This window comes from Mastacembelus armatus, unplaced genomic scaffold (genome assembly GCF_900324485.2).
Source record: "Mastacembelus armatus unplaced genomic scaffold, fMasArm1.2, whole genome shotgun sequence".
NCBI classification, from domain to species: Eukaryota; Metazoa; Chordata; class Actinopteri; order Synbranchiformes; family Mastacembelidae; genus Mastacembelus; species Mastacembelus armatus.
In genome coordinates this window covers 1,165,853-1,225,961 of record NW_022872938.1, presented here as the reverse complement: position 1 = coordinate 1,225,961, position 60,109 = coordinate 1,165,853, and the positions used below count along the sequence as shown (strand labels likewise).

The following is a 60,109-nucleotide window of genomic DNA, read 5'->3' as shown; positions in this document are numbered from 1 at the left end:
TACTCTCTCTTTGACTTGCAAAGTACTTGTTTTAAGACTTAAACATGTTTCGGATCAACAGAGTCTTGCAATGCGTCTGCACATCATCAGTCCATCAGGTGATTCACCAGTACGTAATTTCCGTCAAAGTGATACACTCTCGTGCCCAAAGTCTTAAAGTGCATCAGTACAATTTACGTCACACTACAACACATTTACATTTTCAAATTGAACTTCAAATTAATTAATAGAAGAAATTGAGCTCATTACAAAGAATTAATTATGAAACAAATACAGAACAGCATAACAGCAATTACAATTAGGAAACACCACAGCATCGTCCCACTGAACTGTGTTTCTTTTACAATCTACTTTTTCATATAAATGATGCCTAATGATAACAAGCTCATGTGCTCCAAGCATCCAGGAAAACCTGGGATTCCAGTTTTCTGCACAGTCTCAACTTTTATGCCACCGCAGTGAAGGAAATTTTAATGTCTACATTAGTAAGTCTTAACCAGTCTTTCAAGTCTCCCTGCTCCCGACCTTGAGACTCCATAAATAGACTCCTTGATGTCTGGGCTGTAACGGTTGATTGGTCAAGGAATAGAAATTGTCATTGGATGTCAAATTTGCACTCCAGGGAAAAGAGTAATGCCCTGGTCTCAGATTTCAATGAATATTTGAGTGTATGGTTGATGTTTAATAACACACATGACATAACAACCATAATCTAAGCACTGAAACAGTATTTTCAATCAAACACATAGATGACAATGGTTATATGGACAGTTAATCAGGAATAGACAATAAGAAATGTACATTTTATGGGAGATGTAGTGCTCACTTAAGTTTAAAAGTCTTTGTTTGAAACAAGAAAAGTCTTCCTGTCTTGTTGTGAGATCACAGAGTTCAAATGAAAGTCTCGTATCTGCTTTAAAAACCAAGTCAGTCATTAGTTATGATGATTCAGGTGGGCTACACCAAGCTACTGTTTCCACCTCTCTCTGGGGCTTTGACATTCATAGGGTTCATATGGATATCTTCATCTTCATCTTCATCTTCATCAGCATCTTTTCACTGTGGGCCCCAGTTTTCTTTCAGCCACTTTTAAGGCCCAGTGGGAGGATTTCAAAGTGTATGTGTTACACTATCATGTCTAACTATAATGAATGTGTACTTAAAAACTGCAGTAAAAACAAAGCCCTGGGGTCAGGCTTTGCTGTAAACTGGGATTATTGTGTGTGGATCTTTGTTACTTTAACATGTTGGACATTTGAGCTTGACTTCATGAGGACGATCAGACAACCTTCTTTTCTAAAACATGCCTGTGCAACTACACTGCAAACACAGATTAGTTTTGTAAGGAATGTATTTAATTGATTATATTTTTAACACTATTTGGAAAGTTTGGGGTATATGAACATTCAGGAGATCTAAGCTCAATCAATTTAGTTGAGGTTCATTCTATTTATTTAGCACAAAATCACAGTCAGAATGATCTCAAGGCACTTCACACAGTGAGAGAGAACAGCAGACAGACAACGGGGTAATGTGCAGTGTTAACTGAGCTAACTCAAAACACATTTCCTATGTCAGATTAGGAGTTTAAAGCTCACATTGCTCAACCACTTAAAGTCATGTTTGTTATTGTACCCCAATCTTTTCACTGTAAACACTTTAAGAAACATTTATTCATAAATTAAAAGACATTTTCAATTTGTTGATGAAGCATCAAACAGCAACAATATCACACACTCCTGCAGCTTCAAAGATTCTCACTGACGGTGCAGCTCAGGTCTTTAGCTCAGCAGTAAAGTCTGATAAATATTCTAATTAGCAGTATTTGTAGTAAGACAGACAAGTTAGACAAGTTTAACCCTATCAAACTGATCAGTGCAGGACAAACTGGTCTCTGTGCAGCTGCTGTGAGATGAGTGAGCAGGAACAGTCTCTTGTTCTGATGAAATTTGGCTGTAGCTCATCTGTCTTATGATCGTTGTTAAAGCCATCGGATGTTGGCTCTTTAAGAGTGTTTTCTTATTGACTTATTGATCCAAGAACTCGGAGCCTTTCTCACCAATATCTCAGCAGCAGGTTCTTTCTTATCATTGCGATTGCACTCAGGGTTCACTGTTATTCGCAACCTAGATAATAGACTAAAATTATGTTATATAGAAAGGTGTATGTGTATACATGCTTCAAAAATCTGCTAGGACCTGTTTATGAAAACTTGTAAAGATGCCCACCTCTACTAAAAAGTGTTTATATGTTTTCACTGTTCACATATAAACAGTAAGTTCATTTAACACTGGTGCTGTTGCTGTGTAGACATGTACAAATATCTGATCCTCCTGCACAAAAGTCTGTTTTTGACTCTAGCTTAAATTATATTTACTGAAAGTTTTATTATGTGCAGTCTCACAGTGAAAACTGGAAGTAAGAGATAAATAAGAGTGCAGCTTCAAGTGGGATGTAACCTCAGCTTCTGTGAGGATGTGTGTGTACCCACAAAGACCTTTTTTACGGTGGCCGACAAGGGCAAACGCGCTGCAAGAGAGAAATGCTGCAAAAGAGAAATGCTGCAAAAGAGAAACGCCGCAAGAAAGAAATGCTGCAAAATAGAAACGCTGCAACAGAGAAACGCTGCAACAGAGAAATGCTGCAAGAGAGAAACACTGCAAGAGTGAAACACTGCAAGAAAGAAACACTGCAAAAGAGAAAACACAACGGAAGTGTGCCAGGCCGATAGGGGGACCCCGAACTGAGGGGTGCTATGAACAAAGAACTTTTACAGAGGCGAGAGAGACACATGTAGTGATATAAGTCAAGTCTTATTTTGGAGGCTGCGTAATGATGCAGCTTATAGTTTTGAATTGCAACAGACTGAGCGTCCTCTGATGATTATTCTCATGTGCTAATATGTGCTAACAATGTTCTATTACATTTGTTTACTTGATCAAAAGTGTCATACAACATTGGGAGACATGGGGGGGGGGTTGCAGGGTGGGAGATCTGAAGGTACTGTAATGACTATAGGTTGTTGTCTTGTTCAGGGTGTTCTTTGGGGAGTCGGTAGGGTGAGCTAGAGGGAGATGGGTCAGTGAGGAGAGAAGTGTGTGTGGAGGGAAGAGAGGGAGGGTGAGAGAGAGCTGTTTGGTGAGCGGAGTTAGCATGGCTACGGCTGAAACAGTAGCCTGTTACCTGTTACCTGTTCTGACTAAAAAATTAATAAAGCAAAGTGACAAAAGAACGTCTGCTGGCTGTGAATTTAGCGGGGCATTACAGTATGTTTTCCATTTATTATTTTTTAAACACTTGGCCGTCATGTTTTACAGTATTATAAAAGTACAGTGTTGTAAAAGATGACAACCAAGTGTTTAAAAAGTAATAAATGGAAAACGTACCTTCAAATCTCCCACCCTGCACCCCCCCCCCCCCCCCCCATGTCTCCCAACGTTGTATGACACTTTTGATCAATTAAACAAATGTAATAGAACGTTTCTTTCTTGCAGCGTTTCTCTCTTGCAGCACGTTTGCCCTTGTCGGCCACCGTACCTTTTACACATAAAACAACAAAGTAAGAACAGTAAGGGTAGCTGAGAGGAAAGCTGAAACAGCTTTCAGCCAACAACCCTGAGTCAGTGTGGAAGGGCCTGAAGAACATCACTGGTTACAGGAAACAAGCCCTCATTATGAGGAGAACCAAAATGTAGGTAAGAGAAACTTCTCTCACGTGCCACATTAAGACACTGACACCAGCTGTTCTTCCCCCTCCAACCATCCCTCACCACAGAAGATCTGTGGCATGGATGTGCAAGATGTTTTCCAGAGAAAGAACATCAGGAAAGCACCAGGACCAGATGGTTGACCCCCTCCTCTCTGAAAGTCTGTGCTGACCAGCTAGCACCCACCTTCACACATATCATCAACACTTCACTGGAGCTGCTGCAAATGATCCACAATCATCCCAATTCCTCAGAGACCCTCCACCACTGGACTAAATGACTACAGACCTGTCGCCCTGACATCTGTGGCCATGAAATCCTTTTGGGCAGAACCACATCCAGCACCCGATCAATCCTGATCTTCTGCCTCACCCGCAATGATTTGCACCTCAGGGGACCCCTCTGTTAAAATCTTGAAGCTGGAAATGGTGATGAGTCTGTGTACAGATAGGAGCTTAAACAGCTGGCCCTGTTATGAGGTCGCACTGGAGATGACAGTGGACTTTAGGAGGAGCCCCCCTACCCTCCCTGACCCATGTGACCCCTCTGATTCACCAATGGGCTGCAGAGTGTGTCCTCCCTGGTTCCTTAATTTCCTGGGAACAGATGAAAGGGCAGCCTGGTTGAATGAAGACAGGTTATGTCTGAGCCCTCCACCCCTGTTAAGGGAGGGTTTTTCCACTTGGACATAGATAGCTTCTCTGACCCCCCCTCTCAAACCCACAGTGTGAATAACACATGAAATTCTCAAGTACTTTATGTATTGCAGACAAAGTTTCTAACAGTCCTTTAATATCTTATTAAAATTTGAATTCTGGTCATTGAAAAATAAATATGAGGCTTTATCTGGCTTTAAAAAATATTTATTAATTGCACTGTAATAAGATTATAAACATAAATATGTTCAGTTGCATTTATTGGTCCAACATTTGATCTGTTGTGTGTAAACATCACTTACAATCATACAATTTAAAGATGAAAATTAAACCAGTGACAGGATAAATTCACTGGATCCACGGGGAATATGCTATTTTAATAGGTGTTTAAAAAGTCTTTTATTTATATCGAGGTCAACTGAAAATAGAATCTCCAAATATTAAAATAGCTGGTGCTAAAATTCACTTGAAAACTGTTTTGATGAAAATATATTTCTCAGCCTGTAGCAGCCTGGACACTATTGTGTTAAATGCCTCAAAGGCAGGACTAGAACATATTGATTGTTCTCAAGTACCATGCTGACAATTTCATAGTACTCTGACCTTTATGTTGAGAGTCAAACATCCCAGCAACCACTAATCCAGCATCAGTTTGTCAGTATTGCGGCAATTAGTGTGAGGTAGTGTCCAAAGACAGGTATTGTAGATTATTAGCTTCTCCTCTGATTCTATTTGACATTTCATCCCTAACCCACTTCTCTTCACAAAAGGTCCAGAGTGACTGACATAATATTTCCATGCACAGAGAAAGTTCAAATATTGCCCTGGTTGTTAATGAAACTTTTACTTTGGTCATACGAAGTGTTTCAAAGATAGTACCAAAAATCCCTGATTTAGCTTTAGGGTTAGGGTTAGGGAAAAATGTCGCCCTGGTCTTGTGATTTCATTGTATCTCTGTCTCATACCATGAAGACCTGTTTGTATGCTTTGGTGTATAAAAGCTAAACCTGATAATCTGGTTCATAATGTTTTTTTTCTGTCTATGTAAACCCAGTCAGAGACCAATTGCACCATAACAATGTGATGTGATGATTGTGGGGTCATTATTGTTTTAACTGTGCACTCTGTCCTCCAGTGCCTTCAGCTCAGCCTCCACCTCAACTGGCAGATCAGCTCCAACTTGCTGAGTGAAGTAGGCTCTTAACTCTTTGGTCTCCTTCTGCCAAAACGGCTTGGGCACATCAAACAGGGCACCCATTTCCAATGTGCTGCTCAGACCTTTAGTGTTGATGGCACCGTCCTCTGGCAGCCAGCCGATAATGCTGTTTTTGGCACCCTCATCTGATTTCTCCTGGCCACAGCGCTTGAAGATCCACTCCAGCACACGAGCATTGTCACCAAAGCCCGGCCAGAGGAAGGCGCCGGTGTTGGCGTCCTTCCTGAACCAGTTGACGTGGAAAATCTTGGGCAGATGGGTTGGGGCCTGTCGTCTTTCCATGCTCAGCCAGTGAGAGAGGTAGTCGCCAAAGTTGTAGCCGAAGAAAGGCCGCATAGCAAAGGGATCGTGCATGATCACCTTGCCTAAAAGAAAATTCAGATATTGCTCAGAACAGATATGTCTGTTTCATTGATTGAAATTATATTTTTATATCTAACTCAAGAGACTTTGTAATATGGGAGGTACAAGGTACAACATGAGATTTAAGATTTATATTTTTAAATTTACAAAAATCAAGAGCATACACGAGTCAAAGATGTGCTTGTGTGTACCTTTATGCTCAGCAGCTGCTGTGGCCTCAGACCTCATTGCAGCTCCAACAAACACTCCGTGCTGCCAGCTGAAAGACTCATAGACCAAAGGAACTCCTGATAACATCGACATGTTGTCATGAAGAATGCATAGCTCCCAGAGTGATGTATGTATGTACAGTGGTGTGAAAAAGTATAGGCCCCTTTGCCTGATTGTTTGTCACACTTTAATGTTTCAGATCATCAAACAAATTTAAATATTAGTCAAAGATAACACAAGTAAACACATCATGCAGTTTTTAAATGAAGGTTTTTATTATTAAGGGAAAACAAAATCCAAGAACATAAAGGCTTGTCTCAGGTTTGCCAGAAAACATCTTGATGATCCCCAATATTTTTGGGAAAATACTCAGAAAAAGAACATCATACCAACAGTAAAATATGGTGGTGGTAGTGTGATGGTCTGGGGCTGTTTTTTGATGCTTTAGGACTTGGAAGACTTGCTATGATAAATGGAACCATGAATTCTGCTGTCTACCAAAAAATCCTGAAGCAGAATCTCCGGCCATCTGTTCGTGACTCAAGCTGAAGCGAATTCGAATTCTGCAGCAGGACAATGATCCAAAACACACCAGCAAAGTCCACCTCTGAATGGCTGAAGAAAAACAAAATGAAGACTTTGGAGAGGCCTAGTTAAAGTCCTGACCTGAAACCGATTGAGATGCTGTGGCATGACCTTAAAAAGGTGGTTCATGCTTGAAAACCCTGGAATGTGGCTGAATTACAACAATTCTGCAAAGACAAGTGGGCTAAAATTCCTCCACAGCGCTGTAACAGACTCATTGCAAGTTATGGCAAACGCTTGATTGCAGTTGTTGCTGCTAAGGGTGGTCCAACCAGTTATTAGGTTTAGGGGGCAAATACTTTTCACACAGGGCCATGTAGTTTTGGATTTTGTTTTCCCTTAATAGTAAAAACCTTCATTTAAAAACTGTACGATGTGTTTACTTGTGTTATCGTTGACTAATATTTACATTTGGTTGATCTGAAACAAAGTGTGACAAACATGCAAAAAAATAAGAAATTAGGAAGGGGGCCAACACTTTTTCACACCACTGTATGTATATAGAATATCATAAAAATACTATTAAGCTTTAAGAAAAAGCTACAGCAGCTGAAAGGGATCCAAATAGGTTTGTGTTTGTCTATGTGACTTCACTGATCATTTACTTGTTTAATCATTCACTTGCAAAGCACTAAACTTTAAAGTACATCCTGATGACCTACCACCTAAATACCATCTTTCTCTCTCTCTGATGATTCTTATTGGTATTAGTGTTGTTGCTAATAAAGGCTAAATGCCAAAAAATGTCAATGTTAAAAATGAAATGAAAATGGAAGGTTCACCAAATATTGTCTATTCCACTTTGGGTGAAAAACGCATGATGTGTATAAGTAAAAGTAGCACCAACCTTCAGGCCTCCTACCACCAAAGATGATGGCGTCTATGGGGACACCTTCCTCGCTCTCCCACTGAGGGTCAATAATGGGACACTGAGCAGCTGGAGCACAGAAGCGGGAGTTGGGGTGGGCACAAGGAGTCACGCTTCCTGATTACAGAGAGGAAACAACAGGTGGATCTATGCTCAATATGTTATTTGACAGCAGTACTTTGTACTTTTAATTTCATTAAAAACATCATCTAAACATCATGACCCATGCTGCTCCTGTTCCCAACACAGCAAACTACACACTACAGCTGTTCTGTTTCCTCCTCATATGCTAGTTTGATGTAATTGAAAGGGATACACTCCTGGTGTGCCTTGGCAAACTCTTTTGTTAAGAACCAGCCTTGCTTTGTTGGCAGGGAAACTAAGATGACTCAAACCCCAGATATCTATAAACCTGCATCACAAACACTACATTGTGGGTAATGTTACCTTGCTTCCAAGTTTTGCCATGCCAGTCTGTGAGTGTGATGCCAGTTTTAGGGGGGTCAAGTCCTTCCCACCATACCCCTTCATCACTAGTCGCACCAACGTTGGTAAACATGGTGTTTTTGGCAATGGTGGCCATAGCATAAGGGTTGGTCTTGTCTGAGGTGCCTGGGGCCACACCAAAAAAACCATTCTCTGGGTTGATGGCCCTTAATTTACCTACAGAGACAGATGTCATTGAGGTGACATTAAAGATTTACTATGAAGTGACAGAATGAGTCTGTGTGTGAGTTCATCTCCTTCTCACCTTGGCTGTCAAACTTCATCCATGCAATGTCATCACCTACACACTCTACCTTCCAGCCTGGCAGAGCTGGCTTCATCATGGCCAAGTTGGTTTTGCCACATGCACTGGGGAAAGCTGCAGCTACATAACGCTTTACTCCTTGAGGGCTGGTGATTCCCAGAATCTGAGGAAAGATTGGTGAAAAATGTTTAAAGAACAAACTGTTCATTTTTTGCTCAACCTTTTTAGATAGGAAGCATTCAAAGAGTGCATTGGCATCTCTGTGAGCACTGATCATGACATTCCATCCTCACCAGCATGTGCTCTGCCAGCCAGCCTTCATCTTTGGCAATGCGAGAGGCAATGCGAAGGGCAAAGCACTTCTTCCCCAGAAGAGAGTTTCCTCCATAGCCACTGCCAAAGGACAGTATCTGCCTGGTGTCCGGCAGGTGAGTTATCAGAACCTTGTCTGGGTTACAAGGCCATGAGTTGACTAAAGGGGCTGGGTGGAAAGTATGGAGAATTAATATAATCAGTATGAAATTTCCCACAATCATGAATATACCATGTTTTAGGTTCTTGAAAGCGTACCTCTGAGTGGCAAAGGTCGTCCCACAGAGTGCTGACAGCGAACAAACTCCTCTCCTTCAGCCAGCTTCTTAAGTACTGGTGTCCCCATCCGTGTCATGATCCCCATGCTGGCCACAACGTATGGTGAGTCTGTCACCTTCAAGAAGAACAAAATGTTAAATCTAAGACTTTCAGTGAGTAATAAGCATAATCTGCTATAGTAATTTATTAGTATATGTGATAAAGATAAAAAGCATTTAAGATGAACTTTATTCATCCCCAAAGGGAAATTCAGGTAGTCTTGTAGTTAATTAGGCAGTCAGTAGTGAGAGTAGTCAGACTGGATAAGAAGGGGGTTTAGACTTCGTTTCAGAGGGGTTCAGTAGCAGGCAGTTTTTGTGAGTCCAGTCACTGAAGGATTTCATCAGTCCTCTGTTCGCCTCTCCTGTCCATTCCTGATACATGGAGCAATATATAGTATCATCAGAATACTTCTGAATGTGGCAACACTCAGAATAGTACATGAAGTCTGCTGTGTACAATGTGAACAGGAATGGACCCAGAACAGTCCCCTGTGGAGCCCCTGTGCTGCTCAAAACTGTACCAGAGATGCCGTTTCCCAGACTGATCAACTGTGTCCTTTGTCAGGTGATCTGTGATCCAGGAAGCAAAGGAGGGGTCCACCCCCATCCCTTTATAATAATTGGTTGGATGCTACTGAATGTACTTGAAAAATCAAAGAACATAATCATTACATAACTTGCAGGTTCTTGATGAGACAAAACACTGAAGTATGTGCAGGACAGCATCATCCACACCAATGTGTTTTCTGTAAGCAAACTGCAGAGTATCTATTGTGTTATTAACCTCGAGAATCATCCTCTCCAGGACCTTCATAATATGGGATGTGAGAGTCACAGGCAGCACAGTCCTTAAGCAGCCTTGGACATAACACCATCAGGGTAAGTCGCAGCACAGTCTTTGTAACTGCAGCCTCACCTGTTTTTGTGACAGATGGTGGAGCATGTCCAGGTGAAGGAGAGGTCATAGCTGCAGGGATGGAGATGCACACAGGAGGAAGACAAGGAGGAGGAGGAGATGAAAGAGGAGACATCGATGAAGAATAAGGGGGGACAGGCTGGGGCATTTGCAGCAGTGTCAAACCTGTTGAAGAACTTGTTGAGTTCACTGGCCAACCAATGGTGGTAAGGCAGTAGAGGTGTAGGCCTCCTTCATGTTTGCACACAGCAGACCAAATGTTTTACATTCTCTAGTAGGACAGTTGACAAACAAAATCCAGTCAGGTGTGAGGTGAGAGTCACATGGTTAAAATCACCTGATATTACCATATTATCCCAATAGAGCACTTCGCTCTCAGAGTTCAGGTCTACTTGTGGTTCCCAGAGTTTCCAAAAGCAGAATGGGAGGCAGAGCCTTTAGCTATCAAGCTCCTCTCCTGTGGAACCAGCTCCCAGCCTGGCTTCAGGAGGCAGACACTCTCTGTACTTTTAAGGCTAGACTTAAAACCTTCCACTTTGACAAAGCGTATAGTTAGGGCTGGCTTCAGGTAACCCTGAACCATCCCTTAGTTATGCTGCTATAGGCCTAGACTGCCCAAGGACCATTGGTGCACCAAGCTCCCCTACCCCTTCCCTCCCTTCCCTTCCCCTCTCTTCCTCTCCTCCCCCAGCACATGTATATTCCACCACTGAATGTCACTAACCTTGTGTTCTCTCTTTCCCCTAGTTTGTGCTCTCTCCCTCTCTCTGTACCTTCTGCAGGTGTCCCCGGTCCTGGAGCTGTATATCGCTGATGTGCAGTTACTGGTCCCACCAACCTGCAGTGTCTGTTTGTTGTTTATTGCTGCTGTTCTTTTCTCTCTGCTCTATCCACTCACCCCAACCAGTCAAGGCAGATGGCTGCCCAAACTGAGCCCAGTTCTGCTGGAGGTTTTTTCTTCTGTTCCGTTTTCTTCCTGGAAACAGTCTCATGATGACTTCACATGGAACATTAGCATCAGCTCTTGATGTAAACTAGTATAGTGATGATATGACTGAACTGAACATAATGAGACCAGCTGCTAAAAGGTCAATGTCCTGACAACATGTCCTTTCCTTGAGAGTAATGTGACCATCTGTTGTTCACAAAAAAAGCCAGTCCTCCACCTTCTGTCTTGCCACTTGCCTCAGCATTTCTGTCTGCATGTACCAGGGTGAAGTCAGGCACATCCACACAGGAGTCTTCAATGTTTGATCCAATCACGTCTCAGTAAAACACATCAGGCTACACTCACAATATGCTCTCTGGGTCTTAACCAGTGTCTCCAGTTCATTGTTCAGTAGAGCTGACATTTCCCATTTGATGGATGAAGGGAAAGGTTTGTATGTCCATCTCCTGCCTTTAGTTTAGCACCAGCTCAGCATCCACAGAGACACATCTGTAGCTCAGCTGGAATAGAGTGGTATACTCCAGTTTTGCTCTGTTGTAGTAAAAGGTCATTTGTGTAGGTTCTTCTCCCCACAATAACATCCATAAGTCATTAAGTGAATGGAAGAGTAGTTGTCAAAGCTATATCAAAAAAGAGGGAGAATTTCAGGAGCTACAAGACTTTGCTGCCATCTGCTCAGGCCCACATTGTAGTATAACTAGAAAGTGTAACTAGATACAGGACACCAGGATTATTGTTTATTATTGCATTTTTTTAACAGGAGCATAGTCAGTACCTGGACACCGTATTTAGTCAGAGCAGAGCCCACAGGACCCATACTGAAAGGAATCACATACATAGTTCGACCTACAGAGAGGACAGAGAAGCATAAACAAATGATTAATGCAGTTGCCACTGAAGGCTCTATTTCAGTAGTGACAAATCCTTTTTCTGAAAAATGCTAAGTTCAGTTCAGTTCAGTTTTATTTGTATAACACCACATCACAATAATAATCATCTCAGGGCACTTTACAAAAACAAAAAAACCCAATGAATCCTTTAAGAGCAGCACTTGGCGACAGTGGAGAGGAAAAACTCCCTTTAATGGAAGAAAAAACCTCCAGCAGAACCAGGCTCAGTTTGGGCGGCCATCCTCTTTGACAAAGCATATAGTTAGTGCTGGCTTCAGGCAACCCTGAACCATCCCTTAGTTAGTTATGCTGCTATAGGCCTAGACTGCCCGAGGACCATCGGTGCACTGAGCTCCCCTACCCTAACCCCCCCCCCCCCCCCTTCTCATGTATATTCCACCATTGAATGTTACTAACCTTGTGCTCTCTCTCTCCCCTAGTTTGTGCTCTCTCCCTCCCTCTCTCTCTCTCTCTCTCTCTCTCTCTGTACCTTCTGCAGGTGTCCCTGGTCCTGGAGCTGTTTATCGCTGATGTGCAGTTACTGGCCCCACCAACTTGCAGTGTCTATTTGTTGTTTATTGTTGCTGTTCTTTTCTCTCTGCTCTATCCACTCACCCCAACCGGTCGAGGCAGATGGCCGCCCAAACTGAGCCCGGTTCTGCTGGAGGTTTTTTTCTTCCGTTAAAGGGAGTTTTTTCCTCTCCACTGTCGCCAAGTGCTTGCTCATAAGGGAATTGTTGGGTTTTTAGTTTTAGTTTTTGTAAAGTGCCTTGAGATGATTTGTATTGTGATTTGGCGCTATACAAATAAAATTGAATTGAATCTGCCTCAACCAGTTGGGGTGAGTGGATAGAGGAGAGAGAAAACAACAGCAACAATAAACAACAAATAGACACTGCAGGTTGGTGGGGCCAGTAACTGCACATCAGCAATATACAGCTCCAGGATCAAGGGAACCTCTTATTCAAACTCATCTGTTAACACTCCGTTAGGGCCTGTTCTTTGCATGTGGATTACCAGATTGGTTGGATAATTTTGTTTTTCCAAACTCTTTGAAAAGATGTGGTCATAGCAACATATCTGTATTCTTAAACATACTCAGGAGCAGCTTTATTCTCAGGTTTATTCAATGTAGACAAGATAGAAAAACAGGACATCTGTTCCACTATGAACACTGTACTCTTACACAACCAACCCATTGACACTGGAACAGGTTTAAAAAGAAACAAACTATTGCAAGAGGAACAGCAGTGTTTGGCCTATCCTGACCTGTTCTTCATCCAATGCTACCACTTCATGTTGCAGTGCCCTGGCAGTCACTGCATCAGGAGCATAAAGATTTTGACCTGCACTTAGGTAAAAAAAAAAAATCCAACATGCAGTCCTTCTTTCTGCCACCAGGTGCTGAAGAACCTAGAGCCTGTGCTGTCCCAACAAATAATTCTGTCAAAGATCTATGAAACACCATAAGTTAGTAAAACAGAAAACACCATGTAGAATTTGCTAGAATGAAAACATCTTTATAAACATTTCTGATCTGATCTATCACACAGCTGCTGTCACAACCACATGTTGCCTTTCATGTAGCAGCAACAATATTGTCAGCTGGGCTTCATTAAAACACAATGAAGAGGATATGTGTGAAACCAACTCTCCCAAATGACTATTTAGAGTCTACTGGTTTAATCAGCCGGCTGACTGTACGGCTGAACGTACGGCTGAACGTACGGCTGAATGTACAGCTGACTATTGGCGGTACAGGGATACACCCTGGTCAGGTCACCAGTCCATCACACAACAACACAAGATGCAATGCCCTGACCACAGGGCTTTTCCTTTATTTCAGGTTTTAAGCAGATTCCTTGCTGTGGGATAAATGATAAACAATGAAAGTGGCAACTTACCATGGCAGTTACACTTTGAAATGCTACTAATGTATGCAGGCATGCATTTTGCTGAGCAAATCAAATAAACATGTTTAATGTATAATGAGGCAGTCACCTTGTTGTTTTGTTGAGAATTCCCAGAACTGCACAATGACGACTTACGTAAGGACATCTTTGTAACTTTTACAGTGGTTGTTTTATTTCATTGTATGTTATTGTATGTTCATTGTATGTTATTTCATTATGCATGTTTAGTTACTTAGTTATTTTGGTTTTTGGTCATTTATTAAACGCCCATTTAATGGTTTTCGAGTGGTCTGTAAGACCTATTTCAACGACTATAGTCCCTTGCTAACTTCAAATGGATTTGGATCAGAGATGTGTTGTGTGTAAATGAAGTGCAGTGACACACACCAGTACTAGGTCTACTCTATGTGCTTGAAACACCTCTGATCTAGTTCAAAAATATCTTCCCCACAGATGTGACTGTTTCAGTACACCATGCATCATGCACGCTCCCTGACTGCCAACAAAAGAAAAAGTTACAGGTTTTGCACAGTTTCCTGGTTGCACAGCGCTGTTTGGCATAAAAAGAGAATATGACATCACCCCAACAGTGAAGATTTTTGTGGAGGAAACATCATTATTGGGGCTGCTTTGTGGGCATAGACTGCTTGTCCTTGTGGCGGGACAATAAATTTGCAAGTTCATCAAGGTATCCTACAGGGTAATGACAGGTTGGCTTTCTGCCAGCTGAAGTTTAGAAGAAGCTAGATGATGAAGTGTTACAAAAACATCTTCGTCAAGACCTCAGCCCAACAGAGGTGCTTTGGAGTGACCTCAGGAGAGCTGATCACACTGGATGTCTTAAGAATATGACTGAGCTGAAGTAGAAGAAGAAAAGTCTAAAATTTCTCCTGAACATTGTGCACAGCTACAAGAAGCACTTGTCTGTGGTTACTGCTGAGAAAGGGGCTTCAACTAATTATTAAAAGACTTTCTGCACCATCACCTTGTATGTTTAATCTGTGTGTTGAATAAAGACATGGAAGATCACGACTGTTTGTATATTATCAGCTTTGAAAATGCTTGTTGTTGATATTTGTGATTTTGGTGAAGATCAGATTAATTTTCATTACGAATTTCTGCAGAAAACTTTATATGAAGTAATAGGCATTACAGTGCACACAAGCCATGTGCACTAGAAATGAAGAGACACTTTGAATTTCTCATAGCTCTACAGCAGAAGCTCTCAGTTTGCTTGGTGAAAAACTGTGCTCGTTCTTTTGGCCATTTAAGGCAATGACAAACTAGCTGATCATCATTTTGACTTAGTGACCGCAAGACCAGGTACTTATCCCAGGTGACTGAATCTTGTTCAGTTTTTTCAAACCACATAGAGATTGTGTCTGCCCCTCGAACATATAAATCAAATAAATCAGAAGTTAACAGAAGAGGAGTTATTCATAAAAACCTAATAAAAATTAAGACCACTCCTCTTATTGAACAGAAAAACAGAACAGTCAGATGTGGATTATTAAATATTTGGTCTCTTTCATCTAAATCTCTGTTAGTAAATGATTTGATAACTGATCACCAAATTGACCTACTTTATCTTACTGAAACCTGGTTACAGCAGGATGAATATGTCAGTCTGAATGAATCAACCCCCCTCAGTCATAAAAATTATCATGTTCCTCGAAGCACAGGTCGAGGTGGAGGAGTAGCTGCAATCTTCCACTCAAACTTATTATTAAACTTTCATCCTCAGAACAGTTATAACTCATTTGAGAGCCTCACTCTTAGTCTCTCGCATCCAAACTGGAAAACACAAAAACCAGTTCTACTTGTCATTGTGTACTGTCCACCTGGCCCTGTTCCCTGACTTCCTGTCTGATTTAGTGCTTAGATCAGATAAAGTCATTATAGTGGGAGAGTTTAACATTCATGTAGATGTTGAAAATAACAGCCTCAGCATTGCATTTAATTCTATATTAGATTCAATTGGTTTCATTCAAAATGTTAATAAATCCACCCACTGTTTCAATCACATTCTTGATCTTGTTCTGACCTATGGTGTCGAAATTGAACATCTAATAGTTTTTCCCCCAAATCCTGTTTTGTCAGATCATTCTTTAATAACTTTCGAATTTAAAATGATGGATCATGCAGCGTTTGGAAGAAAATTCCACTACAGCAGATGTTTATCCGACAACGCTGTTAATAAATTTAAGAAAATGATTCCATCTTTATTTACATCTATGCCAAGTATAAACACAGTGGAGGGCAGCTGCTTCAATCCCACTCCCTACCAAATTGATCGTATTGTTGACAGCACTGTAACCTCACTGCGTGAAACGCTTGATTCTGTGGCCCCTCTGAAAAAGAAGTTAGTGAATCAGAGAAGACTAGCCCCATGGTATGATTTACATATTCGTACCTTAAAGCAGGCATCGCGTAGGCTGGAAAGGAAGTGGCGTTCCACAAACTTAGAGGAAATTTTTCTAGCCTGGAAAAACAGTCTACTAACATAAAAAAGCTCTCCGTAAAGCCAGAACTGCATACTATTCATCACTAATAGAGAAAAATAAGAACAATCCCAGGTTTCTTTTCAGCACTGTAGCCAGGATGACAAAAAAGTCACAGCCCTGTTGAGCCCAGTGTTCCCTTAGCTCTCAGCAGTGATGAATTTATGAGTTTCTTTACAAATAAAATCACAACTATTAGAGATAAAATTCAGCAGATGCTTCCTGTACCTGCAATAAATGAATCTTCTACTACAGTAGCTCTTGAATCATCTGTAAGACCTCAGTTATGTTTAGACTGCTTCTCTCCCATAGATCTCTCTGAATTTACATCAGTAGTTCATCGAAATCATCAACGTGTCTCTTAGACCCCATTCCAACTAGACTGCTTAAAGACACCCTGCCATTAATGAACTCATCTTTATTAGACTTGGTAAATTTATCTCTAGTATCAGGCTACGTACCACAGGCCTTCAAGACTGCAGTAATCAAACCTTTACTCAAAAAGCCTAGTCTTGATCCAGGAGTCTTGGCTAATTATAGACCAATATCCAACCTGCCATTTATTTCTAAAATCCTAGAAAAAGCTGTTGCTAAGCAGCTATCAGACCACTTACACAGGAATGAACTATTTGAAGATTTTCAATCAGGATTTAGAGCACATCATAGTACAGAAACAGCACTGGTAAAAGTTACCAACGATCTTGTCTTAGCCTCAGATAATGGACTTGTTTCTATACTTGTCCTCCAAGACCTTAGTGCAGCATTCGACACTACTGACCACAACATCTTATTACAGAGACTGTGGAGCATATGACTGCTATCAGAGGAACAGCATTAAAATGGTTCCAATCCTATTTATCGGAGAGATGCCAGTTCGTTCATGTCCATGATGAACCTTCCACACGCACTCCGTGCTAGGACCGATTCTGTTCACCCTGTACATGCTTCCTTTAGACTATGTCATTAGGAAGCACTCGATTAATTACCACTGCTATGCAGATGAAACTCAGTTGTATCTATCTATGAAACCTGTTAACACAAACCAGTTAACCAGACTTCAAGCCTGTCTAACTGACATAAAGGCCTGGATGACCAGTAACTTTCTACTTTTAAATTCAGAGAAAACAGAAGTTATTGTATTGGGACCTAAAAACCTCAGAAATAACTTTTCTAAAAGTATAGCTACTTTAGATGGCATGACCCTGGCCTCCAGCACTACTGTGAAAAACCTTGGAGTTATTTTTGACCAGGACATGTCCTTTAACTCACACATAAAACAAATCTCTAGAACTGCATTCTTTCACCTGCGCAACATTTCCAAAATTAGGAATATCCTGTCTCAAAATGATGCAGAAAAACTAGTCCATGCATTTGTTACCTCAAGGCTAGGTTACTGTAACACATTACTATCCGAATGTCCCAGTATCGCCATAAAAAGCCTCCAGTTAATCCAGAATACTGCAGCCAGAGTCCTGACAGGAACTAGCAAGAGAGATCATATTTCTCCTATATTGGCTTCTCTTCACTGGCTCCCTGTAAAATATAGAATAGAATTTAAAAACCTTCTTCTCAACTACAAATCCCTTCATGATCAAGCTCCTTCATACCTTAAAGACCTCATAGTACCATATTATCCCAATAGATCACTTCGTTCTCAGAGTGCAGGTCTACTTGTGGTTCCCAGAGTTTCCAAAAGCAGAATGGGAGGCAGAGCCTTTAACTATCAAGCTCCTCTCCTGTGGAACCAACTCCCAGTCTGGCTTCAGGAGGCAGACACTCTCTGTACTTTTAAGGCTAGACTTAAAACCTTCCTCTTTAACAAAACGTATAGTTAGGGCTGGCTTCAGGTAACCCTGAACCATCCCTTAGTTATGCTGCTATAGGCCTAGACTGCCCAAGGACCATCGGTGCACTGAGATCCCCTACCCCTTCCCTCCCTTCCCTTCCCCTCTCTTCCTCTCCTCACCCAGCACATGTATATTCCACCATTGAATGTCACTAACCTTGTCTTCTCTCTTTCCCCTAGTTTGTGCTCTCTCCCTCTCTCTCTCTCTCTACCTTCTGCAGGTGTCCCCGGTCCTGGAGCTGTATATCGCTGATGTGCAGTTACTGGCCCCACCAACCTGCAGTGTCTATTTGTTGTTTATTGTTGCTGATCTTTTCTCTCTGCTCTATCCACTCACCCCAACCGGTCGAGGCAGATGGCCATCCAAATTGAGCCTGATTCTGCTGGATGTTTTTTTTTCCGTTAAAGGGAGTTTTTCCTCTCCACTGTTGCCAAGTGCTTGCTCATAAGGGATTTGTTGGGTTTTTTGTTTTTGTAAAGTGCCTTGAGATGATTTGTATTGTGTTTTGGCGCTATACAAATAAAACTGAATTGAATTAAATTGAATTTTTAAAATAGCCAATTAATGTTAAGAATAAATCAGCTCATTTACAACGAGGGAAGCTGAAGTCTCTTCCTGGCAACAATCTCATCTTTTCTTTACACCAACGTACCTGCCATGCAGCCAGGGAAGCGCTCCACTCTGGCTTTCAGCCAATCTGACTCACTCATCCAATTGCCCAGCTGGCTTTTCACCCCCTCAGCTGGGAGGGGAATGGTGTCCCTCTGGTTCTTGGTCACAATCACAGTTTTACTCTCCACCCGAGCAACGTCCTTTGGGTCTGTTCGTGCCAACCAACTGCCAGAACAAAAGAAAAACATTTAAGAGGCAGAACACAATTAAATACGAATACATGCACAAAGAAGTGGCTTGTTGTAATCATGCATGACCATATACAGTATGTATACAAAGCACTTACCAGTTCTCATACTTGGGAAGCTTCTTAATCATCCCTTCCTTCTCCAGACCTGCAAGGATGTTGGCTGTTTCCTCCAATGTCCCTGTCACGACGTGCACATTGGCTGGCTTACACTCCTGCACTGCTCCTTTCACAAACTCAGCCACAGCTGAGGGCAGCGAGGGGATGGAGGCCAGGGACCGAACCCCAGCACTAGCTCCAATACCACTGTACCTGCAAGAGAAAAAACACTTAGGAAACCAGACAGTAATGGTTCACTAACTCCTATATACAGTACAAGGTATATGTAAATATACACTATACATTGTCGTGTTCCAGTAGCCCATTTCTCATTAGGTTGCCCTGGTTCCCTAGCACCTGACGCGGACCTTGCAGACCCGGGCAGCGTCCGAGCCAGTATGACTCCAGTATTTCTATCGCTCATTTTGTAATGAGGTAGGCTAGTAGCGTTAAGGACCTTGCCTAAGGGCCCACACTGGTGATGCCCTGGTCGGCAAATTCAGAAAGAAGGAACATGAGAAGCTTGAAAAATACCAGGGGCTGAAAGAAGAGCTAGAAAAGATGTAGAAGGTGAAGGCAACAGTGGTCCTCGTGGTAATCAGCACCCTCGGGGCTGTGACACCCAAACTGGGAAAGTGGCTCCCAGCACTCCCAGGTTCTGTTAGATGTCAGTTAGATGTACACTGTTTCTGATCCCAGGAACAACATCAGAGTTCTCAGTTCAGAAGAGCGCAGTGCTAGGAACAGCCAAAATACTACGAAGAACCCTCAAATTCCCAGGCCTCTGGTAGAGGGCCCGAGATTGAGGAAGACACACACACCACCTGAAGGGGTGAGAAGAGAATTTTTTTTTTTTTTATATATGTATACTATATGTCATTTTTGAAGATGCCACCTACATGAACAACAGCATGAAAACTGGAGTTGTGCGTCTTCCATGTAACAGCAGAGATAATGAGTTACCTTTGGGGCACTGGAGCAGTTATTAGTGCAACATAAGACCCTCAAAAAGAGGCAGACAAAGAGCTGTCTGTTGTTTAGCATGATATTCACATTGAAACAGGCCCAATGAAATAAGTTAAAAGGTGAGTGTACAATGAGAGTTAACAACAGTATGCTGCCAGCCTCATGGGTCTGTATAGGGCAGTGATTCTCAAACTGTGGGGTGCGGCCCACTAGTGGGGCGTGACGCCGTGACAGGTAGGGCACAGCGAACGGGCGTAAATTAGTCTAATTTTGTGTATATCCTAATTCATAATTTTCTTCACTGACAAACACCATACACGCAAAATAAAACAACCACATACAAAGAAACGTGTCATTAAAAAACACAAATAGCGGGAAACAAGAGGAACCATGGTGTGGGAAATAAATGTTTAACGTCAGCACTTAATTGTAGGTGACTCCACGCCAGCAGACAAAAACACGACAGACAGTAAGGTAAATCAAGCAAAAAGCCAGCCAAAAAGAAAATACGATGAAGCCTACCTGGGTCTTGGATTCACAGTGGGGCTGGTGGGGGCAGAGGAGAGACCCATGTGTGTTGTGTGTCTTAAACCGCTGGCAGCAGACAGCATGACACCCAACAAATTAAAAAGACACTTCTTTTGGTGACCTCAACTTCTTTAAAAGAAAATTGGCAGAATACCATCAGCAGGAAAATCGAATGGTAATCTTTTTTTTTTGCACAGAAAGCAACCTGCCTAAGTAATTACACAATTGCACTTTCATTTTATTTATTTTGAACTGTCTATTATTTATTTAGAAGTTATTTTGAATAAATTTGAAAATATTAAGTTTGAAATAAGTTTCATTGTCATTTTTTGGGGTGAAGTGGGGCTTGAAACTTTATGCTTGGCCTTAAGTGGGGAATGGCAGAAAAAGTTTGAGAACCACTGGTATAGGGGACCTGTGCTCTGATGAAAAGGCTGATTCCACAGTCTGTGAGCATTTAGCACTGCTACTAAAATTCTAACAAGAGTCTACTTCACAATATGTATTTCCCTTGTACAGAAGTTTATTAGTGTCAACACAGAGCAGCAGCTTCCCATGGATGAATGTGTTTCATGTACTCTGTCATTATATCTGATGCATGTTCCACATGTCATATGTCTCTCAGGTCAGACATGTTACTGTTAATATAACCAGCCCAAAGAACTTGGTCAACGGAACCTGTTCTTACATTCATATGTGTTATAAAAATCAAACCCCCACGTGTCGCTGTTGTTACGTTCATATGTGTTATAAAAATCAAGCCCCCAAGTGTCGCTGTTGTTACGTTCATACGTTATAAAAATCAAACCCCCATGTGTCAAAACGAATCTGAAGATATCTGAAAGTAGCTTCCCCTTCATGTCACTTAGCCATTCTGACCTGTGAAAATCTCATTACAGACATTTTAAATGTCTTAGATGATGTTAGAATGGCCTGCCAAACACGAGACCTGCCTTCCTAAGTTGCATTGAGAAAAACAGAAGCCTTTAAAATCCAAAGCATACCATGGTGACCTTTGCTCCCTAATCTCTCATGCCATTGTCTCTGTCTCTGCATTCTTCATCCCACCCCCCTTACCTGATGAGCTCAGTGAGGCCCAACCTGACAACTTTAGATTCTTTGAAACGTGAACTTTACACAAAAGTATAATTCTCTATTGAAATGTGGGAACTCATCCAAACCAGGAAATGAGGAATGTTTAGTACGAGACAGCCCTGGTGTAGTATTCAGTCCTCTGGTTGGCTTCTTAAAATACTTTCCTTCTACACACAAATGCAAATCACTAAATCAACTGACACATCCTCGTTTACAGAGTCTAGAGTGTGACTTCAAGCAGGCACACATGTATCACATGCTTCAGGTACAAGGTGTGGTGAGTATACAGGGAAAACCAACAGACAAGACCCAAGCAATAACGTCTCCAGCGCAATGTACAGGGAGCTACGTGGGCCTGCTGTCACTCTCATGTCTGATGGATGGACAGACAGATGTCCATGTGACTCACATGCACAATAAGAACACAATAATAAACAACAGCATGCCTTGCACATTTTGTGTGTGATGTGGCAGCATCAGGAGCCTGGGGGGAGGACTGTGGCAGCTCCAGGTTTTGACAGGGTACAAAGTCTCAGGTCTGTCAGTGCAACTGGATCAGGTCTGACAGGATCAGGTTTGATGTGTGGTTAGAAGAGATAATGTCTTAGACCAGACTGTGTGGTCTCTTCCCTAATACTTGTTAAAGTCTTTTCATCATGTGGGCCTGTTAGAGACCGAGCAGACCCACAGACAGTGACTTTAATGACTTAGTGAACTTCTGAAAAACAGTAAGACACAAACAGAGACTCACCACCGGATGACTCCCAGCAACAACCGCGACATGTTCGGGGCAGCAGAGACTGGCTCAGCAGGAAGAAATACGCCTGTTAAGTCGTCTGGAGCAGGGGACTGTGAAGGACCTACAGTTGTTCAGAACTCATTCCTCTGCTCCGGCTGCCCTTTGCACTTTGTCCAGCGTGTACACTCACTCAGTGGTGTACCTGGCGGCTGATACAGGCTACACAAACAAAGTGCATGAAGTCCGGCTGGAGCGCAGGAGGAGGAGCGTTTTGCTTCTCACTCACTGGCTGTTTGTGCGCACAGACCGGCTGATGCAAGTCACCAGTTCCTTCTCCAGCGCAGCGAATACCAGACCGGAGAGACCCGGAAGGAGATCAGACTTGTAGTAAGACAGCACACATGATGTCTTTTCCTTTTGAACCCTGCGCGCTGTGGCTGCAGGCGGTGGGGTCAGGGTCTATGTCAGCCTAGCTGCCCCCCGTCAGCCTGCAGCCTAGTAATCATCTCTCAAAATAATGTGCTGTGGTGCATGTGTGGTGTAAAAATACTGGAGCTGGGTAATATTGGCAGCAGTGTTAAATTTGACAGCAGATTTTAATTTAATTTTAGTCATAGTCTTTTGACTAAAATGCAATTTTAGATTTTGTCATATTTTAGCCATCTGCTGTTTTAGTTTAAAATCTATTAGGTTTAATTTAAGTGTAATTTAGTTAAACTATTGTAATATACAAAATATTCTAAATTAAAATTAAATGAAAAACAAGTTTCATTAAATATATATGGAATATGGCCTTTCCATTAAAGACCAAAAATTACATATGCATTGTTTATAACTTGCATATGACATTCTTCATTCTTTAAAGCAAAAGTGCAACTCCAAAATATTTAAGAGAAAAACTGTATTTAGCAGTAATGCCATTGCATCAAAGATGAAACTGACCCATATATCTTCTCTTTGTTTTCTCCCAGCTGTTGCCATTTCATTATGGTTTAAGTCAAACACAAACCCAGTGTAGGCTTATGCAAGATGATGTCGTGTACTCGCGCATCCCGCGTCACTAGCTGGATCAGTAACTTTTCAAATGTGCGTGTGTCTAAGAAGATTAATTCTGATTGGATCTTTTCTAAAAACGTCCCTCACATTTTCGGTTTTTATTAGTCAACGAAAATGTCAGTATATTTTTATTTAGTTTTCGTCGTCATCACTTTATTTAGTTAACGTCTCGTTTTCGTCAGTGAAAACTTGTCGTTGACGAAATTTATAACGGAAATAATTCGTCAACGAAATTAACATTGATTGGCAGAATGGAATCTTTTCATAATAATCCTAGTAAATCTTAGACCATGATCTGTTTCCACTTTAATTCTACTGTGTTAATGTTACAACATGCATCACAATTTGCTGTGGATCAGGACTTTTAAGCTTTAACAGTTTCAACAGCCTGCAAAACTCTGTAGGGACTGACGTAACACTCAAGGGGAGGCTGTTTCTAAATCTACTTACTGGTCTAGACCGGGGAACACATAAGTCCTTGACATCCTTGACACTACGCAAACCCTAAGAAAGGCCCACTTACATACCTTTACTGGCAGGATGGAAGGGAAGAGCATATCAGTTTTATTTAATGGCACAGTTTTCACAGGTAATTGTTATTGTTGCCAAAATATGAGCGTAGACTTAAAAGACTTGCTCTTAAAGCAATATCATGATCTGCCTCAGACTACAGGAGGTACACACAGACTACAGGAGGTACACACAGACTACAGAAGTTACAGACTAAAGGAGTTACACAGACTACAGTAGTTACAGTCTACAAGATTTACAGACTACAGTAGTTACACACAGACTATAGGAGTTACACAGACTACAGGAGTTACACAGTGCAGGAGTTACACACAGACTACAGGAGGTTCACACAGACTACAGGAGGTACACAGACTACAGGAGTTACACACAGACTACAAGAGGTACACACAGACTACAGGAGTTACACACAGACTACAAGAGGTACACACATCAAATGAGGTTCACACAGACTACAGGAGGTACACAGACTACAGGAGTTACACACAGACTACAAGAGGTACACACAGACTACAGGAGTTACAGACTAAAGGAGTTACACAGACTACAGTAGTTACAGTCTACAAGAGTTACAGACTACAGTAGTTACATACAGACTATAGGAGTTACAGAATACAGGAGTTATACAGACTAAATGAGGTGCACACAAAGTACAGGAGGTACACACACTACAGGAGGTACACACACAGACTACAGGAGGTGCACACAGACTACAGGAGTTACACAGACTACAGGAGTTACACACAGACTACAAGAGGTACACACATCAAATGAGGTACACAGACTACAGGAGGTACACACACAGACTACAGGAGTTACACACAGACTACATGAAGTGCACACAGACTACATGAGGTACACACAGAATACAGGAGTTACACACAGACTACAGGAGGTACACACAGACTACAGGAAGAAAGCAGGCTGAAACTTTCAACAATTCACTTTCATTCAGTTTGAAAAAGGCTGAGGTTATGAGATGAAATGAAATAGGATAGTCTTTGTTAATCTCTGAAGAGAAAATCAGGTATTTAAAATGTTATTTAAATATATATATTTTTTACATATATTTATGTTTATGTCTTTATTATCATAAATGCTATAACAAATGCCAGTTACTAGAGTAAATTCTATAATGTGACAGTGGAGGAACATTTGTAAACATGCAAACACAGTCAAGTTAGCATGTAAACATTGCAAAGGTCTAACAATAGTAAGTCTGATACTTGACCAAGCTGAGGATCAGGATTATTGCAGACCATGCGGATGACCTTATGGAGCTGATCTCTGAGAAGCTGTTTCTGGTCTGTAGTTTTCTGAAAAGCAACAAATGGAAAAACATCTTCTGGTGTTGTGCTTGTACTGGCAGCCACACCTTACAGTCACTTTTTCACTTTTTCAAAACTCTTCACACACGTCTCCTAACCATCTTTCAGCTTGGCACAGCAGTTCATTTCACATTCAAAATGCACAACAACTATCAAAACACTTCATACATGTCTCAGACCAGCCCATTCTTTGATAACACTAGCAAGGGTTGTCATTTAACAAACACACTTGGTCATCTATAAAAGTAAGACCTAAAAAACACTAACAACAGGTGGCATTAAACAATGTTTTCTTCTGTAAAAGAAGGACACCTATTTAGGACTACTGTTTATAGCAAAATATGTTACAGGAATGAATTAAACATGATGCTGTATGTTTCAATATATATATTTTTTCTTTTTCAAAGTTATTTCAAAATGCAAGAATTTGTATATACACCGGTAGGAATCCTAATCAACTATATGTACTGCATTTGGCCACAGATTCTCATCCACATCACATCATATGTCATCTAGGGCAATACACCTAGGGAAGAATCTTTAGGCATGCCTGATCCATCCCTGGCAATCTTCTGCTGATATGTCCAGGCATGCTGCATTCATTGTGTCCAGGAGTGACATTTGATCATGAGGTTGGTGGTCATAAACCTTCCACCTCCATGATTTATTACATGATCAATTATAATTGCCCTAATCTCATCTGAGACTACAGCTCTTGATCCTCCTCTTATTCTTCTTCCACCACACATACCACCTCTTGCTCTTTCAGCCACTTCTCTATGTCCGGCTTGGTCCATGTTTTTCACAATGCAAATTATTCCTAAATTGTCCCCTTTTTATAGATGGTAATGAAATTATGTAAAGGAGTAACATGTAGGTATTCAACTACAGAAGGAATTACCTGTGGTTGTAAATGTGTGCAAACTGGCCTTTAGGTACACAGAGTTTTGACAGTTGTGTCTAAATGAGAAAAGAATTCATGGAATTTGAAAGAAGTTGTCAATGAATGCACGTTGTGCCAAAGCAATGAAACATGATCCACACTTTAGCTCACACAGACTGCTGTTGTGCAGATTGTGTGAAGAGTTTTGAAAAAGTGACTTTAGTATTGAGAAATGTGTCCTAACGATTGTAAAAAAACTGTAAGACCACTTTGCTGTAGCTTGGCCCCCGGCACACGCTGTGGGTATGGGGGGATGGCAGAGCATGGACTCATTTGCATTCAGGTCTACACCCCCCTAAAACAAGTAATTCTGGATCTCCTGCTGCAGGCAGGTTGAGACGCGGCCTGTGGTGGGTGATGCTTGTCACAGCAGCCTTTTTAGCACATCAGAGAACTGGTTATATCCAATAATGTAATGACAACCAGTCGTGGCAAAAGTGGCAACTTACTGTAGCAATCATTACTACTGTATATTGGTGATGTGCAGTTACTGGCCCCACCAACCTGCAGTGTCTATTTGTTGTTCATTGTTGCTGTTCTTTTCTCTCTCCTCTATCCACTCACCCCAAGGTGCAAGAAGACCTCTGAAACCATACTTAAGTTAAAGTAGCAATATCACAATAGCGCACAAGTCTTGATTGAAAATTCTGCTTGAGTAAAATTACTTTAGAAATAAATGTAATTCATCGTTAACTTCTGGAACCACCACGGTTCTGAAACATGATTTTCTTTATCTCATGTAGACACACAGACTGTGTGTTTGTGCCACTACATAAAATACATCTTATCATTATATTTTAGTAGTCTCCCTGTAAATCCTACAGCCTAAGCCAAGTTAGCCTCCTACTCACCAGGACACAGCAATCAGTAATAATGCCACACAGTGTATAAGCTGATTATATGCTTAGTGTGTTAGCAGTCAATTAAACAAGGCCCAACTGCATCTACAACATGAGTGGGTGTCCCTGCTGCTGTGGCTCACGCTCTTTAAATTAAGGTGGTGAAGTAAAAAAGTACCAGTTTCCATCTGAAAAGCAGGGTAGTATGAATACAGTAGTAGCATAGTAGAAAATATCACAATTTGTAATAAAATTTGTAGTAAAAAAGTTCTTCAAAACTATTTTTAGTAGGGTACAGTACTTGAGTAAATGTACTTATCTGCTCATGTTCCATTTATCCTACTACTTTTCTGGGACGTGTTCTCAGTAAATCTGGTCGGTGTGTAACAGCAGGGTATTGTGATGAAATTCTACAAAATATAAACACTGTACAATATGATCATAAACTGATATTTTGATTAAAAACTGAAGTTCTTCGTTGTCTCCCTGCAGCTCTTTCCTCACCACTACATGTATGTCACTTCTGTCCTCAGTATTTCTCAATGCCATCCCTGAAATCAATAACACACTACTACTCAGTTCAATCACAGAATCAGTAACTAATGGTGTACAAACAAGAGCTGCCTTTGACCTTTGGAGCCAACCTGGAATAATAGCTCATGCCTAATAAGTGATGTATTATTGTGTGGCACTGAAGAGTGCAGATGTTCACACAGATATTAAAAAGCAGAAAGTATTTACTAGCCCAGTGATATAAGTGAGCTCTTGGTCTGATTAACCCTGAGGGGTTTACCTGTTAAAGTCCCAGTCTGCTGGTAACACAGAGCAAATGATGTGTTTGCACTGATGTTGTTTCAGTGATGTTCTGATATCTCTTCTGTCCACTCACAATCCTCTATTTGTTTTAACTTGATTGGCTTAACTCTGTTCACACAGCTCCTGATCAAAGAGCCCTGTTAGTGGGTTGTGACTTGTAATGTTGGCAGAGAAGAGCTCTGTTCCCTTTCTGTAATATTTAAAAATTAGTTCTCTGAAACCGCTTTGTATCATCAAAGCAAAGCATGTCGTATAAAGAAACAATAAAGTAATCTTCCCAAGTTTCCTTTTGCTTCCTAACTTTTGTCACAGGGCACTTTATTTTACCAGAGCTGCAGCATCATCTAGTGTTGCAGTCTCGTTTATAGAACGGTTGATTATGTGATCACCTATAGGATTCAATTCAGTTCAGTTTATTTGTATAGTGCCACATCACAATACAATCATCTCAAGGCACTTTACAAAAAACAAAAAAAAGCCAACAAATCCCTTATGACCAGCACTTGGTGACAGTGGAGAGGAAAAACTCCCTTTAATGGAAGAAAAAACCTCCAGCAGAACTAGGCTCAGTTTGGGCGGCCATCTGCCTCGACCGGTTAAGGTGAGTGGATAGAGGAGAGAGAAAACAACAGCAACAATAAACAACAAATAGACACTGCAGGTTGGTGGTGCCAGTAACTGCACATCAGCGATATGCAGCTCCAGGACCAGGGACACCTGCAGAAGGTACAGAGAGAGAGAACAGAGAGAGAGAAAGAGAGCACAATGTTAGTGATCAAATTTACTAAACGTTCATCTGTGTATTTTATGTCATAACTTGTGTGATAGGGCTTGACATGATATATTTTTGTATACAGATTTCAGTGTAATGACTGTGTACAAATGAAATGGACATGCCACAACAATGCAAACATTAGCAGGCTCAGGAAGTGTTAGGAAAACACTTTCCTGTTAAAGTGCCCTAAAGACTAGGTAAATATATTAGTTCATGTGATGGGTAACAAGTAGGTAACTACACAGAAAAAGCTCCAGTATTACACCTCAGCTCAGGCGAGAACTGCTCAGTTGTGACTGGGTTATGTTGCTAGTAACTCTTATTATTATTGGTATACTTAGTTCTTAGTTACGACCTGCTCTGTTACTCATCACTTGAAGTTACAGTTGGAATTAGCCAAACTTGCTGAAGGTAATAGTCTGAGTACAAATTAAATGAAAGTCCAGACCAGAAACTCCATTACAACTATGACAAAAAGTTAAATTAGACAGTTGTTCTTAATTTCCTTGTCAAACTCTGATAGTGAAAAAGGTTCACACTACCCCTTCGCTCGTTAAATAATTTATACAAGACAGCACATTTATCAGCGAGGTGCTTCAAAAGGTTGGACATGTTGGCTCCTTTGGTTTGTGTAGCTTTGAAACATCTTTTTCTGACAGCCTTTGCAGTGTCCCTGGGATATATACTGTACGGCTCTACTGATACTTAAAAACAAGGTATTGTACCATTTTTACCAGCAGAATATTGAGGTAGCTTTCTAGTATCATTAAACTGTGCAACAGTTACACCATCTGTTGTTCACAAATAAAGCCAGTCCTCCACTTTCTGTCTTGCCACTTGCCCTAGCATTTCTGTCTGCATGTACCAGGGTGAAGTCAAGCACATCCACACAGGAGTCTTCAATGTTTTGATCCAACCACGTCTCAGTAAAACACATTTGATCTCTGGGTCTTAACCAGTGTCTCCAGCTCATTGTTCAGTAGAGCTGACATTCCCCATGATGATGGATGGAGGGAAAGGTTTGTATCTCCATCTCCTGCCTTTAGTTTAGCACCAGCTCAGCATCAATAGAGACACATCTGTAGCTCAGCTGGAATAGGGTGGCATACTCCAAATTTCCTCTGTTGTAGTAAAAGGTCATGTCTTGTGTAGGTTCTTCTCCCCAGAGTAACATCCATAAGTCATTAAGTGAATGGAAGAGTAGTTGTCAAAGATAAGAATAATGATAATAATAATATTACATTTTATTTATAGTACACTTTATATTTGAAGCAAATCTCAAAGTGCTAAAAATGATTTCAACCCAAAAGCTCTGATAAAAAGATAAGTTTTAAGACCAGTTTTAAAATCATTAATAGTCTGTGGCATCCTCAGATACCCTGGAAGAGCATTCCATAGTCTAGGTGCCGCTGAGCAAAAAGCCCAATCTCCCATAGTCTGAAGCTTAGTCTTTGGAGGTTTCAGAAGATGTCCTGAGACAGAGCGAAGGTTGCATGTAGATGTATATGAAGTAATGAGTTCTTTGAGATAGGGAGGGGCATCCCCATAGATGCACTGGTGGGTAAGAATGGCAACCTTGTATTCCATCCTGAATGAAACAGGGAGCCAATGAAGAGATTTAAGGATGGGCGTAATGTGATCATATTTAGGTGCTCACATCAGGATCCTAGCAGCACAGTTTTGAATATACTACAGCTTTTGAAGGCTTTTTCCAGAAGTCCCAATGAGGAGTGCATTGCAGAAGTCCAGCCTGGAAGAGAGAAACGCATGGACCAATTTTTCCGCATCTGCAAATGTAAGTGCTGGACGCAGATCAGCAATGTTCCTGAGGTGAAAGAAAGATGTCTTACACAGATGTTTGATATGGGCCTCAAACGTCAAATGAGAGTCCATTTTAACCCCGAGGTTAATAACAGATGTTGACAATAGGATATCCTGACCAGAAAAGGTGATACTAGTGATGTCAGATGTCCTAACCTGGTGTGGGATGCCTACTAAAATAGCTTCAGTTTTAGAGCTATTCAGCTGCAGGAAATTTTGCTTCATCCTGAGGGAAAGCTGAGTATCATCAGCATAGCAATGAAATAAAATTTCGTGCCAGCTGATGACACAGCCCAGAGGAAGCATATAAATAAAATAAATAAATAAAATGGGGCCGAGCACTGAGCCCTGAGGAACACCACAGGTGTGTGTAGCAGATTCAGCGTCTCCCAGGGAAACATGCTCTGTTCTTCCAGCAAGATAAGATGAGAACCAGTTGTAAACAGAGTCAGAGAAACCTACAGTATGACGTAATTTGTGAAGAAGAATGTTGTGATCAACAGTATCAAAGGCCGAAGTCAAGTCCAACAGGATGAGTAGTGATGGAGAGCCAGCATCAGCCGACATCAGCAAGTCACTCATGACTCTAACCAGAGCTGTTTCCACGCTGTGGCAGGGGCGGAAACCAGACTGGAATTTCTCAAACAAATCATTTTGTTTTAGATGAGACTGAAGCTGTGCAGCAATGACTTTTTCCAGAACTTTTGAAAGGGAGGTTAGAAATTGGCCTGTAGTTTTCAAGCACTTCTGGATCTAAGGTGGATTTTTTTAGGGAGTGGTCTGATGACAGCAGTATTCAGTGAAGGGGGAACATATCCAGACTGGAGAGGGTGATTTATAATCCTGGTAATCAGGGTACTTATAGCACAGAGGTTAGATTTAACCAGAACTGCAGGAAAAGGGTCCAGAGCACAATTTGATGGTTTCATCTTTCTGATAATGACCTCAACCTCTTGCTGCGAAATGTGAGAAAAACAGCTGAAAGGTTGCAAAATCCCTGTGGGTCATCCATCAAGACAGGCAGTGCAGAGGAACTGGATAGGGACGAGCGGATGGTATCCACTTTTTTCCTGAAGAAAGTAATGATGTTATTGCATCTCTTCTCTGTAGCTTCCAAATGAGATTTAAATTGCTGTTTCAGGAGGCGATTAATAGAAGAGAACAGTTGCTTGGAATTTCCAGAGTTATTGTTAATAATATTTGAGTAAAACTGTGACCTTGCAGCTCTCAGCGCTCTTGCATAGGCCTTCTGATGTTCTCTGTAAACTTGCTTGTGAACAGTGATATATCAAAAAAGAGGGAGAATTTCAGGAGCTACAAGACTTTGCTGCCATCTGCTCAGGCCCACATTGTAGAAGGTAGAAAGACATCACACATAACTGATCAAGAAAAATAAATATGTATTAATTTATTTAATGTATATTTGAGATAGATAGAAAATGTTATTAACCCGCAAAGTTCAAACATAAATAAATGTGCATCTGTTGAAGATAATAGTATTGTTGCTGTTCTTTTCTCTCTCCTCTATCCACTCATACCAACCGGTCGAGGCAGATGGCCACCCAAACTGAGCCTGGTTCTGCTGGAGGTTTTTTCTTCTGTAAAAGAGAGTTTTTCCTCTCCACTGTCGCCAAGTGCTTGCTCATAAAGGATTTGTTGGGTTTTTTGTTTTTGTAAAGTGACTTGAGCTGATTGTATTGTGATTTGGCGCTATACAAAAAAAATTCAATTGAATTGAATTGAATTAATACATGTGATTGATCTTCCTGCTGTGAAAAACATCAAAATTTTAAAGAATAACAACCTTATATGTGCCATGTAATGGTGTTGTAGGGCTCATGTCATAGTGTTTTGAACCACTTCGGCATCATCCATGGAGTCTGTGGAGACTAGATTTTTCTGCTGGGCCAAGATATTGGATAAATATGTGCAGTACTAAACTATTGCATGTATCCAACAACAAGGTGGCACTATTGCTGTTGTTTTGAAAATATGACACTACCAGTCATTGAATTGAATGAGAAAGTGTGTCCAAACTTTTGACTGGCTGTTACCCACCAAGAGTATTTTTTCCAATCTTTGAGATGATCAATAATCAATACATTTCTTAGAGCAGTATGGGTGTGGTCACTGTATACATGGGGTTGTCATTTCATGGCACTTTTTTTCATAGTGTTGCAATCCAGCAACAGACAGATGTGTGTGTTCTCTAGTTAATTGCTTGATATTCAAACTTTTACAATTGAATATTGTTCATTCAAACTGTACTGCTGTTTGTTTAAAAGTGTGAGTCATCATCTGTCTTCTAACTGTACATGCTACAGTACATTCCATCCCAACGGATCAGGAGGGTGTAAGAGGTTGGTGATTTTGATCATCCATCATTTAAATGCTGAAAAAAATTTCTGCTTGCTGCTGTTTCTGCCAGTTTTAATTTTTAACATTATTTACTCTTTTTTAACTAGACGAGATTTTAGTGAGGGACTTTTGCTTTTAATAACTAATCTGGCCTATTGAGTGACTACAGCCATTGATCATTTATTTTTTCAACATGTCTGGAAAAGATTGTGAGTTTTTCCTCTCCACTGTCACCAAGTTTTGCTCATTAGGGATTTGTTGGGTTTTTTGTTTTTGTAAAGTGCCTCAAGATAATTTGTATTGTGATTTGGCGCTATACAAATAACTACTTATCATTTCTCTCTTTAAGTTCAGGGCCCAGAAGTAAAATTTCAGTTTCGTCTTCATTTAACTTCAAAAACTGTTCATCATTCATTTATTAATAACAAGCAGACCCAGCATGAGGAAGCTCAGAGGATCTGGATCTGAGGGTTCTACAGAAATGTACAGCAGTGTTTCATCAGCATAGAAAATGACCATTCTAATCTCTGATGACATTCCCGAACATGACCAGACCAGTGGATAAAACAATAAAAATAAGTTGAGGAAAATATGAAAATATTTAAGGTACAATAATGATTTGCCCCTCCCTGAACCACCACCTTAACGTGGTGGAGGGGTTTGAGTGTCCAAATGATTTTAGGAGCTATGTTGTCAGGGGCTATATGCCCCTAGTAGGGTCTCCCAAGGGCAAACAGGTCCTAGGTGATGGACCAGACTAAGAGCGGTTCAAAAGCCCCTTATGAAGAAAACAATAAGGACCGTGATGTTGCCCGGCCCACCGGAGCAACCCTGGAGCCAGGACTCGGGTTGGGGCTCGGAGGTGAGCGCCTGGTGGCTGGGTCCCCCCCCATGTGGCCCAGCCGGGCAAAGCCCAAAAAGGCATTGCGGGGCCACCCTTCTGTGGGCCCACCACCTGCAGGAGGATCCATAAGGGGCCGGTGCTGTGTGGATCAGCATAGGTCGAAGGCGACTCGATCCCTGGATGCTGAGACTGGCTCTAGGAACATGGAAAAAGGTGGCCTGCCATCTCCAGGTCAGGGGAAAGACCCTGCCTCAGGTGGAGGAGTTTAAGTATCTTGGGACGCTTCCTTAGAGAGAGGGTGAGTGATATTCTCTGACAATTTATGACTATGAATCTCTGTGACCCACTAAGATAAACAACCGTGGATGGTACAAGTACTGCAATGTCAAGACTCCCCTTTTGACAAAGAGCAGGCCAACGGCCCTCACAAAGAGAACCCCTCTTAAGGAACAGATTCCCCCTCCTCACCTCCTGCCATAAATACCTTAAGACAATTCCCTTTTCAAGCAAGACCTGAAACTGATACAATGACTTATGAACTGGTCTTTATATCCTGTCCTTATATTCCTGCTTTGATTGCTAAATATGTAAAGTGTGACCAGACTTCCACAAAGCATCACTGTCAGACTACAGTGCGATATACACACCCTGACAAAAGTCTTGTCACGTATTCAAGTTCAGAGAGTTCAGTTCCAAGTGTTCATTCTCAAGTCTGCTTCAAGTTCCAGATCTGGTTTGGTTCATTTTTTCTTTTTCTGGCGTGTCTGTCTGTGTAATGTGTTTTTGTGTCTTGCCGCACTGGGTGGGAGAATCCATCTGGTTCGTCCTTCATTGTGCATAACACAATGTGATTGGTCCAGGAAGTTCTCCATATATGGTTCAGTCTCCTGACTGTGATGGGCAGTCTCACTAATCTCTGTGAATCAAGAGATCACCCTATTCTTTTGTGTGTGCGCTGTAAGTTTTAAGACTGTTTTTCTAAGATGAGAACAATAATTTCTTTTTCCACCCAGCAAAGTCAGTCAGAATAGTTCAGCACAACATAAATGAAAATCAATAAAACTTCATAGTTATATAGAGATTAACTACAAGTGGGAATAACATAAACAGTAGCACAGCTTCAACACACCCTGACAAAAGTCTTGTCACCTATCCAAGTTGTAGGAACAACAAATAATACCTTGACTTCTAGATGATCATTTGGAATCAGAAGTGGCTTATATGAAAGGTAAAGGCCTCTAGATTACACTTATTTTACCAAAATAAAATATTATCATGCCTTGATTTTTAATTATTTAATTAGGACAGAAAGGTCAGACTTTACTTAGACAAAAGTCTTGTCACTTAACAGAAATAATGTACAGTACAGAACATAAAGTCATAGTGCAGTGGAAAAAGAATTAATATTGTGTATGACTCCCATGAGCTTGGAGGACTGCATCCATACGTCTCGGCAATGACTCAAATAACTTATTAATGAAGTTTATTGATTTATTTATTTCAAACATTCAAATTTAAAAAACAACAGTAATGATATATTTTGACCATCGGAACAAACAATAATCACAGCACTAATGTATATTCTTATGCATTAAATGTTTGAAATGGAGTAGGAAGAAGTATATACTTATCTAGTCCTACCCCGTTCTCTATACCCGCAATATCCATTTTCACATATCCATACTCATATCAATTCATTAATACATGCCATATACTTTAACTTTTCGTACACCACACAAAATGTATTGTACAATAATTATATAATATCAACAATATACAATAAATTTAATATGATACCAGTACCGATTACTCCTAAAACACTGAAATTAGACTGTCCCCTCTTCAATCCTGTACCTTGTAAAAATAATGTCTTTATATTTCTTTTTAAACTGTTTTATGTTTGAACATTGTTTTAATTCCTGACTTAATCTGTCCCACAGTTTTACTCCACCGATAGATACAAAAACTTTTCTTAGTCGTACGAGTATTATGAGTCTTTAGATTTAAGTTCCCCTGTAGGTTGTAACCCCCTTCTCTTTCTGAGAACAATTTCTGAATTCCTCCTGGTAGCAGATTATTTCTTGCTTTGTACATGATTTGTACCACAAGGTCAGAGAATTTTAACATTTCAGACTGTAGGAATAGTAAGTTGGTATGATCACGAAGTCCGACATTATAAACAATGGCTATTCTCATGGCTATTTTTTGGAGTATAAATAGAGATTGAAGTGAGCTTTTATATGTGTTTCCCCTGTTCTCTCCACAATAATTTAAATAGGGTAAGATCAATGAACAATAAAGAATAATTAGTGACTTCCAATTCAAGATGTGTTTTACCTTCGCCAATATAGAAATGCTTTTAGACAATTCGCTTTGGACATATTTTATGTGAGATTTCCAGCAAATTCTGTCATCAATTATCACGCCCAGGAGTTTAGTTTCATAGACTCTATATACACTATATTGACACCATCTATCTGTACCCGAACTTGACCATTGATTTTACAATTACCAAATACCATAAATTTCGTCTAGATTTAGATTTAGAGATAATTTGTTTTTGTCAAACCACTTCTTTATTTTAATGATTTCTAGAGTGATCAGATCCAGAAGTGGCTGTAAATTCTCACCAGAAGCCAAAATGTTAGTATCATCAGCAAATAACACAAATTTCAATAACTCAGATACCTTACATATGTCGTTAATATATAGAATAAATAATTTTGGACCCAATACTGACCCCTGGGGGACACCACACTCAATGTTCAAACATTCAGACTGGTACTCTCCCATCTTCACAAACTGTTTTCTGTTAACTAAATAATTCCTGACCCAATTTAGTACAATCCCCCGAATCCCATATCTTTCCATTTTACTGATTAATATTTCATGATTTATTGTGTCAAAAACTTTATTTAAATTAATAAATATCCCAACTGCATATTTCTTTTTGTCCATCAAACTAGTAATTTCTTCTGTAAATTCAGTTAATGCTAAAGATGTAGCCCGATTAATTCTGAATCCATACTGACAGAAAGAATTTTGTGTCTATCTATAAATTTATCTAGTCTGACATTAAAAAGTTTCTCTAAAATTTTGTAGAATTGTGGCAGGAGAGAAATAGGCCTATAATTTGTGAAGTTATGTTTATCACCAGAACTGTACAATGGTATGACTTTTGCTATTTTCATTTTATTTGGAAATTGTCCAGTTTGGAATGACAAGTTAAAGATGTGAACTAATGGTTTAGAGATCGCCTCAATCACCCATTTTACAATCTTCATATCTATACCATCACAATCCATGGATGTTTTGTTTTTGTATTTATTGACAATTTCCTTTTCTTCTCTTGTTTTGAGAAACATTGAACTAATATTCCTTTCTATAAGGTTAACCTGTGTGTTTGTAGATGTCCCAGTATCAGAGATATTTGTTGTTAAAGTAGGTCCAGCATTTACAAAAAAATCTATTAAAATTATCAACTACATCTTCCATTTTATTAATAATCTTATCATTTTCAATAAAATATTGATGACATTCATTGAAATTCATTATATGGTTTATCTGTATTGCTTTCTTTATATATTGATCCCCAATCATAAACCATAAGATCTTCGTTTAAAGCCATCATACATTCTTCAGTCCTGACCCTTCTATGAATTGATTTATTTTCACATCTAGCTATTTTGTGATAACAATGATAAACTATAAATACTGGCAAGTGGTCACTGATATCATTTATCAATCAGATAAATATTATTATCTATATCATTTGTGAATATATTATCAATTAGTGTCGCTCCATTGGGTGTGATCCGACTAGGTCTAGTGATTTTGGGATATAAACTAACACGTGTTGATGAATTCCTCAGTTCCTTTATGCTTATTTGGATTCATCAGATCAATATTAAAATCCCCACAATGAACATTACTTTATGTTTTGTTTTAGTAAAATTTTCTTCCATCCATTTCTTAAAGGAATCTATATTAGAACCTGGTGATCTATATATACAACTCACTATAATATTTTCATTTTTTCCATAATTATTTCTATGGTAATACATTCCAGCAATTGATCCACCACTGTTGAAATGTTTTCCACCACCCTATAATTAAAATTCTTATCCACGTACAAGGCCACACCACCCCCCTTCTTATTTTCTCTGTTCTTACAAGCCATTTAATATCCATCAATTGCCCATCACTTTTAATCCACATTTCTGATATTGCAATTATATTAAACGACTGTTTAATATTACCGAGATAATGTTTGATGCTGTGGAAATTAGCATATAGACTTCTACAGTTAAAGTGGATTATTGATATTTTGTTTTCAGTCATGACATTATTATTAAACTGTTCATCTGTATAATAATGGCAGTTGTTATTAACATTGATGAAAAAATTATTTTCAGGATCAATGTCATTTTCCAAGTCCTGTGAATGATGTTCAGTGTACTGATAAGTGTTCAGTTCCACGTCCTCAATATCAGCGATCCTTTGTAGTAAGTCACAGACAGCAGGGTGTGAGTAAGTCGTGTTCACTGACATAAAAGTTGACATACCTGAATGATGATTCTCTAAGTTGTTCTTGTTGTCAGAATACCTGGTTGGCTATTATTTGTCTCTGGGTTGCTTTGGTGTACTGCTTCTGGGATGAATGATCAGTTTATCCTGTCGTGTATAAGCGATGTCCCCTCTTGCTCTCGCAGCTCTAAGTTCCGGAATCAGTTCCTTCCTTTTTCTTCTTACAGTATCGGTAAAATCCTCATTTATGTAGATGTTCGATCCTTTCAGAAGCTTCGTACTCTGAAGTATAATTGATCTGTCCTTAAACCGCAGGAGTTTTACCATAATGGGCCACGGTCTTTGTCCTACTGGTTTCCCAGTATGGTGGGCTCTCTCCATCTCGATTTCCTGTTGCAGATGTAACTTCTCCGTCAACACTTTCTTCACTTTTTCTTCTGTGTGATTCCAGGTTTCTCCTGGAGTCTCCATGATCCCCTCAAAAATCAGGTTGTTACGTCTAGACTGACCCTCCAAATACTCCATCTTGTCGGTGACAGTCAGCAAACTGTCACACACTTTGAAAACATCCGACTGCAACAAGTTGTAACATTCCTCATGTTTAGTGTCATAATTTTTTATATCATCCACGTCCTTTTGTGTAATCTGTAAGCTTGTTTTTAATTCTTGTAAATCCCTTGTTAACACATCCAGTCTAGAATTTGTTGAGTCCATAATAACTTTGATAAATCCTTTAAAATTATCCTGTTGCTGCTGTAGTAATGCCGGAAACATTTCCTTCTGTTGCTGTAGTAGTCCATTTACTTGAGTAAGTGTAACATAATCTTCGTCCGGTTTCGCCTCTGCTTTTGCTTGTTTTGCTGGCATCTTGCTTAAATATGTGTCTTTTGGCACGACGAGAGCTAACGACTAACACGACCTGACAAACAAACAGCCAACTAGCTAAAGTCATCTGGAATGGCAAAGAAAGCATTCTTGCAGGACTCCCAGAGTTCATCAAGATTCTTTGGTTTCATCTTCAATACCTCAGACATGCCCCCAGACATGCTCAATAATGTTCATGTCTGGTGACTGGGCTGGCCAATCCTGGAGCACCTTGACCTTCTTTGCTTTCAGGAACTTTGATGTGGAGGCTGAAGTATGAGAAGGAGCACCATCCTGCTGAAGAATTTGCCCTCTCCTGAGGTTTGGAATGTAATGGGCAGCAAGAATGTCTTGATACATCAGGCTGTTGATGTTGCCATCCACTCTGCAGATCTCTCGCACACCCCCATACGGAATGTAACCCCAAACCATGATTTTTCCTCCATCGAACCTGACTGTTTTCTGTGTGAATCTTGGGTCCATGCGGGTTTCAATAGGTCTTCTGCAGTATTTGCAATGATTGGGAAGCAGTTCAATAGATGATTCATTGGAAAAATCAACCTTCTGCCACTTTTCCACAGTCCATCCTTCCTGCAAGCTGTGGGCCTTGGCAAATGCAACACGATTTTTTAGTTGTCTGAGACCACTCCGTGAGAGAATTTGACAAACTGTTCTTGTAGATACAGGGGTTTGTGGTGACCAGTTGTTATGTAGCTCTGCTGCAGTTGAAAAAGGGCTGGCACTGGACTGTCGAACCAACAAACGGTCCTGTCGAACAGTTGTCGTACGGGGTCTGCCTGACCTGGGCCTGTCATGAACTTCACCAGTTTCTTCAAATATTTTTCTTATCCTCTCCACTTGACGTTTAGATACATTAAAGACGTCTGCCACCTCAGCAGGAGACTTGGTCTTCAGGCTCTTGATGATCAGCACTTTGGTCTGTGGTTGAATCTTTGGTATGCTGTCAGGTCAGGATGCATTTCAACTGAAGGTTGGGTGTGCTGGGGTTCTTCTTCTACACACCTGAGAATGTGTTAATTACAGTATTTGTCACAGGTGACCCTCTAATCTGTGATTGGTTGAATCCTTCAAAGATGTGACGACGTTTGTTTAAGCAAAGTCTGACCTTTCTGTCCTAATTAAATAATTAAAAATCACGGCATGATAAGATTTTATTTTGGTAAAATAAGCGTAATCTAGAGGCCTTTGCCTTTCATATAAGCCACTTCTGATTCCAAATGATCAACTAGAAGTCAAGTTATTGGTCTCTGGCGGGTGAGGCGGCCAGGACCTTCCTGGCCGGCGAGACGGCTGGGCTGGAGACGACTGGGCTGGAGATTGCCATGGCGAGAGGGATTGCTCAGGAAGCTCCGGGGGTTCAGCCAGGTGCTGCTGCTGCTGAACCTGCGGCAGCGTAGGCGGGCCGGGAAGTTCTGATTCGGGTTCCGTTCCTGCTGGGATGGACTTGGGGGCTGGAGCCGGTAACAGGGCCTCGGCGCGGGCACCTTCGTCGCGACGCCGAGGAGCCGGGACCGGCAGGACAGGAACAGGCTGGACAGGAACAGGCGCACACTCAGATTTCAAGGGCAGCTCTGGGGTTTCCGCGGGGACGCCATCATCGGCGCCCGGCGGCTCGGGAAGCAAGACGGGGACCTCATCGACGGCGCGCTGAGGCTCGGGAAGCTGGGGTGGAACCTCAGCAGGATCGAAGACGTCGCTGTACTGAGGCTCGGGGGTCAGGACTGGGACCTCAGTGGGGACGTCCTCGTCGGCGCACTGAGGCTCGGGATCCTGGACGGAAACCTCTGCGGGGGCGTCTTCGGGGACGCTGTCCCTTAAAAACGGCTCCGGGAACAAACTCTCGGCCGGTCCTGCTGGGTACGTCTATGGCAGAAGCATTCTGTCATGTGTCAGTGTGTGTGTGTGGAAGTGCGGGAGAGAAGGTAGGACCCAAATGCAGATTACCAAGGATTTATTTCCTCCTGGGAACTCCAGGGCACAAAAACACAAACTCAAAAACCGGATGAGACGGTCGAAACTCAGATCACTTCCACAGGGTAACATCAACTTAAATCGACTACTAACTAATGCTTCTGCAAGGAACAAAGGAAGAAGGGAGGTATAAATAGGGAGAACTCAAATGGTGATTAGAACACAGGTGAACGTAACGGGGACAGGTGAAACTCATGAACACAAATTACAACTATAAAGCTACCAGAGACCAGAACAGGGGAAAACAGGAAGACCACACAAAATAAGAGTCCTCTGGCAGGAAGTCCCCAGAGGGACTCATGACAGTTATTATTTGTTGTTCCTACAACTTGGATAGGTGACAAGACTTTTGTCAGGGTGTGTTGAAGCTGTGCTATTGTTTATGTTATTCCCGCTTGTAGTGAATCTCTATATAACTATGAAGTTTTATTGATTTTCATTTATGTTGTGCTGAACTATTCTGACTGACCCTGATTAGTTACTAAGTTTGTCATGTGACTAAACTTTGCTGGGTGGAAAAAGAAATTATTGTTCTCATCTTAGAAAAACAGTCTTAAAACTTACAGCACACACACAAAAGAATAGGGTAATCTCTTGATTCACAGAGATTAGTGAGACTGCCGATCACAGTCAGGAGACTGAACCATATATGGAGAACTTCCTGGACCAATCACATTGTGTTATGCACAATGAAGGACAAACCAGATGGATTTTCCCACCCAGTGCGGCAAGACACAAAAACACATTACACAGACAGACATGCCAGAAAAAGAAAAAATGAACCAAACCAGAACTGGAACTTGAAGCAGACTTGAGAATGAACACTTGGAACTGAACTCTGGGGAACTGAACACCCCAAAGAGAACAGGAATGGACAAGGTTCCAGATAGATTCATAAGTTAAGAGATTTCCAGACTCATCGAAACCCTCTCTCTCCCTGAGGAGAACCATGAGGTAGAGATCATTTTACTGCCCAGCAGAGGAGAAACAACGACATTCTCCCTGCATGTGGCTGTCCTCCAGCTGATCATCTCACATCAACTAAATCCATGAGACGACCCTGCAGCAGCCAGAAAGAGAGTGAGAAAAGGCGACAAATGGACTCAGGTCCGAAGCCCAAGACTCCGGGGAACGTCTACTCTCTCCTACTCCCACCGGCAGACTGCAGTCGGACCAGCCCACAGACGAACAGACCAAGTATTGGTGAACCCGTGGACAAGCAAGTAACCTGTGGCTGTGCTGCTTGTCTCACACTGACCTCAGTTGGTCTCCATAATTACTAGAGCTTCCTCCTAAACTGTGTTTAGAAGAAGAAGAAGTACTTCATTAATCCCCAAGGGGAAATTCACCAGCCTTGATGCCACCTTCCCAGCACACAACTACAAAGAACAGTGCACTCGCTACTACAGACTGAACATCTTTAGTAGCTTGTTGCACACACCAAAGGAACAGTCTCCTGAGGAAGAACAGTCTGCTCTGTCTTTTGTTGAAGAGTGCATCTGTATTGTTTGACCAGTCGAGTTTGTTTTTAATGTGGACTCCAAGGTATTTGTAGGAATCCACAATCTCTACTTCGTCTCCAAGGATAGAGACAGAGACTGGGGTCTTCCTGCTCCTCCTAAAGTCCACCATCAGTTCTTTGGTTTGGTTTCTTGATAGTTTTTCTTGACAGTTGTTGTTACACCAATCAACAAAGCTTTTTATCAAATCTCTGTACTCCTCATCGTTATCATTATCGATGCAACCAATGATTGAAGAGTCATCAGAGGACTTCTGGAGGTGACAGGTTCCTTGTAGTGGAAGTCTGAGGTGTAGAGTGTAAACAGGAATGGTACCAGTACAGTTCCTTGGGGTGCACCGGTGCTGCTCATCACCACATCAGATATGCAGCCATCTAAGCGAACAAACTGTGGCCGCCCAGTGAGGTAGTCTTTGATCCACTCCACCATGTCTGCTGGGACTTCTATATCCTGCATCTTTGCATTTAGCAGGTGGGGCTGAATAGTGTTGAAAGCATTTGAAAAGTCAAAGAACATAACTCTCACAGTGTTGCCCTGCCTCTCCAGATGGGAGTATGCTCTGTGCATTAAGAAGATGATGGCATCTTTCACTCCAATGTGTTCCTGATATGCAAACTGCAGGGGGTCCAGAAATTCAGACACTTGAGACCTCAGGTGTTGCATGACCAGTCTCTCAAACACTTTCATGACATGTGATGTTAGCGCTAGTGGTCTAAAGTCACTAAGGGTACTGGGACGGCCTATTTTTGGTAATGGGACAATACAGGACGTTTTCCATAACTTAGGCACCTTTTTGAGTTTCTGAAAAACCTCTGCAAGCTGTCCAGCACACACCTTAAGTACTCTGGGACTGATCTCATCTGGTCCTTTTGCTTTGTTGGTCTTTAGTTTAGCTAGTTCCTTCCTCACCTGTTCTGTAGCAAAGGCTGGGCCTGTGTATTGTGTTGATGAAGAGTCAGATGGTGAGGGAAGGGGAGGAGGTATTGGAGGTGAGGTATATTTCAATGTTGTATGACTCCTGAGAGAGGAGATGGCATCAGTGGGCAATGGGGAGGCAGCATTGGCAGAGATGTTGGGTGGGGTGATGTGAAGAGACCCCAAGGCATCATCTTAGGTGGTCGAGGGAGGAGGGATGGTGTGTGAGGGCACTGGGTCAGAGTAAGAAGCAGAGGTGGTGTCAAACCTATTGAAGAACAGGTTAAGTTCATTAGCAAACTTTGAGTCTCCTTCCACAGCAGTGTGAGAATTCTTATGGCCAGTTATGATTTTCATCCCATTCCACACCTCTTTGATATTATTCTGTCTCAATTTGTGCTCTACTCTGTCTCTATAGAGCTGCTTTGCCTCCCTCAGCTTCCTCTTGAGTTCGTTCTGCACCGCCTGGAGTTCATCCCTGTCTCTTGCCATGAATGCCCTCTTCTTCTTGTTGAGGAGGTCTTTAATGTCCTTATTTATCCATGGCTTATTATTGGGGAAACAACAAACCTTTTTGGAAGGAACAACAGTGTCCATATATAGGTCCCAATTTGTAACTCTGAAGCACTCCTGCAGGGCCTTCTCAGTATCCTTTGGCCAAAACTTCACATACAGTGGGTACGGAAAGTATTCAGACCCCTTCAAAATTTTCACTCTTTGTGTCATTGCAGCCATTTGCCAAAATCAAAAAAGTTCATTTTATTTCTCATTAATGTACACTCAGCACCCCATCTTGACAGAAAAAAACCAGAAATGTAGAAATTTTTTCAAATTTATTAAAAAAGAAAAAATGAAATATCACATGGTCATAAGTATTCAGACGAGAAAATAAGAATCACCAAGTAGTGCTTCTGGTTTGGCTTTGTCTCCAGGAAATTAATGGAAGTGAATGGAATGTCCTCTGAAGTGATGGAAACACACCTGTCTGTGTGTGTTCTCAACCATCAATATCAATGATCAAAGAAATATTTCTACTGCATCAAAGAAACTGGATCAATTTCCAACAAATATTAGTTCAGAGGATTTTCTGCTAACACATGTGACTCTTTAGACACAATGAGACCAACTTTCTGTGAGACTCAGTCATTTGGGACTAAAGACTGAATTTAGCCTCAGAAAAATCCAGAGACAAGAAAAGAAAATCATCTTCAATAGAAGTTATGTCAAACAATAATTCAACACTAAAGATCTACAATAGTAACAAACAGTCAGTGAACTGACCTCAGAGTCTCCAGTCTACAGTCTGGACTCTGCAGTCCACCACTCAGCTGCTGCACTCCTGGATCCTGCAGGTTGTTGTCTCTCGGGTCCAGTTCTCTCAGATGGGAGGGGTTGGACTTCAGAGTCTCCAGTCTACAGTCTGGACTCTGCAGTCCACCACTCAGCTGCTGCACTCCTGGATCCTGCAGGTTGTTGTCTCTCGGGTCCAGTTCTCTCAGATGGGAGGGGTTGGACTTCACATTCGTTGACAACTGACTGTGTGATATGTTTTCTCTGAGTTTCATCAAGTGAGAAAAATCAGATAGAAATGCAGAGAAAATCCAACATTATCGTCAGCCAAGTGATGCTTATTGTGTGGTTTTTGGGACAAAGCAAGACCCAATGTCCACTACAGGGACGTGTTATTCCCCAAAAAGAAATAGAAGTTTGTTTCTTTACCTGTCCAGGGTGTTCCTCTGCCTTCCACCAGAAAGAGTGCTGGGATAGGCTCCAGCAGATCCCCGTGACCCTGATTAAGGAATAAGCAGGTATAGAAAATGGATGGATGGACCAATTGAATCTAATACTGAATTAAATGTAGGCAAACTGATGCTTATTGGGTGGTTTTTGGGACAAAGCAAGACCAAATGTTCACTACAGGGATGTGTTATTCCCAAAAAAGAAATAGGAGTTTGTTTCTCAAGTCCCAAAGTCTTCACTTCTATTCTAAAATGAAAATATTCCAACCTTTTTCCTTCTGGCTCTCAGGAGCATGTCAGATATTAGTTTGGTCCAATATTGACATATTGTTGGGATCAAAACTTGGACAAACACTGGATAGTTTCAGTTGAAACAGTTTCAGCAGTTTGTTTAGAAATACAAATGATTCAGAACAACTTCCTGACAGATGACATTTTTGGGACACAAGCTTCTATAGAAAGAAACACATCATTATTAATATGACTATTCAATATGAGTGAACACACATTATTGAAGACAGCTCAGTGAAATGAAGTGAAACTGAAGGAATCATTCTTAGTCTGCTGAGAATAGAAGAACAGTGAAAACACTGAATGGAACAACCAACATTCACAGGAGCTTTAGTTGTGGATTCAACATCTAAGATCTACAATAGTAAGAGTCAGTCAACTGACCTCAGAGTCACCAGTCTACAGTGTGGACTCTGCAGTCCACCACACAGCTGCTCCTGGATCCTGCAGGATGTTCTGACTCAGGTCCGGTTCTGTCAGGTGGGAGGGGTTGGACTTCAGAGCTGATGCTTATTGGGTGGTTTTTGGGACAAAGCAAGACCAAATGTTCACTACAGGGACGTGTTATTCCCCAAAAAGAAATAGGAGTTTGCCACGACTTCACAGTGAGTCTCTGAGAGTCCACATTTAGAAAGTCTGTGAGGACACATATATTAGAAAAGCTGTTAATATGACAGAGACAATATATTCGAGTTGAATCACTTGATGTCAAACAGGGACATGTCCTGTTGTGTCTTCACATCAGTGGTTCAGCTGATCTTCTCTCAGTGGGTTGGACATGAAATAAGAATTCTTCTCACTCTCTGTCACACTGCACACGCTTCATCTTTGTTCTGCTTTCATCTTGGACAGGAAGCAGAGAAAACTGACTTCCTTTGGAACTTGCACAACAGGCCTGTCCCTGTTTATTCCAATGTTAGACATTTGTTCACATGTGGCAGAAAAACATCAGTGTGTGAAGAGAAACAGAAGAAAAACCATTGGAAAGAAAAAGAAGAACTGTGTTCATTCACTGGAAGATAGAAAAAAACAACAGGAACATCTGCAGCTTTTGTAGTGACACCATTTGGAACAGCTCAAGAACATCTGGGACAAAATCCAGCTGCTGTCATTATCACATTATCACGTTATCAACATTATGGTGATGATCACCCAAATGAAAAATAAATCTATTGTTTCAATCCATTAATGGTTTGTGTTTTTACTTGAAATTGTGTTATTCTCTCTTAAAGTACACAATGTATGTGATCCTGTGTGTGGTAAAGTGTACTCTTGTAAGTGGTGTAATTCCTGTGTACAAAGTTTCATTTCAAAATACACTACATTTCACACTACATGTTTACTTCATGTATTTTGTATGTTTGGACAGAATTCGTCTGAGAACTGTGCAGAATCCTGAATATCGCTAAAATCCATTTTAGTCCCATAGTGGTGCAGCCAAATAATACTTTGACCTCACCAATATAAAACACACTGAAAAATATACTTTACATACCTTTTTTCACATTTCGAACCTCATTCTATTGTATTTCATACATAGTTAAAATGAGTTCAGAGTATATTTCAAGTACATTTACTTTGGCTCAAAGTCTATTAGTAATACACTGTCAGTTTAATGTCAGTATATATTTTTTACATTTGTAACACGTAAACTTCAAATGTTTCATATATATTTTAACAGTAGTGTAGTATTTTGGTCAGCAAAAGTGCCCAATAATACATGAAAAATATGTTTTTCATGTACTAAAGCAGATTTATAGTGTAGCTTCCAGCAACTTCACTGGTTTCATTTTAACACAACTTCAAGTATTTCAAAGTATTCCAAAAGTATACTCAATATACTTTTAGAAAATATACAAAAATATATTTTTTTCACTTGGGCACATCTGGACTTACACAGCCTTTCTGCAGTTCCTCACAGCTGGAATCAATCTCCCTCGTCCCTGGCCTGATGTGCTGTACTGGTTCAGTTCCAACTCATCCAGAATCTCCTCTGACATCTGCAGCATGTAGGCTGGAGCTGAGCACTGGATCTCAGAAAGTCTCTTCCCTGACCTGTTCCCTGACTTCAGGAACTCTTCAATCTCCTGATGGACTGAGTGGTCGTTCAGCTCCATCAGACAGTGGAAGATGTTGATGCTTCTGTCAGGAGAGATATCTCTGTGCATCTTCTTCAGGTTGTTGATGGCTCTCTGGATGGTTTCTGGACTGGTCTCCGTCTGACCCAGCAGGCCTTCTAAGAGTCTCTGATTGCACTCCAGACAGAGGCCATGAAGGAAGCGGACTAACAGGTCCAGGTGGCCATTTTTACTTTCCAGGGATTTCTCCATGGCTTTCCTCAGGAACTTCTCCAGTACCTGTGTCTTCCTGTGGTGTAACAGTGGACCATGTAGACTGCAGCTAGAAACTCCTGAACACTCAGATGAACAAAGCAGTAAACTGATTTCTGGAAGATCACACTCTCTCTGTTGAAGATCTCTGTACAGACTCTTGAGTACACTGAGGCCTCTGGGACATCCTGACAACACTTCTCCAGGTCTTCTTGGTAGAACATGATGTTTCCTTCCTCCAGATGTTCAAATGCCAGCCTCCCCAGCTTCAGAAGACTTTCCCTGTTAGCCTCTGTCAGCTGCTGTGGACTCGTATCATATCCCTCATGGTACTTGTGCTTTTTCCTGTTTGTCTGAACCAGCAGGAAGTGTGAGTACAGGTCAGTCAGGGTCTTGGGCAGCTCTCCTCTCTGCTCTGTGGTCAACATGTGCTCCAGAACTGTAGCAGTGATCCAACAGAAGACTGGGATTTGACACATGATGTGGAGGCTCCTGGATGCCTTGATGTGTGAGATGATTCTTGTAGGTAAGAAAACCCAGATTGGCTGATCTATCACACTGGTCCGGCCTTTGGCACTATCGTCACCTCAGTGTGTCGGCCAGAACACCACTTAAAGCCCAGATATCCCCAAGGATAGATAAGAGTCGCGAAGTTGCAGTTAAGGTGCTTTAATAATCCAATGTGTGTGACATAGTCTGTCTGGATGGGTATACTTGTGGTTTTCCTAAGAATAAAGGAAATACAAATACAGTGAATACTAATAATGAGACATACATAGCAATAGGTACATTATAAAGTAACAACCAGTATACATAAGTGGTGAATACAAAATAACATGTCAATGGATGAATAAAGGACACAAATGGTATGGTTGCATGTAAACTGGTTCGAAGTTAAGTTACCATACAAACACCGTGATCACTTCCTGTAACTACACAAATAAAACAAAATGCTCTTATTTTGAAGGGCTAACCGGATATGCCACTTCCGGTGGAAACAAACTCCAGCTTAGCAGTATGTAACGATTAACTCGTATTAACATCGTCAATTATTAAATATATCCACAAAACATCATACATTCTGTAGAAAGGCACCAATAACTCAACCAGGGAAGCTTTAATCATGTTATGAACCGTGCATAATGGAAAGGAAACTTAAATCAGTCCGTACCAAATCAACTAATCAGTGTGCATGAAACCGAAAGTAACTTGCATCAATATACTTTTAGAAAATATACAAAAATATATTTTTTTCACTTGGGCACATCTGGACTTACACAGCCTTTCTGCAGTTCCTCCCTGGACTACACCGTGTAAACCATTAATTAACTTTACAGGTTTCCACATACAACCACTTTATACTAACAATAGACAACAATAATACTTACAGATCATTTACGCACAAATCACATATCTCTACCACAACTGCAGACATGCACCGCTCCACAACCAAAACTGCACACCTGGTGAGTGACGTCAGCACATCAAGCGTGATCTTAAAAGGCCCTTACATGGGAAAAGGTGACACTATAATATGAACTTTGGGGCCTTTTCTACAATTCTGCTGGACAGCTCTTCATCCCTGGACCTCTTCCTGAAGTACAGTCCTTCTGGGCATCAGTGAAGCCTCAGACTTCTGTAGATCCTGTTGAGAAGGGTTCCACTTCCTGTTGGATCAGGTCCTTCAGTCACACGTTCACATCTCATCCTCAGACTGGTCTTATGTTGATCTAAAACCTCCTGCAGATCAGAGTCCACTGGAAGACAAGAAACACTGTGAGACTAGAGAAAGAATCTGAGGACAGAAAAGGTTTTTGTGATATTTCTAATCATCTTAAATGTCGATGCTGTGTGAGAGAACAACCACCGGATGAAACAAGACATCCTGTTTTCAGAGACCAGGACATCAGCAGACAGATGGACAGTCTCACTGTATCAATGTATGTATCAATACCTGTAAGGGCAGATGTCAAATGTAACACGGCCTGTGTGCTGCACATGAACCAGGGATCCCTGGTCTTACTGTCTTTGATGAGCCTTAAAAACAGCTCAGACTGCAGGAAGCGTCTGACAGAAGATCCCAGTGGTTTGGAAACGATGTCTTTTTCAAACTAACTTTCATTTCAACTTGTATGAGACAATAAAGATGATTATGGTCCTGATGCTGAATGGATCAAAGTTTTATTCCAGCTGCTGTTTCAGTCTTTCAGGTGAAATGTAAAGTGTAAACCATGCCCTTTTTTGTTTGAAAGGAAAGAAACACAGATTTGTCATCAATGCACATTCAGCTGGTCCAAATGTTCCCATATTAAACTGAGAAGAAAATCTGTGTTGGAGTCTTTCAAAGTCAGGGGATGCAAACTTTTTCTTTTTGGCCTGATGAACACTGGTCTCTGAACTGAACTGATAAAGCTCTTTGCTGCTTTGGAACAAGTTCATTTGGTATCATTTGAATGATTCACCATCACAGGAAGCTCTGGCCTTTACTTGTCAGCATATTGAGGTTCCCACTGGGCTTAGGGGGGGTTGACTGGCTGTGTGCACCAACTACACCCCCTTAACACTGTTCAGTGTTTGATGCTGTGGCTGTGCTTCCTCCAGTCCCACAGTCTGAGAGAAACTGTCTCCCAGTGTTTTCTCCTGGCCATGAATGTTCCAAACCCTCCTCCTCTCTTCTTCTGCTGTCCTCACTTCTGAATCATTCTTCTTCAGGGTCTGTGGGGGCTTTCTTTGGTTTGAACATTGACTTTATTCATTATTTCCACCTTTCTTTTTTCAAAAAACTATTCCAACTGATCCAAGATGTTTGATGGAAAACAACATTTCAAACCTGTTGGATGTTAACTCTGTTCAAACAGACAAATAATAAATAGCATGTTGACTTTTGGACAACACGAACCTGTGTCATTATTCTCCATGGTTTTCTGGTTTTCTCTGGTTTTCTTCCTTTTACAGTCCCCTAATTACTAGGAATTTATTTGGTAGATAATGCGAAACTTACAGTATGTGGTGGGTAACTACTATAATCTGTTTCTGGGAAACAGATGAGACTTTCTTTTACAGTCCAGTTTCAGCTCACTTACCTTGTAAATAGTTCTGTTTTACTTAGTATAAATATATCTGAGTTATTACCAACATAATCCAGTTACAACTTAAAGGCACTTGATGGGTTACAATTTAGGTTTTTCTTAGTATTTCATCTGTAGTTACACTGTATTTACCTACTTGTTAGTTACCCATCACATACTGTAAGTTTTGCATTATCTACCAAGTAAATTCGTAGTAATAAGGGGACTGTAAAAGGAAGAAGCGTTACCGTTTTCTCTTTATTTACTAGGAACTTGATCATTGTTTGTCATTGTCAAACTACAGATATCTGGTTGGAAATAGTCATTCATCTGCTGTCAGTGCTTCATTGGGGGGACACAGAATCCTAAATCCATAGTTTGGAGAACAACAGCTGGTCAACAAACAAATGCATCTGTACAGCAAACCTCACTGGAGCCACAGCTACTTGCTGTACAGTTTTCCACAGACCACCTTTAAAGCTCCCCAGGTTTTGCTGAATCTCTTATCATGTCTGCTATTTATACATTCCAAAGGACATGCAGACCCTTTAAAGTCCTACACTCTTCCAGGTCTTCGTGATCAGCACCACAACTCAGTAGTCCACACCTAGTACAGTATATAGCAGGCTCTTACTGTGGGTCTGAGGGTCCAGATTCAGGACTGAAGTATGGAGGACGATCTTTGGAGCAGTCACTCTTCATGGACAGATAGCTGGATCCTGGAGACCCTGGTCTGTCCTCCTCTTCCCCTCCACAAACACTCATCTTATGTGGTTTCAGAGTAAAACCATGGACCCTGGAAACCAGAGGAACAAACCCAGTCAGCTGTCCCCCTGTAACAGCAGCAGCTTCTTATTGATTGGACATTTGTTTGATGAAACCATCCCAGAGACATAGTGTGACCTTGACATCAGGAAACACAAGTCTAAACCAGACTCAATCCCAACATTCATCAATGAGATGGATCAATATGTGCAGGTGTCATATTAACACTCGCCCAGCTTCCCATTTCCTGTTTCCTTCTCTTTCTTCTCTGTGTACTTTAAAATGGAGTCTGACTTCACACTCTTCTTCACATGTGGCAGTGAGTGGACACTTTACAACACAAACAGAAAGTCAACAACATCACAGGAAGGTTCTCAGAGTTTCTCACAGCTCATCTGAAGTGTCCTGTTATTTCCAGCACCGCCTTTCTGGATTCTCCACCCCCCATATGCACAGACCAACACATTTCAATCCCATTTCACAAAGGTATAGTTTGTAGATGGAAACAAACACAGGCAGCTCCACCTGACAGTTAGCTTCCCCTTTATCCTTCACTGTTTGCTGGAATTCCACAGTTTTCATTTGGTTTCTACGAGACAGAAACTGGTCTTATGGGAGCCAGTTTCCAGAGCAGGAAGTACCAAAGATGATAGATCTTTGGAATCATTCCTCAGAGAACTGGACCTGCATCTGAAATATGATCCTACACTAATAGTGTTCCAGTCCACCAAGTCTGAAGTGTTTGGGGAGGAAAATCCACATTGGGACTGGAACCAGGTCTTCTGGATCATCCAGACATTTGGGGCTGTAAATTCAGTTCTGATGGTTTTCATTGTGGACTCACCTCTTGCCTTCATACACACACATGCATTAGGAGGCTTCCTCGTACCAACATGACGGCCTAAATGTATTTACATGACATTTATGGATCGAAGCATTTTAAACAAGAAGACGATTGAAAAACACAATTTTTTCTTTCTTCATACACAACTTTGGTTGTACTGAGCTACAAGCTATAAAATGCCTGGCTGTGCTGAGACAGTGACTCCTCACTCTGGACTTAGTGAGCTCTGTGACAGTTAGTGTTGTACAAGTAAAAGTGACTGAACCTCTGAAGGTCGTTCTCTGAGTCTATTTGTTAAGTATTTCTCTAACATCCTTTAACTTGTCTTTTATCCTCCCTAAGGTGGTTTTAAGAAGCTGATGTTAAAGTGCCAAGTGCAAATCTAGGTCTTGACCAGAGGAAAAGATTTGGTAGAAATTGTCATTTTGCGGCTGTTTTGTAGACTTAAGCAGAACTAAAGTCTGATAGTAGATGTGGGACTGACGGCATCACCATCAGTTTTCAGGGTTTCCATATTGTTGTTAGACAGATTCTTTATTGTCAGATTCTCAATCTGAAACTTCTCTTGCATAAAAAGTCATAACTCTGTTGTGACACAAAACACACTGACATAAGACATTCAACATAACATCCCACACCACTTACTACTTACTCACCATTATAATGCCTTTGACTATTATAGATTAAGCTCATTATTTCATTTGAGGGTTGACTGATGGGCTAAGGAATGTTTCAGTCTGACCCTATTAAAGCGTGGAACACTGGAACGTGGTCCAGATGGAAGAAGTGTATATTGGCTGTTAAGAACATGTTTGGAGTCAGAGATGATGCTTTTAGCCAGCCGCATTGTGTTGTTGTGATAAACTGTCTCACTCAGTCCTTCCAGGGATTGGCCTACGGCCTTTCAACAGCTTTTTATTAGATATTTCAATCCAGATGTTGCAGCAGTGGACGGACACCTGTGCCACACTGCATTACAATACTGTAGAACACTAAGAATGACAGCAGTAAAAAACAACAGGAGCATCTGCTGAGTGGCTCCCAAAGATCGAAGGAGCCAAAGGATGTATATTCTTGTTTTTTTCCAGATGAAGTCAAGATGGTGTTTCCATGATAAGGCGGAATCAATCATAATACCAAGATATTTATATGACTCCACCTGTTGGATTATTTGGCTGTTGATGATGGTGGGGTTTGGAACTATTAATTTAGAGCTGAACACAATTTCTTCTGTCTTTTTTGTATTTATTTCCAGAGCGTTGACCCCCTGTTGGTGCAGCCCTGGGCTGTTCAAGCTATCCAACAGTGTTAGTAAAACAATGACATCTGAACATTTGAAGACATGCTGATTAGTGATGCATACCAGTGACTCAGATATGGATTAATTCCCTGGTGGATGTTTGGAAATGAAAATGTCAGGTTGAATTGTGTTGAAGGCAGGTGAAAAATCTAGAAACAGGGCTCTTGCATAGTTCTAAGGCTATTCTAGATGTTGCCTGATGATTTTTCTGTCTGTTGAAGTGTTGACATGTTATTATTAAAAGCAAAATTTCTCTTTTTCATTTGTTTCATCTCCTTTGTCACATATAATTTATTATTTGGAGAGATTTTCATTTCTTTTGTAGGGACCATCAACTGCACACAAAAGTCAATCTAATCATTAATCACTGCTGTTCTTCCATTCAGGGAACCTTCATGAAAAATGTTCCAATCAGTCCAATCAAAACCTGCTCTGAGTTTTTCCTTGTTCTCATTTGTCCAGATTCTTAGGACTTTCTTTTCTGGCTTAGTTCTCTTAAATGTGGTCCTGTAAACTGGAACCATATGAATCCCATTATAATGTGAATTGAATATTGAAGGTCTGCACTCTGAAATCTAGGCCCTGTTACTGTTTCCAAAACCCTTATCCAGGATGTTGTCATGTTTTCCATATTGTTCAAAACAGGCAACACAGATTCTAGATTCTACTATTGCTGCTGCATCAGGATATTTGAGTTGGGCTTCATGAACACAGTCAGCTATGATGGTAGCTTCTTTTGCAGCTTTACCATTAGCAGGAACGTCTAGTGCAGAAGCTCCACGTTTGGGTCACAGAGCCGATATTTCATCGAGCTCAACCTGCACCAAAGATCGTTCATGTAAACGCTGATGTCGCCTCATTTCGTTTTCCCCACTCTGCGTCCCTGTCAGCTCGGATCAGAGGAAACCCGGAAATGCCCCCGAGCGAGTCCGGTATTGTTGTTGGCTGTGACCAGCTTTCCGTGAAGCATAATAAAGACGCTTCACGGAATTCATTCCAGTAGCTACTATATGCCCGTATGAACTCCACTTTGTTGTTCAGAGAGGGCAGATGTGTGAGGATCACCGAAAGGAGTGGTGGGTGATTCTTAATCCCCCCTTCTTCCGCGTTTCCTACCCCGGTTAGTTCTAATGAGCTCCGGAGGAATAGTGTCCAACGTCCAAATCTCGGGCTGCAAGTTGGACAGTCCGCTCTCGTTCTTCTAACAAAGTCTCTCGTCTGTCAGAGCGAGTTGTTTGTATCAGCTCCCCGCACCTGTTCATGTTGTCGTCATTCAGGTGAGCTGCTGTGAGCAATAGCAGTGACAGAATCAGAATGAGCTTTATTGCCAAGTGTGTGTGCACACACACACACACACACACAAGGAATTTGTTTTGGTACAGGAGGGTACTCCAGTGCAAACAAACAAATACACATGCTACAAAGAATTAAACAGTAAACTTAAATGCTACGAAAGTAAAAAATGCACAGATAATAAAAAAGTAAACAAATTACAGATAACTTTATGACCAAACAAGAGTCCAGTGTGCTTACAAAAGGTGCAACCTAAAAACAGAACGTAAGGAGAACTAATTTAGTGTGCAAAGAGCAAAAAGGTGCCAGTGTCATAGTGCAGGTAGTAGAAGGGAATGGAGGATCCACAAAGGCCAAGAATCCACTCAATCAAGGGCCTCGTTGATGAAGATTATTAGTCCGCTTCCATCACCAGCTCTATGGACTCTGGGCTCCTCATACACACAGATAAACACATTTAAATGACATTCAATAAATAGACACTTTCTATTTGACATGTTTCAAAACATTTGAACTGTTATTCCAAATCTAAAAGAGTAATTTTCAATCTAAAAGTACATCATGACAAACAGGTGATTTAGTTGTGCCTGTACTGATTCAGACATATGGTCAACTTTTTCTGAATTTACCCACTACACATGGGAGGGGACACAAAGACCAGGAACAGAAAGTGAAACTAAACCAGGCCAAATAACACAGGGAATGTCACTGTACAAACAAAACCAAGAGCCAGCGAGGACGAGACCAACCAAGAAACAATAAGACTATTGGACAAAAACACAAACAGAGGTGGGGAAACAAGTGCAACCACAGACCAAAACAGGGCTTCAGGGTCTGACAAAGATGATGAAGAAATAAGAAATATTTCTCTTCTTCACAGTATTATGATGCCTAACAATTAGCAGGCCTGTATGTCTAACTGGAACATGACATTTTTCCTACCTGCCTATCAAAAACCTTTAGATCCTAAAGTACCAGGTCTGTAGGATCCGGAACGACTTTGGACCGCTGGCACAGAGTTTAAAGGGAAAGTTTCTGACTTTGATAACTGACAAGTCTGTTAATGTCAGTCACACCCAGACACACCAAACTACACACACACACACATTTTGAACTTCCTCCTTTCCTTCAAATCTTTGTGCTGATGGAGCTTATAGGGACTCTTACTCCACAGTCCACAGAGAGAAAACAATCAGACTCTGTGACAGGAAGAGAACGTTGGATCAACTCACCTGCCTCAGCCACGTCTCCTCTTTCTGCTCTGTCGTCTCTAAATGGTCTGAACCTGGTCACCTGATCCCTGTGGCTCCGCCCCTCTATGTTTACCTGCGTGTCTGTGACAGAAAAAGAGAGAAAGTTGTTGAGTTATAGAAATATCAAGTGCGAGCATGTTAAACTAAAACAGATGCATTTGGTACATCTGAATTCTGATCATGTGACCAGGAAACTAAAAAAAAATACTGAATTGTTGAATCATCTAATTATTAATACGATTTAAAAATCAAAGGTACTTTAAGTTTATAATCTGTTCAAAGTCAGACTGATCCACACAAACATGATTTTTAAATATATTGAATTTTGATTTTCATACATTTGTCAAATAAACTATTTAAAACTATATTGTGAACAAGATTTAAATAGTGTCACATTATGTTTAACAAAGTTGATTTGTGTTCTAACAGTTTATTAAAAATATTGCTTGTGTTGGTTGTTTGGCAGCATTTGTTGAAGTTTGTTTTACTTCTGGTTTCTCATATACCCCTGTTTTCTAATACCAGGTCAGCATGAATTCATGACTGTTTCAGTAGCAACCATATATGGTTTATATTATGATGTATATATGGTGCACAAATACACCATATTTACTTTTTCTGATGGACTCTACTGTCTACATTCACTGGCTCACAAACACATTTCATCAACATTTCAGATTTTCATTTTCAGCTCAAGATGACAGCTCTTCAACACAACGCAGACAAACAGCTGCTGTTTCTTCTTCTGATTATTGTTGTTGTTGGCACGTTGTCAAGATCTCAGCTCATTGTTGGTGCAGCAGCACCACCTGCTGTCCAAAGCAACAAACTACCTGGCTGAAGTCACAGCACCTCACACATCCTGCAGTACAACAAGTATTTTGACAGCACTGGACTGCTGATACTGGTCTACTGTCTACTCAGGGAGCTGGAGTTGACAGGTAGTGCCCAGACCAGAACTAAAGCTGGTTCTCTTCCTCAGTGTGCTGAGCTGTAGGGCTGGATATCCACACTGATCATGTTGATACTTTTTCCTGATCTGCAACTCAGTGATCAGATACTTGAAAATATATGTTCCCAAGAAGAAAAACTAAGACACATTTATTGAAACAACCTGGATTTGACTAAACTGTTTCAGTGGATTTGGACTTTGCCTCATTCTACTTAGCACTGATTCCACATGTCAAAGTGGACTCAGTTGAAAAACGCTGGTTGTGGACTGAGACAGTGAGAACCAGAATCCAAACAGCAGCTGAAATCCAACTAATGTGAGTCACCAGGACTGATGTCAAAGTCCAAAAGATGCAGCCTGAGCAACGTCTGGACTCCAATGTGATGTGAGCTTTTCTGTAAAAACCCTAGATACTCTGGCCACTAAAGGGTTCACACACTGTCAGACATCTGTGCACCATGCATTTAAAGAAACAAACACAACTGACAGATGTCCACATACAACTGGACAAGAGGAAGATCATGGAAAAGGACTTAGACATTGAAATAAAACCAAGACACTGAGGAAACTGGACCTGGAAATCTAGAAACTAAAAAGACAGCTGATTATTTCAGTGACCACTGTGACCATGTGTGTAAGGACATGTATGAATCATTTTCTCTCTCTCTCTCTCTCTCTCTCCAGCTTCAAGCTGAAAATTAACCTGAAATTAAAAACTAAATCCTCCCTTTTTCCAGGACTATCCAGTCCACAATGGTTGTTGGGCCACTTTAAGTGAAACTCTGATCTGGGAAGATATAAGATTAATATATAAGATGTATATAAGATATAAGAGCCTTTGTCTCCCAGTAGCACACCAGATAATTCAAACACAGTGGACAATTTAAACAGAAACAGAGAAACTTGACACATGTGCTTCCAAAATAAATTGGTCTTACCTTATGTTGAATGACAAATTAGAAGGAACACAATTTGATTTTATGCAGCACAAATAAAGAATAAACTGATGTGCATTGCCAAAAAGGACTGGACCAGTTTCCTAGCCCCAACCCAGATCCTGGTCCAGCTCCTTTGCCATTGATTTGATGAAGCTTAATTGCTCAAACTGATTTCTCCACAGGATTGATGCATGAAGATGACAAGACAGACCAGTGGAAAAAACAATAAAAATAAATTGAAGAAAATATGAAAAGAAAATATTTAAGGTACAATAATGATTTGAGCTGAGGTACGTATGATCCTACGAGCTATGTTGTCCGGGGCTATATGCCCCTGGCAGAGTCTCCCAAGGCAAACAAGTCCTAGGTGACGGACCAGACTAAGAGCGGTTCAGTGACCTTTTATGGATCGAAAACTGAGGACCGTGACGTCGCCCAGCATGGCGAAGCCGGGGCCCCAACCCCAGGCCTGGCTCCAGGGTGGGGCCCCGGCGCCTGGTGGCTGGGTCTCCCCCCATGGGGCCCAGCCGGGCAAAGCCCGAAAGAGTGGCGTGTGGCCGCCCTTCTGTGGACCCACCACCCACAGGAGGATCCATAAGGGGCCGGTGCATAGTGGATCGGGCAGTGGTCGAGGATGGGGACCTCGGCGACCCGATTCCCGGATGCTGAAACTGGCTCTAGGGACATGGAATGTCACCTCACTGGGGGGGAAGGAGCCTGAGCTTGTGCGGGAGGTTGAGCAGTACCAACTAGAGATAGTCGGGTTCACCTCCACGCACAGCCTGGGCTCTGGAACCTAGCTCCTTGAGAGGGGCTGGACTCTCTTCTACTCTGGAGTTGCTCGCAGTGAACGGCGGTGAGCTGGTGTGGGCTTGCTCATAGCTCCCCAGCTCAGCTGCAACGTGTTGGAGTTTTCCCCCCAGAGTGAAAGGGTCGTTTCCCTGTACCTTCGGGTCCGGGATAGGTCTCTCGGCCTATGGGCCGAACAACAGTGCAGGGTATCCGGCCTTTTTGGAGTCTCTTGGGGGGGTGCTGAAAGGTGCTCCTACCGGGGACTCCATAATTCTGTTGGGGGACTTCAACGCTTACGTGGGCAGCGACAGTGAAACCTGGAGGGGCATGATTGGGAGGAACGGCCTCCCCGATACGAACCCGAGTGATGTTCTGTTGCTGGACTTCTGTGCTAGTCACAGTTTGTCCATAACGAACACCATGTTCAAGCATAAGGGTGTCCATCAGTGCACATGGCACCAGGACACGCTAGGCCGGAGGTCAATGATCAACTTTGTAGTCGTGTCGTCTGACCTTTGGCCGTATGTCTTGGACACTCGGGTGAAGAGAGGGGCAGAGCTGTCAACTGATCACCACCTGGTGGTGAGTTAGATCCGCTGGCGGAGGAGGAAGCGGGACAGACTTGGCAGGCCCAAACGTACTGTGAGGATCTGTTGGGAATGTTTGGCTGAACCCGCTGCCGTCCTGGCTGTGGAACACCGGAGCAGCTCTACACACTCTCGAGGGTGCTCGAGGGTTCATGGGAGTTTGCCCAACCAGTCCACATGTGTTAGGTAAATTCTTTTAACAAATAGACTCAGAGGACGAACTTCGGTAAGATTATATAGAGGTTTTACTTGCAAGGAGTAACAGTCACACAGCACCTTGGTACAGCATGAGGATCACTGGCCGCTTGCAGCCTAACACATCAGTTTTCATGGAAATACAAAAGGGAGGGGATTTCTCACAGAAAGACATCTGGGCCCTTATCAAATAGTCAAGGTTAGAGCAAACTGTGCTCACTGAGAGCAACAATTATATTTCTACAATGCACAATAGGCCCCATTCAGAAGTGTCTCAGTTATACTACATAAGGTGAATCAGGTCACAGGAGGGTAAACATTTTAATTTCTCTAACACATCCCT

The 60,109-nt window shown here is 41.3% G+C and overlaps 1 protein-coding gene and 1 long non-coding RNA gene across 3 annotated transcripts; both read right to left on the bottom strand.

The window, feature by feature from the left end:
- Nucleotides 1-4,554: 4,554 nt before the first annotated feature.
- On the bottom strand, nt 4,555-27,484 carry pck2 (phosphoenolpyruvate carboxykinase 2 (mitochondrial)). 2 transcript variants are annotated; one of them, XM_026305721.1, is made up of 11 exons: nt 25,104-27,484; nt 18,963-19,175; nt 18,657-18,841; nt 11,629-11,699; nt 8,927-9,062; nt 8,650-8,837; nt 8,357-8,519; nt 8,053-8,268; nt 7,585-7,722; nt 6,134-6,229; nt 4,555-5,944 (listed from the first exon to the last, which is right to left on the bottom strand). In XM_026305721.1, the coding sequence occupies exons 1-11, from the start codon at nt 25,217-25,219 to the stop codon at nt 5,475-5,477; spliced, it is 1,992 nt and encodes a 663-aa protein (XP_026161506.1). In that variant the 5' UTR covers nt 25,220-27,484; the 3' UTR covers nt 4,555-5,474. The 2 variants fall into 2 exon arrangements, with proteins under 2 accessions (XP_026161506.1, XP_026161507.1); XM_026305722.1 differs by lacking the exon at nt 25,104-27,484 and adding an exon at nt 22,303-23,004 and having other exon boundaries at nt 5,475-5,944.
- A 25,852-nt stretch (nt 27,485-53,336) lies between these two features.
- LOC113129717 (uncharacterized) lies at nt 53,337-56,462 on the bottom strand. The gene is made up of 2 exons (XR_003295633.1): nt 56,282-56,462; nt 53,337-55,483 (listed from the first exon to the last, which is right to left on the bottom strand). It is a non-coding gene; the product is annotated as an uncharacterized LOC113129717 (long non-coding RNA).
- Nucleotides 56,463-60,109: the final 3,647 nt, after the last annotated feature.

Coding starts and splice junctions, on each gene's coding strand:
- pck2 (XM_026305721.1), bottom strand. CDS start 25,219: ATGTTTTTCCATTTGTTGCTTTTCAGAAAACTACAGACCAGAAACAGC. Junction 19,176..25,103: donor CTGATCCTCAGCTTGGTCAA/GTATCAGACTTA, acceptor TTTCTCTTGCAG/GTACAGTGGTATTGGAGCTA. Junction 5,945..6,133: donor AGCAGCTGCTGAGCATAAAG/GTACACACAAGC, acceptor ATTTTCTTTTAG/GCAAGGTGATCATGCACGAT.